This window comes from Garra rufa, chromosome 17 (assembly GCF_049309525.1).
Source record: "Garra rufa chromosome 17, GarRuf1.0, whole genome shotgun sequence".
Taxonomy (NCBI): Eukaryota; Metazoa; Chordata; class Actinopteri; order Cypriniformes; family Cyprinidae; genus Garra; species Garra rufa.
This window is the reverse complement of record NC_133377.1, coordinates 28,491,938-28,561,509: the sequence shown is the minus strand read 5'-3', so window position 1 is coordinate 28,561,509 and position 69,572 is coordinate 28,491,938. Positions and strand designations below refer to the sequence as shown.

The 69,572-nt window shown below is 34.6% G+C and overlaps 2 protein-coding genes and 1 long non-coding RNA gene across 4 annotated transcripts; 1 reads left to right on the top strand and 2 right to left on the bottom strand.

Annotated features, from left to right (window-relative positions):
- Positions 1 to 13,104: 13,104 nt before the first annotated feature.
- On the top strand, positions 13,105 to 16,340 carry LOC141290123 (uncharacterized). The gene is made up of 2 exons (XR_012340047.1): positions 13,105 to 13,318; positions 15,423 to 16,340. It is a non-coding gene; the product is annotated as an uncharacterized lncRNA (long non-coding RNA).
- A 3,784-nt stretch (positions 16,341 to 20,124) lies between these two features.
- Positions 20,125 to 26,465, bottom strand: anxa14 (annexin A14). Of its 2 annotated transcripts, XM_073822444.1 has the most exons (12): positions 26,115 to 26,465; positions 25,581 to 25,665; positions 25,283 to 25,385; positions 25,089 to 25,177; positions 24,191 to 24,304; positions 23,133 to 23,223; positions 22,425 to 22,504; positions 22,231 to 22,269; positions 21,792 to 21,882; positions 21,063 to 21,170; positions 20,891 to 20,946; positions 20,125 to 20,428 (listed from the first exon to the last, which is right to left on the bottom strand). In XM_073822444.1, exons 2-12 carry the CDS (start codon positions 25,620 to 25,622, stop codon positions 20,261 to 20,263), a joined length of 981 nt encoding a protein of 326 aa, XP_073678545.1. In that variant the 5' UTR covers positions 25,623 to 25,665; positions 26,115 to 26,465; the 3' UTR covers positions 20,125 to 20,260. The 2 variants fall into 2 exon arrangements, with proteins under 2 accessions (XP_073678545.1, XP_073678544.1); XM_073822443.1 differs by lacking the exon at positions 20,891 to 20,946.
- Positions 26,466 to 28,100: 1,635 nt separating this feature from the next.
- On the bottom strand, positions 28,101 to 68,836 carry crybg2 (crystallin beta-gamma domain containing 2). The gene is made up of 22 exons (XM_073821457.1): positions 68,664 to 68,836; positions 63,447 to 63,546; positions 54,908 to 57,390; positions 43,780 to 45,433; positions 40,767 to 40,814; positions 39,241 to 39,359; positions 37,444 to 37,654; positions 35,567 to 35,706; positions 35,296 to 35,422; positions 35,161 to 35,196; positions 34,932 to 35,071; positions 34,649 to 34,775; positions 32,846 to 33,000; positions 32,580 to 32,706; positions 32,282 to 32,314; positions 31,754 to 31,866; positions 31,437 to 31,566; positions 30,844 to 30,983; positions 30,229 to 30,352; positions 29,964 to 30,122; positions 29,716 to 29,875; positions 28,101 to 29,206 (listed from the first exon to the last, which is right to left on the bottom strand). Exons 1-22 carry the CDS (start codon positions 68,834 to 68,836, stop codon positions 29,118 to 29,120), a joined length of 6,588 nt encoding a protein of 2,195 aa, XP_073677558.1. The 3' UTR covers positions 28,101 to 29,117.
- Between the last annotated feature and the right edge of the window lie 736 nt (positions 68,837 to 69,572).

Below are 69,572 nucleotides of genomic sequence, written 5' to 3'. Positions count from 1 at the left end.
GTAAACATGCAGTTTATCAGGTGAAACTATTTTTTTCACATTCCATTTAACCTCTGGATTAATAAAAAAGGGTCATAGTTAGGTTGATTTCTTTAGATCCAAACAGAACGTGCTTCAGCAACACACTCCATACCAGTGTGATGCCATGTTTACCTTTTAGTACATTAAGAAAATTTGAAATTGTATTTGTTTATATGCAAACCTAACCTTAATCTCTTTTCCTAGCAGCAAAACATTTAATCAAATTAGGGATTATTTTCTACAAACTAATCACAAAATAAAAACTGTATTCGAGAAGTGACAGTTTAATTTGTGAGGATAATTATAGTGAATAATAGTCAGTGCAACAGGTCAGTACAAAAAAGCCTTCAAATCAGGGCATGGCTTGTAAAACCTGAGAAAATTGAATTATTTTGACAGTAAAAACATGCAAATATCAATAAACACAATAACTAAGCATATAAGACACTCAGTAAACAACATAAAGTGAGGGTTTGCGACAAAACAATAAAAAGCATTACATTGTCTCCTACGGAAGCTGTGCATTGAACAAGAACTGATGAAGTAAGATAAGGGACCAACAAAAGCTTCTGACAAGTAACCTTATGAAATTCGAAGCAGGTCATTTTGGTCATGCTGACTAAATGTCCGAGGGTTTGTCAGGGGCTATTTGATGAGGATGACGACGATGATTAAGTGTTTCAGTGTGAAGTGCTTCATTACAATCAAAATCAGAGTTCTGTCACATACATAAGAGTGATTTTGCATATTTCAGTGGCCCTTATCAGCAGTATTTAAACAGGTAGACGGAGGTGGGCACTGCCACAGACAAAGCACCTCAACCTAGATCCAAACAACTGGGACAATGAGACACTTTGCTGTCCTCTGTATGTGCCTGCTTCTTTTCATTGTTCAGGTGAGTGATCATCAGATGGAATCTCTGAAACATTGATGGATATGTATTATATATTTTATTATTTACATATAAATAATATTTATATCTATACACATGTTTAAAAGTTTGGGGTCAGTAAGGATCACAGTTTCCACAAAAATATTAAGCATCACAAGTTTTCAACAATGATAAGAAATGTTTCTTGAGCAGCAAATCATCATATGTGACCCTGGACCACAAAACCAGTCATAAGGATCTTTTTTTAAAATTGAGAGTTACACATTATCTGAAAGCTGAATAAATAAGCTTTCCATGTGTGGTTTGTTAGGACAGGACAATATTACTGCCTGAGATACAACTATTTAAAAATCTGGAATGGTGCAAAAAAAATCTAAATATTGAGAAAATTGCCTATAAATTTGTCCAAACGAAGTTCTTAGAAATACATATTACTAATCAAAAATTAAGGTTTGATATGGTAGGAAATCTACAAAATATTTTCATGGAACATGATCTTCACTTAATTTTCTAATGATTTTTGGCATCCATAATTTTGACAAATATGTATTGCTAGCTATTGCTACAAAGATATCCGTGCTACTTAAAACTGGTTTTGTGGTCCAGGGTCACACATATAAGGATGATTTCTAAATGATCATGTGACACTGAAGACTGGAGTAATGGCTGCTGAATATTCAGCTTTGCATCACAGGTATAAATGACATTTTGAAATATGTTTTCTATTATATTTTTATAACCCAGTTAAACAAATATTATATAAACTTTGGGTTGGACACGTGAAAGGCATTCATTTACATTCACATTTACATCTGATAATTTTCCAGGTGCTTTTATCCAAATTGACTTGCACAACAATTTGTTACTGGAGTCAACACAATTTGTAAAGTAAATTACTGATCCATCTGTGGGCAGAAAAGGTGTTTAAAAAGTGCTACTAGTTGTAGGAAAACATTTGCCCCTGTGATTGCTAGGCCTCATTCATTTATGAGAGGAAAAATGCAGATACTAAATGAGGTCATAAAGACAGTGCATTAAAGAGGAAATTAAAGAGAACTGTGACACAAAAGCCTAAAGGCCCAGGATATGCAAAAGAGCCATCTGGGCATCAAATGTATAGCGAGGCGGGAGTGGTGTAACTGATGTGAACTTTCATTCTCCCTGCAGCGAGTGTGGGTGTTCTAATCGTGTTCTGGTACCATCTGCTCATCCTGTTCTGATTCAGGACCAACCTGTACACCCTCAGTCTAACTACCATCTGATAACTACCATCTGATTAAGAACAAAGTGTTAGAAAATAGAAAAGTAACTATGGTGCTAATTAATGGTATATACACTACCAGTCAAAAGTTTTTGAACAGTACAATTTGTCATGCTTTTTTAAAGAAGTCTCTTCTGCTGAAGTACAGCAAAAGCAGTAAAATGTAGAAATATTTTTGCTATTTAAAATGTTGAAAACAGCTGAGTAATTTTTTTTCAGGTGTTGTATGATGAATAGAAAGTTCAGAAGAACAGTATTTTATTATAAATGTCTTTATCATCACTTTTGAGCAATTTAAAGCATTATTGATAAATAAAAGTATTCATTTCTATAATTTCTTTCCCCAAAAAACTCCTTATTTCAGATAAATGCTGATCTTTTGATCTTTCTATTCATCAAAGAATCCTGGAAAAATGTACTCAACTGTTTTAAATATTGATAATAATTAAAAATGTTTCTTGAACAGCAAATCAGTATATTAGAATGATTTCTAAAGGATCATGTGACACTTAAGACTATAGGAGTAATGGTGATCATTTTTTTTAGCTTTGATCACAGGAATAAATTACATTTTTAAATATATTCAAATAAAAAAAAACGGTTATTTTAAATAGTAAAAATATTTAAAAATTTTAATGTTTTTGCTGTACTATCGATCGAATAAATGCAGGCTTTGTGAGCAGAAGAAACTTCTTTAAAACCGTTAAAAAATATGTAATCTAATGTATATACTGTATTTTTATTAAATAACATTGATAAAGATCAGTGTTAATTTATATCAGTTAATAATTAATGTTAACAAATGGACTTTAATGTGAAGTGTTATCTTTTTTTTTTTTTTTTTGCATGAGTCCTTTCAGGACATTTCCTGCAAGCAAAAGAGGAAATGTTCATTTTGAATTTATTGGTCACATGTCATGTTCTGTGTCACGAACACCAGTATAACTCACATAGAATTATATATATATATATATATATATATATATATATATATATATATATATTTGTATGTATGTATGTATGTATTTTATATATGTTAAGTATTCCAAATGTCTTTATCTGTTCCTCCTAACAGATCTATTCTCAGGCAGTCAGCATAACAGTCAGTGCTGGGAATGTAATCTCTCACCTTTCCTCCCAAACTACGACCAACTCAAACATCAAAACCACTTCATCGACTAATACCAGCACTATTTCCCAGTCCCTGAGCTCCCAAAGCCCCTCACCAAATTCCAGCACAACCCATCCTCAGTTCACCAGACCTGTGGTCACAAACAGCACCATGGAAAAACCTCCGCTGACCCCTACCCCAAGTCCTGCCTCGTCCAACCGTCCTCAGGGCACTGCTTCAGCCCTGTATGTCCACTTCGGTCTTCTGCTGATCTCTCTGATGTTTCTCATCATAGTGGAACTTTAATGCAATCACACGGATAATGCCAAATAATGCTTTACCTTCATTAACTCTCAATAACTATTAATCACTCTTCAGTTATTTTTGTGTAGTTATTAGTCAGGGAATGTTTTTCTGTGGTGGTCTACAGTCATTTCCAGTGCTTGTATGTAACACGATGAATTAAGTGAAAATAATTAACACAGTGACTATTACAAACATGTATTTGTACAATTAGGTGAACTAGGGTAATAGAGGATTTTATTTTAGCTGGGTTTTTTGTAATAAGTCACACAATGACACTAAATCGCAGATGTTGAAAATCAAAATCTGAAATAGTGCAACCAAAAAGCTGAATATGTGCAGTACAGTTGTTCCAATTCATATCTTGTTCAGTTTAACTTTTCTTGCTTAACAAACTAAATGCAAATTCTTCAACTTTGCAAATTAACTTTTCCATTGATAAGGCAGGTGTGCAGGAACCAGACCTCTTAGGACATTTCCTGCAAGCAGAAGGGAACATTTTAATTTTAAATGTATTGGTCACATGTTAATGGCTGTGTCACGAACACCAGTAAAACTGTCAACTTGCATATAAACCATAAATCATAAAATATATTGTACACAAATATATATTACAACTCAGCAATGTCTAATTTTGTAGTTCACGTTGCTTTTAAAGAGGCATGAATTGATTCCTCATCTTTTATCACACCTCAGTTTAATGTTCTACTTAGTCTAACACATTGTTATTTTGAAACTTATTTTGAATCAGTTAATCGTGACTAATTGTTTTGCAGCTCTACATGAAATTACATATCTTTTATCTAACTTGTTTAATGTTCTACTATGTCTAACCCACACTCTCAGAAATAAGGTACAAAAGCTGTCCCTGTGGCAGGACCTATTCAAAAGGCACTAATATGTACCATTTAGGTACTAATTTACCTTTGAGGTACTAAAATGCAAGCTGTACCTTTTTTCCTTTTCCTTTTTTTTAAAAGGGTACCATTCCAATGACATCTTTTGTGCCTTTTTTTCTGAGAGTGCAGAGTGATAATAATGTTTGAGAATTCCAGTCATACCAGTGCTATTGAAAGTGTCTTACTTTCATACAGCACCACTTTCACTGATTGGGGCTTAAGAAATATACATACATATACTGTTTAAACATGTGATTATAACCAAACTTTGTAGATCACATCAAACCACTCATCTTACCTATCTATCGCAGATGCGAATGTTCTTAATTTGTGTTTTTGCTTTGTTCATTTAAACAAGATACATCTACTTAAGAAACACAATTTGGTAAGATCTTTTGCTTAAAATAAGACTTTTATCTGTAAAGTTTGTTAGATTTATGCATAAAGTAAGAATTTTACAATGGGAAATGAAAATAAACTGTATTAATTGACTAAAATGTATCTTTATTGATTTTTCTGGTTTAAGATAAAAGGATTTGTATTTTCCACTGGAAAACGAGAGTTTTTTTTTTAAAGAAATGTTATTAAAGACTATACAGATGTGAACCTGGACCACAAAACTAGTCATAAGTGTCATTTTTTTTTTTTAATTGAGATTTATACATCATTTTAAAGCTGAATAAAGCTTTCCATTGATGTATGGTTTGTTAGGATTTGACAATATTTGGCTGAGACACAACTATTTAAAAACCTGTAATCTGAGGGTGCAAAAAAATCTAAATATTGAGAAAATCACCTTTAATGCTGTTCAAATGAAGTTCTCAGCAATGCAAAATATATTTACGGTAGGAAATCTACAAAATATCTTTATAAAACATGATCTTTACTTTATATCCTAATGATTTTTGGCATAAAATAATAATCTATCACTTTGACACATACAACATTTTGGGCTTTTGCTTCAAATATACCAGTACTACTTTAGTCATTTTGAGTGCAACGAGTGAGCTGATTGGCTGTTTGCCATCATGTTAGTTGTTTTTGTTTATAGAAGAGAGGAGTAGCCTATAAAAGCGTGTTCATAAGCGGTGTTCATAATCACAAACAAGGTCTAAGCATCACACATTAGCACCTGCACCAGGACCTCTCTCGTCTTTGATCAAATCATGTTCAAGATTTTGTTTTTTGCATTGCCCATGGCATCTCTGCTGTTTACATCTTTTCAGGTAATGTCATCTTTTTTCTATTTGAAATTATTAAAAAGTGCATGTAAGGAAATCGATGTAAGATGCAAATGTATGTCAAACAGTGCTGTTTACAATTAAATGAGTAGAAGTTTTAAATTATGTTTTCTTGATGTGGCTTTTCAGAAACTTCATCTGATAACAGTTAGGAAACATAAAATTAGACAGCATTATATTATTGTAGCCTACATTAAGTATTTTTAAGCACTGCAGTGAAACAAAAAAGGCTTTCATGTGTGTCATATTCAAAGTGTATGATTTGAATATTTGATATTCGAGATAGCATAAAGGGGAGGGGGAGAATGATGTCACATACGGGTGTGTCTGTGCCTAACTGTACATTACACTGTAACTGTACCATGTTGTAATATGGTTCTGACTGTAAGCAAAAGATTTATCTATAAAATTTATAGTTAAAAAATTTTACAGTAAAAAATGCGGTGGCAACATTTTGTGTTTTACGGTTTTAACTTAAATTTACATTTAAATATCACAATTTCCGTACTGTAATTTTTTAAAAACTGATATAATGTTAATAAACCAATGTATTGAAGTACTGAAATCTGTTTTGTACCTTTGTAATACACTGATAGTCACATGATGAACCAAAGCCACTTTTAAATACTAACATATAGAAGGTGCACAGTGTCATTCACACAAACGCTAAACACCATCATGGTAACACACATGAAACTGAAATAATGCAATAAACATTACATGTAACATACAACCCTAATGTACAAAACTGATAAGAAAAAACAAAGAAGAAACTTAGTTATTTCAACAACAAAAAACAAACACAAATCAAATACTTTCTTTTTTATTTATACTACCGCAAAAGTAGATGCAATGTCCAACAGTTTTTCAACATATACAGTAGGGGAACTTACCGTTAACGATTTAACAGGTTTTTACTATAGCATTTTTACAGTCTTTTACCATTAAATTCATGGCCATTTTTTACAGTCAGCAACAGCAGAATCAACAACAACAGCAGAAACAACTACATCCACACCAGCAGAAACAACCACAACCACACCAGCAGCAACAACAACAGCAGCAGAAACAACCACAACCACACCAGCAGCAACAACAACAGCAGCAGAAACAACCACAACCACAGCAGCAGCAACAACAGCAGCAGAAACAACCACAACAGCAGCAACAACAACAGCAGCCGAAACAACCACAGCAGCAGCAGCAGAAACAACCACAACCACAGCAGCAGCAACAACAGCAGCCGAAACAACCACAGCAGCAGCAACAGCAGCAGCAGCAGCAGAAACAACCACAACCACAGCAGCAGCAACAACAACAGCAGCCGAAACAACCACAATCACAGCAGCAGCAGCAGCAACAACAGCAGCAGCAACAACCACAGCAGCAGCAACAACAACAGCAGCCGAAACAACCACAACCACAGCAGCAGCAACAGCAGCAGCAGAAACAACAGCAGCAGCAACAACAACCACAGCAGCAGCAACAACAACAGCAGCCGAAACAACCACAACCACAGCAGCAGCAACAGCAGCAGCAGCAACAACAGCAGCAGCAACAACAACCACAGCAGCAGCAACAACAACAGCAGCCGAAACAACCACAACCACAGCAGCAGCAACAGCAGCAGCAGCAGCAGCAACAACAACAGCAGCCGAATCAACCACAACCACAGCAGCAGCAACAGCAGCAGCAGCAGCAGCAGAAACAACAACAACAACAACAACAACAACAACAACAGCAGCAGCAGCAGCAACAACAACAGCAGCAGAAACAACCACAACCACACCAGCAGCAACAACAACAGCAGCAGAAACAACCACAACCACACCAGCAGCAACAACAACAACAGCAGCAGCAGAAACAACAACCACCACCACCACACGAGCAACAACAACCACCACCACCACCACACCACCAACAACAACAACATCCGCAACAGAAACAACAATGAAAAACAAAACTACAAATCGAGTTCCCAACCTCAGTGCTTCATTCGGTCTATTGTTCCTGTCAGCGTCTATGTACCTGTGGTGGCAATGAACAATTGGCAGCTACTGGTGATCTGGAAAATGACGAGGAACCATCTGATATCAGAGCCATGACATTCAGGAAAATAATTTAGCTTGCTAATTTCAACTGCTGTATATGCTTCTTTTCTTTTTAATTATGTTTTCATGTAAACAGAATGAATAAAGAATCCTTGACATTCTGATTATTATTTTTTTTAATTTAAGAAAAAAATCATAAAGTAACTTATTTTAAATCTTCAATGTGTAAACTATTTTCACTTGTACATATTCTTTTACTCTAAATGATGTTTGTTTCATTGGTTTTATTGGTTCATTGGTTTCATTCTTAAATGTTCTGCTGACTGGAGTTGAAAACTATTGACTGGAGTAGCCTAACATGAATCTATTTGCCTCACAAATTGTTCAAACTGCAAGCTTCCGCAATCAGACATTTTTAATGAAGATGTTTTGTCTACATATAGTTCAACTTCCTTGTGGTGAAGGTCAGCACTGTCACTGTACAGTACAGATTGCAAAGGTGAAAATACACAACATGCTTTAAAGGAAGAAACAGGATTCTGTTAATGACAAAGCAATTATTTTTGTGTGCTGCAACTATGGGCAGATTTACAGCAGAATTGTAATGTTTAATAATGTTATGGGATTTACTAATAAATGAGTGTCTTTTATTTGTGTTCACTGTGTTTGTTTTAATTGATGAATCAGAAAGTCCGTTTTCAGTAAGTTGAGAATGCAAATTTTGACATTTTTATTGGGAAATGTCCTGCAAAGACTAAAAAAAAACACAGAATTAAATTACATAATATAACATAACATATAGATCGACAGTTACCCTAAAATGAACTGATTTGCAGCAGAATTATGTTTTCTAAAAAGCATTTAAGAAATCAGTTTTCAAGAAGATGAGAATGCAAATGTTAAAGTTCTTGAGAAATGTCATACAAAGACTAAAATATAAATACTAAAAATATAATATAATATAATTTACAGATGGACTCTTACCCTACAATAGACAAATTAAAGCAGTGCCATAATGTTTTATTAAAAAAAATGTAAGGAACTTGTTAATAAATTGAGTGTATTTGTACTTGTGTACATTGTATTTGTTTTACAAAATAAATAAGTAGATCCCTTTCCTTTATATAAACTGAAGTCTCAGCATAACCTATCATTCATAAATTGAAATGTTAAATAGTAAACATATTAATAACATGTTAAAAGACTGGGTTACACCCAGGGCCTAAAATTAAGTCGTCTTGAGTGGCAAGACGGCGGCGTGCGGAAACCCAAGCAGTGTAAGTGAGTTGTTCAAAACCTTTCTTTTTAGTAAACTCTGTGTACACAAACAATGTTCTCAATGCTCGAGTTCATGTGTAGAGACCCAGGCGATACTTCGAGTTTCATGGTGTGTCGAGCCTTCTTAGTGTAGTAAAAATAGTATAGATTTTGATGCGCTAAAATTTATGCCCCTAGTACTCCCATTCACCGGCCATTGACCACAAAACGAAATCACGGTCAATCTCAAAAACGGCTCGTTTGTCGTAATTATGCTTTTAGATATATGTTTGTCTCGTTTACAGTAAAAAAAAAAAAAAAACAGCCCAGCTTGCATTTTGGCAATAGTTATCCTTTAAAGGGGCCATGTGTTAAAATGAGCAAAAATTTTGCAGAGCTGATTTTGACAAGGTAAAAGGGTGTTCTTTTACACTACTATTGAGAATTTTTAAACAAAGTATATTAGAGACTTTTCATTAAGACCCTAAAGAATCATATGAACTTGTGGAAAATTTGCATCCGATGGCCCCTTTAAGAAAGGCAATTTGCAAAGATGCATAAAAACCCTTATACTCAATTCTGCTGTGGGTGAACCTGCACCTCAATCACTCAATCTGAGACATTCTTGTCTTCCCCTGCACTTGAGTTGACACAATACGCCTTATTCAGCCCGCTGCCATTTTGAATCGAAAACGAGGCTGTGAGGGATAGCAGTCCAGCAGCGCCCACTGTGGCGCATTGTTGCGTACCGGGATGTAGATCGTATAGCCGTAAAATAATAGGTCATTTCACATTTTTCCACAGGACAAAGCGCTCCAGAAAACGTGGACTGATCGACAGGACATATAACCTAACTTTCAGGTAACAATATTGCATTTATTTAAGAAAATGACTGTGGAAACTAGCCGGTTGGCTAATTGCTAATTTATAATGCGAGCATGTTTATCTTCCTTTAAACGTTTACGCAGAGCTAACATGTGATGTATTACTACAACAACTAAACTAAATAGATTACAAAGAACACAAGAGTGCTCAACATTTTACTCAGGATTGTTTTTCAAAAACACTGACTGGAATTAGGACGCTTAAGGAGGGTTCAGCTCCGTCTGTGTTTACCTGGACTCAAAGACCTCACGAAAAGAAAACCTTGCGATTGTAAATGAAAAAGATATTCTTTTTAAATGATGTTTTAAAGATCAACATGTTTAATAGTTTGTGTTAAGAGCCTGCAGTTAGATCGTAAGCCTCTTTCAGACAACATGTTAAGTCATACAAAAAACAGTGGGTTGAAAGTTTATTTTTATGCAAAGAGATCAAAAGATAACAATTATTTATTAGTTTGCCATGTAGTGTTTGATGTCAACCCCTTTTAAAATCGCTAAATGATATTCAGAACATTATTTTTTTGTTTCTGTCTTGCTTTAGACAAGGAAAATGTCATGTTTATCGTAATTTCATAATAAAGGTCGGGAAGACGCTTATGACCTAGCTGCAGGCTCTTAACACAAACCATTAAGCATTTTAATCTATATAACATCATTTGAAAAACTCTATGTAAGCGTTTAAAGGAAGATAAACATGCTCCCATTAGAAATTAGCAGTCTTTCCACAGTCATTTTCTCAAAAAAAAAATGCAATATTGTTACCTGAAAGTTAGGTTATTTGTCCTGTCGATCAATCCACGTCTTCTGGAGCTCTTTGTCCTGTGGAAAAATGTGAAATGACCTATTATTTTACGGATATACGATCTACATCCCGGTACGCAACAACGCGCCACAGTGGGCGCTGCTGGACTGCTATCCCTCACAGCCTCGTTTTCGATTCAAAATGGCAGCGGGCTGAATAAAGCGTATGGCGATCGGAGTCGGACTGTTTCAGCTCGGTGAGGGCGGGTCTAAGGTAAGGTGCTCATCTCAATCAACTATCGTGGGAGCAGCCTCTGTTGGTGTGTTGTCACACCGACAAGAAGCTGAGAATGACCTGATTTTATAAAGGGGATATTATTTTTAAAGATTAAAAAAAGATACCACTGGGTGGATTTTTATCATTGTAGCGTGGTTGTGTACACAAACTACCAACACACATGAATGTTCAAACAACATGTAAAAGTGAGTTTTGCATCCGATGACCCCTTTAAAATATACCATGTTTGTGTTGTTCTATGTTTATAGTTTGTTCAGGGTAAAAATATGACAAATTAAATATGCGATTTAGAGTGATTAATTACAGAAAAATGTGTGATTAATTATTTTTTAATTGATTGACAGACAGCACTAATGTTAACCTTTTATAGATTTTTAGATTTCAATTTCTAACTTTATAGGTCCCTCTAGAAAGAGATCGGGATGGCCCCCACCCCCTTGGCACCCTTCAAATTTTTAGTTTAATAATCCCTCAAATGAAGCTAACTGAATGGCCTTGCTCTAATCTGTTAACATGGGTGCAAAAAAAAAAAAAAATATGCACCACATACACACTACAAACAGAGTATGCGTGAAACTGGCATAACACAATGACCTGCTAGTGACAATGACCTAGTTTTAGGCCCTTATTTCAATGGTCTATTTTAGACATTTTACTAACTGTAAGTAACTTTGCAACTACATAAACTAACTCCGATGTGACAGTTGTCACATCTCATTGTTTCACAACAGTTTGAGGCTGTCTACGCTGAACACGACAAAGCGACCGTTGCAAATCTGTTGATCTTTGTGTCAGTGCATCATAAATAGAACACGGCATCAGTTCACTGTCGGGGATTTTACTCGTGTCGCGTCACGTGTTGGGGGACCATTCAAATAAAGTGTTAGTGTAAAGTGTGTGTGTATGTGAGAACCTGGTAGCCTATTCCTTACATTATGAGGACCAAATGTCCCCACCACAAGTATAGTAATATCAGTAAATTTTGACCTTGAGAGGACACATGAGGAAACAAGCTTATAAGTCTTATAGAATTAAGTGGTTTGAAAATCAAAAATAGCATAGTTTTGTGTGAGGGGTCTGTTTAGGTGGTTGAAGTATGTAAAGGGTGTTTTTTGGCATTTGGAGGAAATAGAAAATACAGTTTGTACAGTATAAAGTCCATTACGTCTATGGAATGTCCCCATAAAAAATCATGTATGTCTGTGTGTGTGTGTTAACATGGTATTCAGACTTCAGAATTATTTATTAATTTCCCCTTAACATTAAGTCCAAATACTATGTTAAACAATTACTGACCAAAACCTAAAATGGTGTTTTATTCTGTTTTGAAAAAAAACAAAAACAAAAAAAAACTGAAAATTATAAAGCAAACAAAAACATTTTTGCACACTGAGTTCAACAGTCCTTCAAACTCAGGTATGAAGTTTCCATACACATTATTCATAAATAAACAATTTTTAAATTAATGTGAACTACATTGTCAATAGAGGAAACAAACAGCTTTGATGAGAAATAAAAAATCAGGAAGACAAAAACAGAAGCTGCTCTAAACCCAACGAACAGCACGTAACGCTAATATAAGTTAACAGAAGTCAGTCGAATATTCCACTTGAGTTGCTAGTTTAAATGATGCCTTGATACTTTATCTGTATCTTTATTGCAGCATTACAGGAACCATTTTTATATTTATGTGTCTTTCCTCATGGTTACAAGATCAAGAGGAATAAGGAAGCAAAAGGATATTTCCAAGAAATATTACTAGACCCTTAAAGTTCAGCAGTTGTATAACTGGCAAACACTGGAGGGCAAAAATTCAACATCAAAAATAGGCTAAATAACATGGAAATTGGGGAAATGCAATGGCGTAACAGACATTCAAGTTTCAGTGATCTTCTAACATAGTGAATCTAAATAAAAAGATGACATATGTTACCATGCAATGTGAGAAGCAAAGAAGACAATCGTTTGGTTTTGGTTTACAGGAAAAAAGGTTAACCAGTAAAAAAATCTATAAAATAGTAACATCATAAAGTCAATAGACACTGGACACACACCCCAGAACAAATACCACCTTGATCCTGGGCCGGGGAGTGGCTGCTCAGCCTGAGAGTTTTCACTAATCCACACCTGTGTCCGACCCTGAGAACATGACATAATTACAGCTCATAAACCAGCATATATAAGAGCGGAGGAAGGACACGGGCCACATTGTGAGCACCTGTTGGATTGGTCGCAGTTTGACATCGGATTTGAAGCGAATCTTATTCTCGGTCGCATCTTTTACCATTTTCTCTTCATCATGAAGTGGCTGATTACAGGATTTTGCATGCTGGCTATGCTCTCTATCTCACAGGCTTGGGTAAATACATACACATCCATCAATTCCTTGTATTTCATTTTCACACTCCATAATGCTGACATCTTACAATATTAACATGTGTTACTGAAATATGTGTGTCCAATATGTGTGATAGATAAGATGAGGTCAGATTTCTGAAAAGCTCTTTTCAAAGCTATACGAGAAAACGTTTTTAGTAAATATAATATAATATATAAGCAAAAAAGGATTTAATAAGACCTGTCATTAGAGAATCTATCTTGATTCTTTTAATAATATAATCTAATCTAATATAATTTTGTGTCGTTTCCAGTAAAAAAAAAAAAAATCTAAACCTCTTACAAAAAGAAATAAAAAACAACAAGCAAAATAGAGAATCTATTTTAAATTAATATAATATAGTATAATATAATATAATTAATATAATCTCACTTATATTTAAAAAAATATATTTTGTCTGGTTTCCAGTCCAAAAAAAAAAAATCTTGAATGAATGAATGAATGAATGAATGAATGAATGAATGAATGATGCATTTATATAGCGCTTTCATTGTGTATTGCCGTACACCCAAAGCGCTTTACAATCATATAGGGGATCTCTCCTCAACCATCACCAGTGTGCAGCATCCATCTTGTTTGAGAATCTATCTTGAATTATTAAAAAATGTAATATAATATACAGAAAATTTTGTGTTTTGTCTGGTCTACAAAATGAAAGAAAGAAAAAATGACAAGCAAAAAATCTGTTAATAGAAAATCTATCTTGAATTATTTTTAAATATAATATAATATGATGCAATATAATGTTAAAACTAAAATTAACACTAAAATTACATATAATACATTTTTATAATTTAATATAATTTTGTGTGGTTTCCAGTAAAATAGTCTAAACTCTTTAGTCTTTTACAAAAAAAAAAAAAAAAAAAAAAAAAAAAATTTACAAGCAAAAAGGATTTAAAAATACCTGTTATTAGAGAATCTTTCTTGAATTATTTTAAAATATAATATAATATAATGTTGTGCAAAAACTAAAATATAACATTAAAATTACATATAAATCATTTTTATAATGTAATATAATTTTGTGTGGTTTCCAGTAAAAATTCTAAACTTTTTAGTCTCTTACAAAAAACAAAAAACAAAAAAAAAAACACATTATAGTATAATATAATATACAGATCATTTAGTGTTTTGTATGGTCTAAACCTCTTACAGAAAGAAAGAAAGAAAGAAAAAACGACAAGCAAAAAACCTGTTAATAGAGAATCTATTGTGCATTATTTTATAATTCTAATATAATACATGTTCTGCAAAAACTAAAAATGAACACTAAATCACATATAATACATTTTTATAATATAACATAATATAACAATATAATTTTTTGTGGTTTGCAGTAAAAAATATCTTCAATAAGCCCTGTTATTAGAGAATCTATCTTGAATTATTTTATAATATAATATAATATAATATAATATAATATAATATAATATAATATACAGAAATTGTTGCATTTTGTTTGGTTTCCAGTCAACAAAAATTCTAAAACTCCTACAAAAAAAAAAAAAAAGAAAAATGACCTGTTATTACAGAATCTATTTTGAATTATTTGTATTCCTTGTTTTAACCAAAAATCTAACAAAACATACTGAGGTTTATATTTAAAACCAGATGTGAAAAAAAAAATAAAAAGTATAATATCGAGAAAAAAAATCAGCAGTTTCACATCAGTACACATCTTACAAAAAGAAATAAAATTGCTAAATTGTTTAAATAAGAATGGCTATCAAAAAATCTAGAATTATTTTCAGTTTTAGTTTGAAGCAAAAAACTAGCAAAACAGTGAGATTTATGCTTGAAACAATAAAGTTGATAAAGTAAGAAAAGATTCTGTTCTGCTTCTCAAGTAAATGTTTCATGTTTTGTATATTCATTCAGATGTTTTTACTGGGTGACAAGAAACAATAATAAGGAAATGATTGCTTACAACAGTGAGAACAGTAATAGGGAAGGGGAAGTTTCACACCAATTAAATCTGAGGAACAAACACTGTATTGTGTTTTATTTTTAACATCTGAAATTGGCGTTGATAATAACAAGCTTTTAAATTGTTCCCTAAAAGAATTCAACGACTGTGACACCCAACGTGACAACAACTGCGACTACAGCTCCAACTTCTCTGTCAACAACTACAGCTGCAACTACAACTACAACTGCAACTACATCTACATCTACAGCTGCAACTACAACTACAGCTGCATCTACAACTGCAACTACATCTACAACTATAGCTCCATCCACTAAAACTACTACACTCATAACGAGCAAAAACACTCAATCCACTGTGACATCTCAACCAAATCAGCCCACCACAATGTCTCCATCTTCAGCATCCACCATGAATCAAACTACTGAATTTCCCAGCAACATGACAGATATCACCTCGATGCCAGAGGTTGGCAACATGACGACAGTAAGACAGACTACATCGTCCAGCGATTCACCAACAGTTACCATCATCAGCTTCACTCTATCCGTCCTGCTCTACATGATGTTATAATAAGCATTACCTGATTCAGTCCTGGACTAACGCTGTTTTGCAAAGAACTGTAGTATAATATTATAAAAGTAATATATAAAGGTTAAGAATAGACTATGTGTATACTTTATATATAAATGACTGATGAGTATATAAATGACTATTACATTTAAAGTAGCATAAACCACAACTAAATAACAGATAGTTTTTTGACTAAATGCTTATGATTGCACAAACCTAACGGCTCATGCTTAAATGCTCGAAATTAGAAACTCGCTTTGTTGAGAAATATAAACTCTATGTCTCTGTGTATGAATCTATTTTTTATTACATTATTTCAATGAATGTAATAAAACAAGAGTCCATATAGAATAAAATAGTTATAATGTACATAAAAAGCACTTGATGCATCACACATGAGGATTTCCTTAAAAAAGCACTTAAGATTTAAAATGAAAATGTATTGTTTAAAATAATGTCTCAAATAAAGAAAAAAAATAATGTATGTGTGTCTTTCATAGCTAAGACTAGTACAGTTTTTCATTGTAATGTGAAAGCAATGTATTTACTGTTTAGCAAGTGAGTTAAGCAAAATTAATAATTTTCTTTGGCTCAGTTTATGATCTCATGACGTCCTGGGAAATATTTATTTAAGCCTTTGGCTAAGTATCAAACAAATAACTTAAGCTACAATCTACAAGATCAGAATGTCAAATAACCCAGCTGATTAAATGTTTGTGCGTCAATAGTTTTAGTAGATGTGTGTGTCTTTTTCTGGTCACAAAAATATGAGACAGACAGACAGTTATTGTTCCCCCACTTCTTCTCTAACTGTCTTTTGGGGGCCTTTTTGACACCAGTTGGTCTTTTCACAGGCCTTTTATGGCCCTTTCCATCCTTTAAAAACTATTTTGATGATTCCTGAAATGCATCACAAATGAGGACTGAAATAAAGAAAAAAAATGCTGATTATATGTGTGTTTTATAGTTAAGACTAGTGTGGGGGTCTTTTTGACCAGAGATTTAAGGTTATTTCTATGAAAGCCCATTTCCACCTCATAAAAAAAAAAAATCATGCTTTGGTTTGAAACTTTCATAGGTTTCCACAGGAACTGGGGAATGCAGAAGTAAAGCGTTTCATAGAGCAGCCAATATATTATAAATGACAATATTAAATGACAGTTTTCCATTTTAAACATTACTGTAGTCCAAATTCAAAATATCTCTTTCAAGTGTGGAAATAGGAAAAAAGTATTGTAATTTCCCCTACTGTAGTATAAAACAAAAATAATATATCTATCAATGAAATATTCATTTTCATTTATTTTACAGTGCAATTATTTTACAATGTATGGCTGTTACTGTTACAGGAATAGAAATAATATAAAATTGTTGTTATTATTATGATTAAATATTCTAATTTGTTTGGCTTCCTAAAACACCAGTGTAAATGTAATTTAGACTGAGACAGTATACCACATATTTGTTAACACATTACCAGAGGAAGAAGAAGTTAGATAATATGGGAAACACCTTAATAGCGACTACAACCAGATGCTAGTTGTCATAATAAGTTTCTAGTCTTTCTGCAATCTTTCTCTCCCCAAAGGAGGTTGAATAAGTTTCAGTAAAGACTGCCCATTCAAGGAATACAAAAAGAGTTTTATTGGATGCAATTGTTTGCGCTGTTTTTTAAACATTATTTTACGCCATTCAAACTGGCAGTTATTAAGCCTCTTATTAAGAAACCACAGCTAGACCCTAGTGAACTGGCAAATTACAGACCCATTTCTAATCTTCCATTTATGTCTAAAATTTTAGAAAAAGTTGTGTCTGCTCAATTGTGCTCCTTCTTGCAAAAAATGACCTCTTTGAAGAATTTCAGCCAGGTTTCAGGCCCCACCGTAGCACAGAAACTGCACAAAATCATAAATGACTTGCTTCTTGCGTCAGATGAAGGCTGCGCCTCATTGCTAGTTTTACTTGATCTTAGTGCTGTGTTCGACACTATAGATCATGACGTACTTCTACATTACAAAGCTATATAGGTATTCAAGGGCAGGCTTTAAGATGGTTCAGATCATACCTGTCCGATCGCTACCACTTTGTTTATTTAAACGGGGGGTTATCACAATTATTGCCAGTAAAGTATAGAGTGCCACAAGGATTTGTCCTAGGTCCTCTGCTATTTTCAATTTACATGTTACCCCTTGGTAATATTATTAGGAAATATGGGATTAGTTTCCATTGTTATACTGATGATACTCAACTATTTATTTCAACAGGACCAGAAACTTGAAACTTCTAACTTATCAAAGCTAACAGAGTGTGTTAAAAATGTAAAAGACTGGGTGACCAATCATTTTCTACTATTAAACTCAGATAAGACCGAGATATTAGTTATTGGACCAAAAAACAGTACATAGAATCTCTTAAATTGCAATTTGCAATTAGTTGGATGTACTGTTATTTCCTCTACAGTCAAAAATCTGGGTGTTATATTAGACAGCAACCTGTCTTTTGAAAATCATATTTCTAATGTTACAAAAATAGCATTCTTCCATCTTAGAAACATTGCCAAGCCCGTGGTAACTTGGAATTACACAAGATTCTATTTGGATTCAGAATACCCAAGAAAAGATGATGCCAACCCTCAGAGGACCTAAGATGATGCCAGCCCTGAAACAACATACAGCACTACAAAATTTTCCAACAAGTTTGATTGTAATACATAATCATTATACTAATATTAATAGTGTTCATCGACTGTTTGATTACACTATTACTGATTTTAACATCTATATCATATGTACATCAACTTGACACACAGTAGTCACCACTAGTAAGCTACTAAATATATTGTAGTAACCTAAATTTCCTGTACAGCTGCTTTGCAATGATTTGTATCGTGAAAAGCGCTATACAAATAAACTTGATTTGAATTGAATTTTAAACTGAATTGGGTTAAATTCTGTTTGCTTGCCTTTTGTAACTTATGCTGTTCACTTATGTTGTATGCTAATGTGAACATCACAAAATAACACTAGGATGTGAGTAATAAACCTTTTTAAACTTTTAAAAATCAAGTGTTTGATAATGTCTAAATATACATGCAAATGCAAAACCTAAAAAATTAAGTAAGCAGTGATGAATGACAAAACTCTTTAAAGCACAGAGTAGAGCTAAATACATATAGGTAGTGCTGGACGATGAATTGAAAAGTACTCAAAATTCAGAACCTCTAAAGAATGTAATTTTCCCATGTGTTTTTTTTTTTTTTTTTTTTTTTAAATCTTGTTAATACTTTTCTTAAAAAACATACTACTACATGTGTGGTTAATGCTAAAAATTGGGTTTGCATCTTTTGTAGCATCTCGCATGTGAGTGGCACGTTTAACACGCAGCGCCACTCATCAATGTCAGCTACAAAACAATTGACCAATCAAAAGACCCTGGAGGCAGGGCAATCGTTGCAAGCTTTTGTTAACAGTAGCAGTCTGGCGTGGCAACTTTAGAATTTGACGGCAACATGTTGGAGTAGCCATTCTGCTCTGCATTTTGTTTTTAAACTATTTTTGTGTGCTGCGTCTCACGGGAGGTAAAAGTTTATTAATTGTAATCGAGGTAAAATGTTTAACTAATCGAGATTTGATTTTAGGTCTTATCATCCAGCCTTACATGAAGGCTATATGTATTAATCAGCTATACAGTCATCTAGTAGTTTAACCATGGCAATACACATGAATATTATTTTTCTTTCCACTGAACATTTTTGCTATTTCAACCCTAAACACTATACTAATTGTTATATAAATACGCATATTAGAAAATGGTGTATTTCATCCATGAATCATATTTATTGCACATATTATTAAGTACCAAAAAATCTCTTCAAAATATGAACTAACTAGAACTGAACTGATGTCTATCCTACTTAAACCCAAGTTGTTTGGAAGTATTGAGAGCTTCATGAACCACTTAACCGAGATCAAAGCATGTTGCAACAAATTATTGTAGAAAATGATTGGTCATCCAGTCTTTTACATTTTTAACACACTCTGTTAGCTTTGATAAGTTAGAAGTTTCAAGTTTCTGGTCTTGTTGAAATATATAGTTGAGTATCATCAGCATAACAATGGAAACTAATCCCAAACTTCCTAATAATATAACCAAGGGGTAACATCTATATTGAAGTCAGAACATTTAAAAAGTTGTAAATTGTTGTATTATTAAAACTGTATTGACTTCCACAAGGATCCATAAAGGACAGTGCTGCAATTCTCGGTAACATTTTATTTGTTTATTTACTGATTTTCCAGACACAAAGCTGCTGTTTAACAGCAATTCAAATGAATGGAATGTGCTTTTACTGTGTGCACGTGAATGTTGTCTTATCATTTGAGTCATAGACAGCACTTCTTCTAATCTTCTGCGCGGCATATAGCCAACAAACCCTGCTGGTGTTCACCTTTGAACTGCTTCTGTAAGGCCGTGTACAGCGAAGTTCCCGTTGACTGAAGGTATGCCACTCTAACTCTCAGCAGATCCTCCTCACTGTGAGACACCATCACACCCTGGACCACCGATGCCTACAGAGTACAGGGCAGAGTATCTGTCAACATCTAGAGACGTTTCTAAGGAAAACGTCAACAGTGCATCAACAAGCAATGACTTCACTATTTGTGTAAAGCTGTATATTTGTTTACGACAACTTCCTGTTGCATTTGGATGTGCTTTGCATGAAGTTAGCATATTGCATTTCAGGTTTTTTATTGATATATACACCTACCATGCAAAATGATGTTAGTTTGTACTAGTAGGTTTACTCTAGTATTGTAATTGTGTGCATACTTACGCAACATTCTACTATGATGATTTAGACTTCTGTTTGGTTTATATACTCAAACCAAACCATTGAATAAACACTTCTGTATTTTTAGCCCAACATATAGGTGATTTTAGGTTTTACTTTACTGTTTGCTGGGACATTTGGTACCCAAAATGCTGGCAAAACCGGATCATGTGCACAAACAGTGCAAAAACAAGCTTACTTTCATAGTTTGGATCCGTTGTGCCAAGAATAAATACTGGTTCTGTATACATCGCACTGATGAGAAAAAGAAAGCTAAATTGCAAAGGCTTTGTGGATTTACATTAAAAGATCATTACACTTTGAACACACACATCTTAATACATCCTCAAACACACATAACCCAGTTTTACCTAGTGTCTTTAAGCCCTTTTTCAGGTCTCCAGAGAGGATACCTTTAAAATGTCCCTCTAAAGTGTCCTCCACTGACTGGCCTTTCTCAAACTCCAGTTGTTCCAGCACTGAAGCAGAAATCAAATTACTTTTCACACACATTTGTAATATTTGTTGTTGTCAACCCCCGAATATACATTACAAGAAGGCTTAAATAATATAGATGGATATGTTTGAAGGATTTGCATGTTAGAAATGATTCTTTACATAAGTAATTACCTTTAACATGGATACAGGCAACAACAAGCACTAGGACTGCCAACAATGGCATATATTAAACAGTATAAACGAACACTGTTAAATAACATTGTTAGCCTGCAAATCTAAATCTAAATTTTGATAGTTCATACTTCTGATGAAATTTTTTTGCATGAGATGTGCTCATGTAAAATAATTTCATCAGAAGCATGGACTGTCAAATGAACTGTTTTTTTTTTTGGCATAATATTTACAGACACTAGTCCACATTGTGTTTTTTTTTAATTGTACCAACCTACTTTTGATTAATTCCTTCAAAATTTGGGAAATTCTGTGACATTCCGTTATAAAGTAAATTTCACTTTTATGACTGGGTTCTCATCACAGAAATCATAAAGCCTTAATTTAGCAGTCTTCTGAAGACATTCTCCAACAATTCATCCCTGAAATTATAGCTATAGATCATAAACATACAATCACTTGCAACTCACCAATTCTAAGATGGTTTGGGTTTCTTGTGGTGAGTGTTTTGATCCAAATATCAGCTGCAGGTTTCTTGTTTTTCAGCTCCTCAGATAAAGACTGTAAAACAAAATTAAAATATACTGAATTTAATCAGGTATAATAAATCTGCATCTTATCTGAGTTGAATTCTTACAAAAAATTGGATATCTGTTATCCTGTGATCTGAGCTGAAATTCTTACAACATGAATCCTACTTCCGAGGTCGTCTAGAGGCCTCGGTACAGGCCGTTTCAGTGCAACAAATCAAACAAAGCAAAGTCAACATCATAGGTTTTATAGTTAAACCTTTATCGGCTACATCTCTAAATACGTCATGAAAGCAGTTCTTGGAGTGCAGGGTCACTTTGAGGGTGCTGGAAATATTTCCTAAAATAACAAATCTGTCATGAATGTATTTGGACTCACTGCTATATCCTGGTCAGTAATTCCTGGCCCATTCTCTTTCTGATAAAGGAAATAGCGAAAGAAACAGAGACGATGAGGATGATGATTCACACAGCACGAGATATTGACATACTCATGGTGTATCAACACAATAAAAATGGTTTTGGTAAATATTTAACAGAACGATTCAGGACAGGAGGTATCGCATGTCTTACCTTTAACAAAGCCACAATAAACTTTGAAAAATCTCCACTGGTTTCACTTATCAAGTCTTTTTCCAAATCCCGCTTATATTCTATAAAAATGACAATGTTGAAACATTCAAACTCAGGCTGATTGGAAATGTATGCAATTATCTCTGATATTCTTACTGAATTGAATATTATAGTAATAATATATGTGCTAGCATTTAATTTCTTTTTTAAACATATTTACATTTTCATTCAAAAAAAAAAGAATGCACTGAATTGATAGAAAGTGACAGGAAATACTCTTTTATTTAGAGGATTCTCTGTATTTTTGATCAAATAATTGCAATTTTGATGAGCAAGACTCTTTAAAAATATATTTAAAACATTGTACTGACCCCAAATGTTTGAAAGGTAGTGATATACATAAATATAAAATAAACCTTAAATGGATTAAGATTAATAGAGTTTTAAATATGTATATTTATGTATTATGTATATGTATGCTTTTTGTTTATAATGGAAGAATGCACATTATTGGACTACTGAATTTTAACTCCCATTCACTACCGTTAAGCTTGGAAGAGCCATTTTTAATATAACCCTTACTGTGTTCACCTGAAAGAATAAAGTAGGATACACCTAGGATGACTTGAGGGTTCCAAAAACAAAAATTGCATTAATTAATTAAAAGGTTCAACATTTTTACATCTTGTGAAATAATTCTTAAAGCACCTTGATTGTATGCAGCCCTAATGTCAGAGAGCTGCTGTGGGGTCCTTGTGCACAAAATCTCTAAAAGTGTTTCTTCATCTGTACCAGCACCCTGAACACACAAAAATGAATACAGTCTGAATGAATGTTGATCTATGGTTAAATGAATGCTGATAATTACACACACATACACACACACCAGTGGTGTTCTAAAATAAGCAGGCAATGTAAAATGTTTTTGTTATTATTTAAATCAAATGTAAATTCATGTCCCAGCCACATTTTCTTGGTTAAATAAACATTACTTTCACTTTCAGATTAAAAAAGTAAATTTTTACATTAACAATGTAATCAACATTCTATTTATTACAGCCAAGTTTGAATCTCAAGTTTTTAAGCATTTTACATTTATTCCAAAATATTAACTATTTATTAGTACTATTTATTAAATATTAGTAATAATTTAAACAATGCATTTTATTAAACTTATTTTCAGCTATTCTTTTTATTGGTTACCCTTCAACTACTTTTGATTTCTTTGGATCACCGGTCATCAAAGCTTGTTACTACTGGTCACAGATTAAATTTTATCAAGCTGACTAAGAACTCCCACACGCCATGTTTTTAGGTCTTATTCTGATGTAACAAAGTGGTTATATCTAAGTGTGTGAGTTGTTTACTTAATTTTTTTAATTAGTCTTCCCATTAACGCCATTATATTGTTCATTCAGACTGATTGGCGAACATGGGAGGCGGGATTTATCACATGATCCAATCACAGCCGAACAAAACCAGTCATATCCAATCTAGTCACTTTACCCCCCACCAAACTCTCCGCACACTTTTGTGGGTCTGTTAAAACTCAATGGGCTCAGGGGAGGCAAGAGAGACATGGACTCCTGCTATAACTTTACCTGCTGCTGTCTCTGTTGGACAATGTTTCTATAAAAAAAACTAGTGATTTATACACTTTTCAATGTTTTAGTTTTGAACTCTCTTGCCTCCTCAGAGAAAACGGCCCTGACACACAATCATGTAATTCATTACTCAAAACACTACACTAGCAATTAATTGCAAACCTCCATGGCTTTGCGTAAGCGATGGGCCTCAAATTGCTCTGGCATCATCATGAGTCCAAGTATCAGAGACTGCAGATCACCAGAAAGAACCTTCTTCAGACCTGCATCCAATTCCTGCAACACACACACAATTTACTGTTATCTCACACACATTTTTGTATCATGATGGGGAGTATCCATTGACTTCTATTGATTTTATACTGAGTTATTGATATTTTATATCCCCTAAAACCGAGTCCTCACAAGCGTTTCTTTATCTGTTCATTAAGCATTATTTAAGGTGTTTCTAGTTTATTTATAAGGCAATTTTATTGAAGGGAACTATATTTGATTTTAATTTTTACTATTCTTGTGGGGACATTTGGTCTCTATAATAATGTATTATATGACTTGATCACTTCTTATAGTATTTGTGACCCTGGACCACAAAACCAGTCTTAAGTAGCATGGGTATATTTGTAGCAATAGCCAAATATACATTGTATGGGTCAAAATTATCGATTTTACTTTTATGCCAAAATCAGTAGGACATAAGTAAAGAACATGTTCCATTAAGATATTTATGAAAATTCCTACAATATATATATCGAAACTTAATTTTTGATTAGTAACATGCATTGCTGTGAACTTCATTTGGACAAATTTAAAGGCAATTTTCTCAATATTTAGATTTTTTTTGCACCTTCAGATATCCAAACAAACCATACATAAATGGAAAGCCTATTTATTCAGCTTTCAGGTGACGTATAATCATTTGTTAAATTTTTTTTAAAAAGGGTCAATTTCAATATAATTGACCCTTATGACTGATTTTGTGGACCAGGGTCACATTTGGCCTCTAAAAAACTCAACCTGACTTGCTTGTGGTGATTTGAGAATGAATTTGTTTCTGATTTACCTTTTGTGAGAAATTCTTGTAGGCCCGGGCAAGAGTTCGTCTCTGAGCATTACTGCGATTGGTTAGTATTCTCACAATGGTGCTCAGATCTAAGATATAGTAGATTAAAATAACAACAATTAAATATGATAGAATATTAGCAGATTGACTTTTACTACCACAATCATGCCTCATGAGCAGTCACATAACTGTACCTTTCTTCTCCATTGCAGTGTGAAGGACTGTAACATCTCTCTCGGGACGGAAATTTGGAAAGGGCCGAACAGATCCCAGGGTGCCCCACCACATGCCTTCAGTCTGTGGGATGATATAAAAAGGCAATGTAAAGGGGAGAATGGATAATGTAGAAGAAAATAGTCCTGATGTAGAAGAACAATGGTATTGAGAAGATGTTTCGATGAAGAAACAGGAATATAATAGAAACAAACAATGGGACTGAAGCGCTACACAAAAAGTGATGTAGAGAAAAAAAGCACAGATGCAAACATTTACCGAAAGTGGAGATGTTTGCTGAGAGTTAGCTTCTGCCTCCATCGTATCACTTGTCAATGTAACAGGAAGTTATGCACAAGCTGCACTGTAAAAAAAAAATTGTAGGAACATTTTATTTACTTGTAAATTTTACAGTCGCTTTCCAAGAAATGGCAAGTAACACAATTATTATAAATGAAATGAATATAAAGTCTTTTCCTGTAAAACATACTCCAATAATCGTTTATTTACAACTTTGAAAAAAAAATCTCAGTGTAGGCTATATGAAAAAAAACAATAACAAAAACAATGTAAAACACCACCTACCAAAGAGCACTATTTTAGCAAAAACAGAGAAATTAATACCATATTGATAAGATTTAAAGAAATTAACTTCATTTTCACTTTAAAAATGGATTTAAATTTAACTTAAATCAGCTATGATTCTGAAAAAGAGGAAAGAAAATACGTTCAGAGAAAATTTAGTTTAAAAATGTTTACCCAATTTGAAAATATTATTCGGATAGTCATGACAAATTAGTTCGAGTGGTTTACCTGCTGTAAGTGTCTGTAGTGAGATTCAGTCTCAGGTGAGATCGAGTTTCAGGTTTTATGTGACTCCTGATCTGCCCTCTCTCAAACTTAATAGTGCAAGATGAAAACACAATGTTTTAAATCGCTCTTGAGAAATAAATAGCAACGCCGTAGTTCTCAGGGTCGTCTGCTGCAAAAAGCACAAAATGTCTCAAACCAAATGAAGCTTTCGATGCCTTAGATCAGATCAGATCAGATATCCCATGGGTGTAACCTTGACTCTACACACAAAAACTTGACACATAAAAACCTGCATAACTGGAAGATTCTTCCCCAAAACAACCATTTCCGAATTACGATTCTTCGAGGGAGAATTCCCGAACACCTTAGATGTACATTTAAACAACGTTCGATGTCAGTTATTTACTAGACGCTGCATAAAACAGGTTGTAATTTGAGAAATGTGTGAACGTGTTGTTAATGTCAACAAAGACGTTCGTGGAGCTGAACTTGCTTGTGACTGTGTACATAAACTAAACTTGAAAATGTCAAGAGAATTTACCTCCACCTGAAAGAGCAACATCATCAGGTGTGGCGTTTGATTTGTAGACCTGAACAAACAAAATGGCATCAGTACACGCATCTGCATACTTGTCATTCATCAGCAGCCGTTATCAAACATCTTCCACGTAGCAAACATGCTGCTCTTGACCCGCCGCTCCAGTCCGGTCATGGCACTTGCAGCTCGAGTCTGACTGATCTTATTAAACACAACAGTAAGTCATACAGCCATTTGGCAAGTACAATCAGTTTCCTAAGCCAAATGAAACAGGTTAAAATTAATAAACAAGCACTACTGCACATGTATGCCAATACAAGTTATGAACTGTTTCTAGTGCTGTCAAACAAATAATCGATATTAATCGCATCCAAAATAAAAGTTTGTGTTTAAAATGTGTGTGTAGTCTGTGTACTGTGTATATTTATTATGTGTATATATAAATACAGACATGTATATAAAATATATATAAATATAAAACATTTCTATACGTTTTAGTGCTGTCATATTGATTAATCGCAATTAATCACATCCAAAATAAAAGTTTGTGTTCACATAATATATTAGTCAACATTTGTGGATCAAAAACTTTCATCAAAATCAAAAAGAAATGAGAAATGTAGGTAATATATATTTATATTTTCAAATTATATAAGTCATATATAAATATGAATATATAGGCTATACACATGTAAATATTTCTTATTTATAAACGTGTTTGTGTGTGTATTAATATATACATATATACAGTACACACACATTATGTAAACAAACTTATTTTGGATGTGGTTAATTGTTATTAATCAATTTGACAGCACTAATATAAATATTTTTTAAATACATACATGTATGTGTCTGTACTTATATATACATATAATAAATATACACAGTACCCACATACATTATGTAAACACAAACTTATTTTGGATTTGATTGTGATTAATCGATTTAACAGCACTAATATAAATACTTTTAAATACATGTGTGTGTGTGTGTGTGTATTAATATATACATATAAATATATACAGTACACACACACACACACACACACACACACACACACACACACACACACACACACATATTATGTAAACAAACTTTTGTTTTGGATGCAATTTATTGCGATTTATCGATTTTACTGGACTTATATAAATATTTTTTTAATATATACATGTATGTGTGTGTATTAATATATACATATAAATATATACAGTACACACACACACACACACACACACACACACACACACACACACACATTTATATATTATGTAAACACAAACTTTTATTTTGGATGTGATTAATTGCGATTAATCGATTTGACCGGACCTTAAAATATTTTTTAAATACATACAATTATGTGTGTGTATTAATATATACATATAAATATATACAGCACACAACACATATATATTATGTAAACACAAACTTTTATTTTTGATGCGATTAATTGCGATTAATCGATTTGACAGCACTAATATAAATATATATTTTTTAATACATGTATGCGTCTGTATTTATATATACATAATAAATATACTCAGTACACACATACATTATGTAAACACAGACTTACTTTAGATGCAGTAAATCGCGATTAATCATTTGACAGCACTAACATAGATAGTAAAACATCAATAGTTCACATTTAAGTCAAAAAATGATAGACTAAATTGCCACATTTGTGTTTTTATACATAGTTTTATTACAAAATTAAAGCCACTCCCTGTTACATATTTCACATTGTACTTTGCAAATAATATTTATACATAATAATGTTTCCAACAACATGGCGACTTTATATTGACTCTGACATAAGCACACTTTTTGGTAATAAAAACAACAGGACAGATCGAAATCTGCCAGGATTGCAATGACTTTAAACTAATTGCAGATGTTGATATTAAAGCATACATACCAGAATATACCCAATATGTCAAATAAATGTTTAGAAAAAATAACATTAGCTTGTAAACAAATATAATGAGCAGAAAGAATGCTTCAGAAGTTGCTGGATTCATATACAATGATGACATTCTCTTGTGACGCATGGGAAAACAAAAATGCAAAAAAAAAAAAAAAAATGCTTTTAAGTGACTTAACCACCAGCACCATCATCAGTGTGTAAATGACGTGCAGGTAATATATTTTATTCAAACCATGTGCAAATAAGACACATCATTACAATTCAAGAACACTAGCATGTCGAATATTTGACCTCGGGTTCTCTTTCATTTTTAAATGGCAATACATGATCCATTTTACCTGTTATACAGTCTTTACAGACAAGAGAAAGTTTCCCTCCCAACGTCTTCTGATTGTATGTTCTGATTGGATGACTCACTAGTGCCCTCATAGTGTCCTACTGTATATCAGATCACAAACAGTGTTTGTGTTGTTGGGGCAAGACAAGTGGGTGGAGTCACAAGAAGAAGGGGATCAGATGAGGAAAAGAAAGGGCAGGATTAAACAAATTCCAGCTCCCATTGTTGGCTGGCATGTTCCTCGTTCTCTTCCCGAATCACTAAATGCTGTTTATCGTATGTCTTACCCCCTGTAAAAAAAGAGAGATTAGATTGCTGAAGAATGTGTTTAGGTAATTCAGTAGTTGCCAAAACCATTGTTTTAGGTCTAAATCCATATATTTATAAAGAAATTTAAGTATTTTATATTTATAAGAGAAAGTTTATACTACTCTTTAGAAGACTGGGGTTGGTAATATTTTGAAAATATTTTTTTAAGAAGTTTTGTATGTTCAGGTTTTGTATGTTTAAGGCCCAGAAAGGTTGAACTACTGATGTCACATGGACTATTTTATTTATGTTCTTACTACCTTTCTGGGCCTTGAATGTGATAGTTGCATTACTGTCTATGCAAGGTCAGAAAGCTCTCGGAGTTCATCAAAAATATCTTAATTTGTGTTCTGAAGATGAACAAAGGTCTTACAGGTTTGAAACAACATTATCAATTTTTGGGTAACTATCCCTTGAAACAATTATTAGTTACACTAGACAGTAGTAAAGCATGTGCTTGGTACCTAAGGAACACCAAACTACATCTCACCCTTGATATCCAGGACCATTCCAGGGAAGGTGACACTGGGGATGGTGCCGGTGACCTGAGCGCTCCACGTTTGCACTGGAACACGAGTTTCAGTCCACAGCACCACCTTAGATCCTGACTCGACATTACCCATCACCTGCAGGCTCATGGTTCGAGCGAGCTGAGACAAAGAGAGCACATGGTCAAAAATCAGAGAGAATAAATAACTACACATGCACCACTCATCCACTTCATGGTGTGCAAAGTACCTTGTTTTTAATGAGCCCATCCTGGTAAAGCCAAATATCACTCATTCCCTCCACCTGCTCTGTGACGACCACGCGGCCCGTCTTCATGTCCTCAACACCACCCTGCACTGATATGTAGTTGCCCGTTTCTTTATTTTTAATGCGGAAGAGTCTTTGTTTCTATAGGGATGTAAACACACAATTAAAAACATGGACGTACAAAATCATACTGTTTTCTAGTTATCTTGTGTAAATAATTGGGCATGCAAAGAAAGATGATACTAACTTGTCTGATTGGATACAAAGAGCCGATAGAGGAAATAGAGCTGAATTTATTCCAGTTTGTGATTTCAATGGGCTCCAAAAGGAACTGGCGCCCCCTGTAGTTACTATGTTCACATAACACCCAGCTGCAAAAAGATTGATGTGGTTTTGACATATGGGTTAACATATAACACAAAATAGACATGAATCCTCAAATGTAACCCTGGACCACAAAACCATAACACACTGTATGGGTCAAAATTACCCATACCCAAATTTTTCTTTATGCCAGAAATCATTAGGATATTAAGTAAAGATCATGTTTCATTAAGATATTTTGTACATTTTCTACTGTAAATATATATAAACTTAATTTTTTATTAGTACTATGCATTGCTAAGGACTTCATTTGGACAACTTAATAGGTACATTTCTCAATATTTAGATTTTTTTTGCGCCCTCAGATTCCAGATTTCCAGATCATCCTATCCTAACATCAATGGAAAGCTTATTTATTCAGCATTTAGATGATGTATAAATCTCAATTTCATAAAAATTGACCCTTATGACTGGTTTTGTAGTCCAGGGTCACAAATGAACTACTATGAAACAATAGTAACCAAAACTCCAAACTCACCAACCACTGTTGACCCTGACAGACAGGAAATGTGTATTAAATCCTTCCTCCCACATGTTGGAAATCTGTGAGTCAACAGTGACCTCCCGACCTTCAAAGCATTCCAATCCAAAGAGCGAGACTGATGGCACTGAGAAGGTCTGAAAGAAAGAGCAAATGTAGTTCAATGCTTTGTCTACAATTTTTTTCTATGTTTCCAGAAACAATTTAAAGGGAGCTTTCTGACCCTGCATAGACAACAATGCAACTGATACTTTAAAGGCCCAGAAAGGTAGTAAGAACATCATTAATATAGTCCATGTGACAAAAATTATAATTTTTGTGTGCAAAGCAAACAAAAATAATGATTTGATTCAAAGAATCTGATACAGAAGTGAAGAAACTGTTAAATAAAGTCTTTATTTGCAGTTGAACCACTGCTGTCACAAGGACTATTTTAATGATGTCCTTACTACCTTTCTGGGCCTTGAATGTGTCAGTTGTGTTGCTGCCTATGCAGGGTCAGAAAGCTCTCAGATTTAATATCTTAATTTGTGTTCTGAAGATGAACAAAGGGTGAACTATTACTTTAAGAAAGCAGAGTTTCTACTCACCATTGGAACTGCTTTGATTGAGCGAATGCTGGCGTCAGTTGGCATGCCCATGCTGGCCGCGTTAGGATAATCTCCTTCAGACAAAATATACATGTCTCCTGTGAACTTCTCTCCTCCATATAGCACCCAACTGAAATGAACAGAGGTATACAAAATGAAAGAAATATATGACCATGAATATAGTGAATTTTAATGCATGGTGAATCTAATGCTTACATTTGTATGTGTCTATATGCATTTTGGGGCAACTGTATACTTTCACAGCTCATTCATGCATCTATCTAAACATTTATCCTACCCTAAATTTTCTCACTAACCTTCCTCCCACCACCCTGCAGGACTTAACGGTGAGGTTTTCAGGCAAACAGCCCTGGTTCTGATGACACACTCTACATGTGCCCTGAAAATCTGGCTCTGAGTAGAGCAGAACCTGCAGCAAAGCAAAAGAGAGGCAATACGTTAATGATGGCGATTTTCGTTATATACTGTTCAAAAGTTTAGGGTCAGTAAGATTTTTTTTAATAAAAAAAAATTCAAACACTGTTAAGATTTCTATTTCATTTAAATGCTGTTCTTTGTTTCCACAAAAATCTGAAGCAGGACAACTGTTCATCATTATTAATTATAATAATTCCTGAGCAGCAAATCAGCATATTAGAACGATTTTTGGAAGGATCATGTGACATTAAAGACAGGAGTAATGGCTGATGGAAATTTAGCTTTAATATCACAGGAATAAATTGCATTTTAAAAAGTATTCAATGTATGAATAGAAAACAGTTATTTTCAATTGTATTTTTGATCAAATAAACGCAGCCTCAGTGAGCATACGAGACTCAGCTCACCTCATTTCTGAAGCTGGGTCTGTCACTAGGTGCCTGAAATACACAAGAACAACTTCATTAATGAAATCAAGGACAGATAATGAAAATAATACATGAAATAAATACACAAGAATTGCCAATTAATTACCAGATGCAAAAGTTAACCAAAGTAACTTTAGTGATTGCACCTCTCAGTAATCTGGTAATCTAATATTTACTCTTTATGCAAAACATTTTCAACCTCACACAATTTGAGCGAAGAGTCCTTGCACAAACTGTTTAAATTAGATTAATCAATAATAAAAAGACTCTGACGTACTGTGAGGATGGGTTGTATGGAACAGATGTGGTTGTCTACAGAGCCCCAGTCTCCACAGTTGTTGTAGAAGCCTTTCTCCAAGATGTACTGGTTGCCTGAGAAATCCACATGAGAGTAGCCCACCCATCTGAGGAACGAAAGAAAAATCAATTCACATTTATTACCAGAATGGAATACAACAATAAATTTCACATAATGTATGTGTAAGAGCTTTATGGTCAAACTCAAACATTGCTACATCAGGAGACAGAGAGATTAGGACATACACTCCACTCAGCACATGGATGGAACGGGTGTTGATGCCGAACCCAAACAGCTCCACATCTGCGACAGCTTCTGAGACCTCAAATGTGGGCTCTTCGCTATCTGGTTTGTCCTCTTCAGGCATCCCATATAATATCAGAAGGGGCTCAGACAGGTCCTACAGGAAGAAGATATTACAGTTCAAAAATTAAAGAGGTTTGTACACAACCACCCTATAATGACAAAAATCCACCCAGTGATTTTGTTTTTAAATCCCCATAAATCATTATCACTTTTTCAGATCAAGCCATTCTCAGATTCTTGGCAGTGACGTAGTCCTCATGGTTGTGGATTGACACTGGCGTTTTAGCACAGACCCGCCCTGAGTGAGCTGTGAACAGTCCGCCATTGTTTTGACGCCAGATCAGGAGTAGACAAGAATGCCTCTGATTGAGCGCTTGAGGTGTTTTGTTGTTGGATGTAATAATCAACATAGCAGTCGTCATTTACTCTCGACATCTGAGCCGCTAAAGACGCAGAAAATTACTTTTTGTTTTTGAAGGAAACACGCCCCCGATCTGCCTAAATGTGAGTGAGTATGCGTTTTTTTTTTATTAATCTTTGCAAATCATCTTTCCTAATAATGTGCTAGTCAGCCAGTTCCGCGATTAAATGTGGCTAAAGTTTACTAGTTTCTCAGAGAACTGCTTGTCCATCCCACGGAAGCATTAGCATTTAAAGGAACATGCACCAAAACAGGTCACTGTGAACAGAGCTGTTTTTTAGGTAAAAAGTATATTATAGACTTTTCATTAAGACCCTAAAGAATAATATCAACTTGTGGAAAATGGGCATCCAATGAGTGTATTTTTTATTTACATATTTAATAAAATATATTACTAATAAATGTTTTTTAACAAATTGAAAAATGTATTTATAGCTAGTCACATAAATCTATTTAAAATATTTTATTTGTATTATTATTATCAGTATATTAATACAATCAAATATCAATTTTTTCATATTTTTTAGTATTGATATTTACATACCTTTATAGTTAGTCACATGTACTATTGATATTATTATTATTAGTAGTAGTATATCAATAAAATACATATTTATATTTATAATAAAATACATTCATATTTTCTATATTTTTTGTATAGACATTTACATGTTTTTATAGCTTGTCACAGAAATGAAATATATATATTTTTATTTCAATAATAATAATAATAATAATTAACATCAGAATACTTCCATTTTTAAAGTGGACATTGGATGCCTATTTCCATCTGATTAAAATTCCTCAGTGATTGTGTAAACCAACACCCTTTTTACCTTGTTAAAAACAGCTCTGTTCACAGTGACCAGTTTCGGTGCATGGCTCTTTAAATGATAATGAGCTACTGCTCACCCCGCCCCTCGCTTCCCTTTTTGTGTATTCTGTGGCTCTGATGTCAGGAGAAAATGAAGAGTCTTATGTTCACTTTTACATCCAACTACAAAACACCTGCATTGCTTACGAGACATTGTTGCTACAACTGCTTGAGCATGGAGAAAATGGCAGACAGTGTACAACTGGCCGAGGGCGGAAATATGCTAATACGGGACAGTCCGCCAGCGGTCATTGGCGGGGCCTGAGCAATGTGACGTCATACTACTCAGAAAATCAAAATGGCTTGATAATGAATTAATTTTACCATGTTAAAGTGAATTCTGCATACAATTTCTCCTTTTATAAAACTAAATGGAATGAATCTTGGTGAGATTTTATCATACACAAATAATATAAAATAATAAAATCTATTTTGTGTTTGTCTTACAGCTTGGATGGCTCTGACCGAGCGCAGCTCTGAGTTCACTCCTCCCCAAACTCGCCAGTCATGATACTCTCCCTCCTCCAGAAGATACTGGTGACCCCGGAAACCCTCCTTCTCATAGCCCACCCAGCTACAAGACAGATAAGTAAGTTGAGCAGAAGAGAACAGAGAGCAATGCAACAAAAATAATCCAGATACTGTCCTGCATACCATGTATAATAAATGTCAGTTCTTGCTCTCTTCCCCACTTCATTCTTTATCAAACACACATAATTTCAATACTCACCAGCCTCCAATAACTTTAAGGGATCCTGCACTGAACATAAACAATGATTGTTGCTTGTCCATTCTTGACAGGAAATCTCTCATGCTGGTGTAGATTTCTCTGCTTTTGCCAGTGAAATATGGCTTTTCATACAGCACAATCTGTTAAAAACAAATGATATCAAACATGAATTATCTTTAAGGAACATCAAATACTTTATTAGATGCCAGTTTATGAATTCAACACTTACTTTTGGCTCATAGATGTTCTCCACTTTAGGTTCCCCCTACAAAAAACATTTACATTAATATACATCATTTAATAGCTGATATGCTGTGGAGCCATTGATCAAAAAAAGGCAGCAGACTGAAGAGTAGATGCTCACTATTTTAAGCGGGTGTACGGAGCCCACATATGGATGTGTGACGCCCCAGGCGGCTGGGGTGGAGAATCCTCCGACTTCAAGCACTCGTGGGACACCCTGAAAGAAGGGCTCTGCAAACACCAACCATCTGGAGGAGATCAAACAGGTGATGTTAAGAAACAGACACTAAAACAGAGCCCAAATGGAAAATATGCATGCAGATTTTTACCCAAAATCGCTGCAGAAAATGTCAGGAATGTCAGTTTTGAAATAAGCTGCACTGATTACTCACAGTCCAGCGTTGATGATGATGGAGTTTGCTTTGACTGGGAAGCCAAAAATTCTAGAGTCTTCTGACGTGTCTCTGAATGTGACTTTCTTGCCTTCTGCATTTTCTTCCGGGAAAAGGCTGATTTCAGGAACGCTGTAATCCTGGAAAGGCAAAAGAAAAATGTGTTAAACATATAGAGCACTGAAAAACAAAACAACAACAAAAACCCTTGTGCAAGTGGGAATTCCTAAAAAGTCTGTAGAAGTGGTGTCAATATAAAGGCAATTCTGCTTTAGGACACAAGGTGGCGCACTTGTATGACATTACACTTAAGTGAACTTAAAACATGATCCCATCCATCCCAGACACATTTTCAAGCTAAAACAATGTCACCTCTTATAGTCTGTCTATAGCAGAGATTAGGTATGGTAAGATTCAAGTGCTTTATTTCATCACCACTGATTATGATGACACTGTGAAGAGCAAGACATAGAAGTCAAAAGTTTACATATACCTTGTAGATTCTGCAAAATGTTAATTATTTGACCAAAATAAGATGGATCATACAAAATACATGTTATTTTTTTATTTAAAACTGGCCTGAATAAGATAAGTGATAGTTGTATATGAGTCCCTTGTTTGTCTTAAACAGTCAAACTGCCCTCTGTTCTTCGGAAAAATCCTTTAGGTCCCACAGACTCTTTGGTTTTTCAGCATTTTTGTGTATTTGAACCATTTCCAACAATGGCTGTATGATTTTAAAATCCATCTTTTCACACTGAGGACAACTGAGGGACTCATATGCAACTATTACAGAAGGTTCAAACACTCACTAATGTTCCATAATGATGCATTAAGAGCCAGGGGTGTAAACTTTTGAACAGAATACACATTTGTAAATTTTTCTTATTTTGCCTAAATATCATATTTTTTCATTTGTGACCCTGGACCACAAAACCAGTCATAAGGTTAAATTTTACAAAACTGAGATATATACATCATATAAAAGCTCAATAAATAAGCTTTCTATTGATGTATAGTTTGTTAAGATAGGACAATATTTGGCCGAGATTCTATTTGAAAATCTGGAATCTGAGGGTGCAAAAAAATCAAAATACTGAGAAAATCACCTTTAAAGTTGTCCAAATTAAGTTCTTAACAATGCATATTACTAATCAAAAATTACATTTTGATAGGTTTACAGTAGGAATTTTACAAAAAAATCTTAATGTAACATGATCTTTACTTAATTTCCTAATGATTTTTGACATAAAAGAAAAATCAATAATTTTGACCCATACAATGTATTTTTGGCTATTGCTACAAATATACCCCAGTGACTTAAGACTGGTTTTGTGGTCCAGGGTCACATTTAGTACTGCCCTTCGGAAGCTACAGAAGATACTTGCATGTCTCCCAGAAGACAAAATTCTCTTTTGTGGACTATATGTAACGTCTTTTATGTGAAACATCTTATTCAGGTCAGTACTAAATAAAAAATAACATGCATTTTGCATGATCTCTGTTATTTTGGTAAAATAAATAACATTTTTTAGATTCTGCGAAGTTTATGTAAACTTTTGACTTCAACTGTACATTAACATGGCAGAGGTAGAGCTGCAACTTCCACCAAATAATTACAATGAACCAAAGTAATAAAAGCGAACTATCTGTACCATTTGCACTGAACCGCTATGTGTTGAATCAAATAGCACTATATCGTAATGGGTTAAATCATATTGCATCACATTGGTAGCCGCTTCATATGTATCTTTAATGTATTGTATCGTTGGCTACTCATGGAGATGTATATAGGATAAGCGCAAGTTTATGAACTTGAATTTCAGATAACAAAGAGATGACAAAAGAAGTGAACAGCAAACACAAGTCTGACATACTCTCACTGCTCGTCGTATGGAACCGAAGGAGAATTTCCTCTTTAGCCGAGGTTTGGGCTCATGGTCCTCTTCACCATGATGTTGTGTTGTTCCATTCTGCTGACCAACCACTTCTTCATCTGGTGGTCCAAATGGATCTGTCAGCTCGATGTCCCCCTCGTCCAGAGCGATCTTTTCCCCTTTGAAGTTTGGCTTCTCATATAACACCCAACTTTGGAGGACAAAGCAGAGGACAAAATATGAGGAAGAGAACATACAACCATTGTTATATTGTCATTTTGAAATTGTCTTTAATCATCATATTTTCCTTTAAGTTTTAGCTATGTTGTTGTTTTGTTAGTTCTTTCTTTATTTTAATAATACATCTACATCACGTTTAATTATCATCTCATTTTAAATTAAACTATATAACTTAAAAAAGACAAATATTGCCTTGGCCAGGTTAACTATATTAACATTGTGTAATACTTATAAACTACTGTTGACAATTTTGGGGGTCTGTTGGGTGTTTATAATGTTACGAAAAAAAAAAATCTACTGAACTTTCTAAGAATCTTGAAAAAAGGTTTTAAGCATTCCCCAAATTATTAAGCAGTACAAATGGTTTCAACATTGAGTTTTATTGAAGCACCAAATCAGCATTAGAATGATTTCTGAAGGATCATGTGACACTGAAGACTAGAGTAATGGCTGAAAAAAAATTCAGCTTTGCCATCACAGAAATGAATAACATTTTAAAATATATTAAGATAGAAATAGTTATTTTAAACTATAATAATGTCTCACGTTATTATTGTTTTTAGTTTTTATCAAATAAGTGCAGCCTTAATGAGCATAGGAGCCTTCTTTTAGAAATATATATATAAAAAAACTATTCAACCCATACATACCACAATTTATGACCCTTTTTTGAAAAACATAGACATGAAGTAGGGCAATGGCTGCTAGGCTATGTGAAGGACACTGATACAAGTGTTTTGATACTTGATGGAGTAAAGACATTAAAAAAACGGCACATGATGTGTATGTTATGACAACATCCGGCAAATTACAATACAGCTGACTTTGCCAGATTACTTAGATAAATAACAAGAGCAAACATGAAGTTGCTTCAGCATAAACATAAATCAGCCTCTCTTTGAGCTGAGAGAGTGACAAAAGTAGGTGTTCCTATTAGTATTAAAATGTATAATTCAAAAAAGCAATTAGCAAAAGCTATAGTTGTATGTTTCTGCAGCTAATGATATTTTCTGATTTGGATATGTTTTATTGCTGTGAGGCAGGGAGAGTCTGCATGTTAAGACTGATGTGGAATGTGTCTGATTCCCTTCACCAGCTATGTGACTACATTATTTATTGTGCATTAAAGGGACAGTTCACCAAAAAAAAAAAAAAAAAAAAAAAAAAAAAATCTGACATTAATTACTCATTCTCATGTCATTCCAAACCTGTTAGACCTTCGTTCAACTTTGATGCACAAATCTTAATTTGCGTTCAAAGGTAAATGAAGATTTTACGAGTTTGGAAGGACAAAAGGGTGAATAATTAATGAATTAGTGAACTATCCCTTTAAAATGTACTTCTGCATATTTACTGTCCTGTGTCAGTTAATGTTTTGCATAATCCTGAACAGCATTATTGCTCTATCACACCTATGTTTATGAAACAAGCAAACAAGCTATTTTTAATTTTAATTATTTAATTGAAATAATTCATTTTAATTTTGGCCAATTGCTTTGTAGTTGCAAGATAATGACGCTGAGTATATAAAAAAACTAAATAATGTTTGCCACTCACCCTCCTCTGATCACTCTAATTGAAATAGTGTCTGTAAACTCCCATGGTGTGGCGTCCACAACATCACCACGCACTTCAATTATCCCACCGGTCATTCCAGGCTTGTCATAGATGAACATCTGACAGAAAAAAAGAAGCAGCTTAAAAAAAAAAGTCCCACAAATCTTTTCAACAAAGACCGCATTGTTTAATATTTAACTATCTTAACCACTAGGGGCAGCAGATGTGCTAAAATTGGACAAGGGACAATCTACCTTTGTCCTGCACTGACAGTGAAACATCCATTCCCACCGTCCTACTTTTGAAAGGCACTTTTATTGTCTCAAAACCTTAAGGCTGCAATATTACACTGACGACTAATACAGTCAATTTCGGAGAAGGAAAGGACAAGAATAAGCACGAATAAGCTTGACAAGCCAGTTTTGGTGACCTTTTCTAGACCTTTTACTTTACTTTCTGATGAAGCACACAAGAATGTCAACCAAAACTAATTCAGTAGAGATGCACAGGTAGTTGTTAAATATATAACATAGATGTTTAGTAAATGTCACAGTGGCAAGTTGAGTCATGCATCCTGGAAAATCGTTATTGTGGTTTATGTTCCAACCAGACAGCAATCCTGAATGAATAAATGATAAAAATGCTAACAGAAATAATAAACATAGCCTTTTAGGCTATTATGCATAATTCTACTCTACAATATTATACAAATATGTGACCCTGGACCACAAAACCAGTCATACATTGCACGGGTATATTTGCAGCAATCGCAAACAATACATTGTATAGGTCAAAATGATAAATTTTACTTTTACTTAAACATTATTAGGATATTAAATAAACATGAAGATATTTTGAAAGTTTTCTACCATAAATATATCAAAACCTAATTTTTGATTAGTAATATGCATCGCTAAGAACTTCATTTGGACAACTTTAAAGGCGATTTTCTCAATATTTAGATTTCTTTTTTGCACCCACAGATTCCAGATTTCTCTGACAAATATTGTCTTATCATAACAAACCATACATCAATTGAAAGCTTATTTAATCATAATTTTAAAAAATCATCCCTTGGTTTTGTGGTCCAGAATCAAATACATATATAAAACACTTTATTTTCCAATCTCTAAGTACAAAACACACAAACTTCTATTCTTTTAAAAATCATTTGATGAAGAAGATCATGTCACTTGTTGTTAGTCTTGTCATCTGTAGTTCGCTTTTATATTCTGTGACTGTCCAAACATGTGTATTTGGCAGATGAAATGGGTCTAAATGTGCCCTTAGCACCATCCGCAGATCATCTACACACCCACAAATTTTCAAAAACACCTCACCTGTTCTTAAATACCAGCCTCAGGCTTTCCTCACAAGTGCAAACCAAGTACATTCTGTCACTTTTTATTATAATAACCACAAGCAGTAAAGCGAATATATGCAGGGTTTAGTTTGGGCCTGATCAGTTAGGCCTATAATTTACTAATATCAGTGAGAAAAGAAAACACATTTGTATGAAATCTCACCTTTCCAGGTCGAGGATTCAGCTTCCCATGCTCCTTTTCTTTAGTGAGCTGAACAGAAAAAAGAAATATTTAAATGAGATGAAGTCTTATTCAAATAAACACAGATATAACCACAACAGTGAGTAACTTCTATTTTAAGAACGCATACAATTTACACTAGTGGATAAGTAAAACATTATGCTATTATGATAAGATCAGTCAGAAACCACAGAGACAATATTATCCTTTACATAGTGTTCAGTTCAAATCTTCATGTCACATGAGTTTAGAATGATTGTATGAATATATACTCAGAATTTAAATGGAGGATTTGTTTTCTTAGGTTCAAAATGCACTTCAACATCCCCTCAGATCACCTTTTGTATTTCAAGAAAACACTACACTCCTATACCTAACCTTTGACAATAGAAGAACAAGCACTTAACACAACACTTGATGTTTCTACCTCTCAGGTCACACGCAGGAAGATGCAAGAGGCTCACAGCCTTATTGTCACCAGACTTGCAAAGCAGCACTGGAATGCAGCAAAAATGCACTGAATGGCGTAATGCCTGTGTGTGACAAGCTGTTTGTACTTAGAGGTCCTTAGGGAAACTATATACAGTAGGGGAAACAATATGAGAATGACTTCCACACTGCAGATCTGCTGTTAGCATCTGCCAAAACAAACCGTTGCCTTTAAAATGGAAATCAAGAGGTCAGGTTATCAGGTGAAATGGTCAAGAGGTTCTCGAGTGGATTAATGGCTTATGGTGAATGTAAAGTTTCTACAGTACATGTCAAAAGCTCATTGTTTGTTTCTAAATGCTGCATATTTATGCACGTAGGAGGTGATGAAAAGCCCTTCCCAGACTTTGCCGAGCGACATGCCTTTGCACTTGCAATGAGGCATTGCCAGGTTAGAAGAGAGACAACATTACTCAAGAGGCCAAGTTAAATTTCTCTGTTTGCATATGGGGATGCTCTTAATGAAAAGTCAAATATGTGAGTTACATAGTGCTATAAACCACCCGTATGTCAGTCTCACTGTCAGACGTGGTGAAGACATGTTTTCCAGAATGTACGAATATTTCAAATATGCATACAAATGGGTGTGAGACGCAGTCGGTATGTCCACAGCTGATCTGCCAACTCAATGCAATGCAACAGTGAATGTGACATCTTAGATATGTAGCCAAATTATGCATGATTGCTTAAAATGACTTTTGTTTTTTTGGGGTGGGTCTTAATTTTAACTTCTGAATATAACCAAACCTTAAGAATGAAAAGCCTTTTGTTGTAGTTAAGCTACATCATTAAAATGCATGCAATAGGAAACTGGAAATTAGTCTATATACTCTATAGGGTCTACACAAACTGAGGGTGATATAATTGCTTTGTATATGTCTGTTCCAACTGGCAAATATACAGTAAGGTATTGCCAACCTAAAGAGCAGGGTGTGTCTGAGCAGGACTCAAATTATCCTGGCTAGGAAAATTATCAAAGCTAATTAGAGGAGACAAAGCGCACGCAGTAAGATAATAAATAGTGTCACATTCCATCAGCCTCTCCTACTTTCCCTGCCTATTGACAAGAGCTCCAGGGACGATCTGTTTTTCTGATACTATTTTCTGACCTGTGCTTAGAAAGTGCCGATTCAGCTTTATTATTCCCAATGGTTTTGCCAAAGGGAAAAACTAGCTGTTTCTGTCTTACATAATCATGATCTGAAAAATGCATTCAACAGGAAACCAAACTAATTGTATACAGTTTAAATCAATTTTATGAAATGATATAATTTCAAGAAGGATATTGCTCTGTGCATAATTGCAGGAAATCAAAAAGTTTGCTCTGTCATTGAAACCTGAACTATTATAGGGTTTATTTTTAAGTTTGCATATTATGATATTATTAAAACAGGATTGTATGGCAATAAGTGACAAATACAAAGATTTTTGCATATTGAATGTAAATTTAAAGTTGAATATGGGTTGAATTGTCAGATAACTCAACATCGCTCTATGTCAACACTCTATGTCAACACAGAGCAAGAGCAGTATGATACAAATGACAGAGGTCAAGCTGCGTTTTACAGTGGATGTGTGATAATTTGAAGTTACTCCCTCATGACAAACCTTTCCTATATCTAAATCATAAAAGTCCGGCACTTAGTAACATAAGTCATGTCCCAGAGTAATGAAATGTCTTTGCATGATCAAACTTGTAAGACACTGAGTATTTTAAGCCTTATATGCAAAGTCACCGAAGCCTGATGTCTTTCAAAAAGACTTTTCTTTGGATTTGTGAAATGCCTGAAAGGGATGAAAGTGAGAGTGATTCCTTTATCAGCCGAAGGTTACACCTTCTCACAGTATCTATAAACCCTAACCAAACGAAGCTGCTTTTGGTTAAAATCCAAATTTGACTTGCAAACTCAGGCTCTGTATACAGGAGAGAGAAGCAGTAATAAAAAAGACTCTACAGAGCTGCTCAGTTTCTGTTTTGGAGGACAAGAGGAAATGTGAATATTGCATGAGGACTGCGGTAATGTATACTTCCATCAATCTCTATTGTAATCCCTTCTTGGCGAGGTGACATAACACCCCTTCTAGCCTTTCATTCACAGAGGTTTAAGGCTGAGGTGCTTTTTGCAGAGTTTAGTTTTAACTGACAGCCAAAATTTATAGCCAGGTCTGTAGGAACAATGTAGGAGGTTTAGAACGAAGTTCTGCAAGATATCCAGGAACAGGACTGAGTAGGCCATCCTACACCTGAACAGGTCTAAAAACAAAGCACATCAGACGTTTGAGGTCTAAAACAATCCGCATACTATGCTACATAATACTTGGTGTAAGTGGTTTCATATCAGGTTGCACCAAGAGGCTGACTAGGACTGGGAGAAACAGAGCAGTGACATAATACGAAAACAACACTCTCATTGATTCAATGCCCTCATTCTCAGAGTGGACCATTCTCAAAATTCCCCTTTGTTTCAAAGAGACTTTACTCTTGTAGTGACAAAGCAATACTCACATATGCATCAGGGAAGGCTCTGTATTTGAGAAGTAAGTTCTGCTCTGGTTCAGGCTTTTTATTCACTTGGAAGCTCTTGGTGTCATTTAATAGAAGACCTGCATCAAGACTGCTGCTGCGCTGAAGACCCAAAGATGGAGAGTTCTTAAGCAGAGTTTCTGAGGGCAGAGAGCGGTACAGTTCCATAGTGGACTTGTGGTCGTAACTGGAGGCTTCTTGTGAGCTGGATTGGACAGATGGAGGCACGCTCATTCGAGAAGTTTCATTGATCCCACTGAGGGAATTCGACGGAGATGTGAGGTACGAGAAGCGATCGAAGCGTGAACTGAGCAAGGTGTCAGGTCCGTTGGTGGCTGAGCTTATACGCTCGTGACTGGTGCCGATATCAGGCAGAGAAGCTGCACGGAAGATGGAGCGGTTCGAGGCCTTGCCGTTCTCAGTTGGCTGGAAGAAGAAGCTATTCTCCAGGCGAGATGAGCTTCCATTTATGAGTCCTTTGGTAGAGCTCTCTTCAGGACTCAGATCATTGAGGGAGCCCCTACGCATGACAATGCTGTTGAGGGCTGAAGCTCGCAGAGGCAGGGTGAGCCCCCGATTTGAGGACTCTCCGAGCTGCTGTTCCTTCATCATGGTCAATGGAGAGCGCATGTCCTTGGGGGAACTCCAGTTAAGGCCAATGTCTAGAGGCAAACTAGAAGCTCCATTCAACAACTTTGGCTCAGTAATAGGTGAGAGCGGTGTACAAGGAGAGAGCGGAGTAGGGGATGAGATTGGTGCATCCTCTTCGATAGGTGGCAGTGATGAGAATGGAGTATTGGATGGGGTGCGTTGAACTCTTTGCCGGACCGGCCGCTCCATGCTTTTGAGAGTGTCTACCAGGTTATCCATTTCTGAGGAGGATGAAGTAAATTGAGTTTCAGGCTCAGGACTGGTGGGTGAGGGAACCAGCTCTACCCGCGTAGCTTGGAAAACATCCGAGGGGTAGTCATCTGCCTCTACGATCATCAAGCGGGAATCGAAATGCGCCTGTGAGTCATAGTCTGTTTTTCTTATCTCCTGCTCTCCCTCTCTTGCTACAGGTAAACTAAGCTCCACCCTGCTCCTCCCACTAGTGTAACTCTCACTACTCTGATGAACTTCGCTCTCAACATGTTTCCAGTTACTGTGGCTACCGTCGGTCTCTGAGGAGAAAGCTGTAGGCTGGGTCTCACTAAAGCGAAAATGAGAAGTGTAGACTGCTTTTTCATAGTTGGGGGACAGCTGAGAGGAACGCAGGTATGTGCTATCCGTGTATGAGTAGTCTGAACGCTCTGGAAAGCTGGACTGCTTTTCTTCAGAGTCGGAATGGAAACTTTTCCACCTCCTTGTAAGCTCAGGACTGGCTCTGCTTGGTTCTGACTGATCTCGCCTAATGCTGTCCAGACTGTCATGGCTGCCAAAGTTGCCAACGTTGTCAGTGCTGACCAGGGACACTTTGCGGACCACCATGGTATCCTCTCTGCCCTCTCGAGAAGATGATGGCCGGCTGAGCTTCGTACTGAACACCGCAACACCAGAGTTCATGTCTGTATCAGATCCAGTCTCAGTTTCCACTTGGTTCTCTGTTTCGAAGTCCTCAGTCACTGTACTGAGAACAGAGGATGCATTAAGGAACCTAGAACAAAAGGAAAAAGTGAAATAGAAAAAAACATTAATGCTTTAATCTTCTTTAATCATCTTTTATAACGATATTAGAGGAAAATACAAAGCTGCTGTGTCACAATTTTGTGACCAATAAATATGAAGAACCTTGACATATGTGACCCTGGTCAACAAAACCAGTCTTAAGTAGCAATAGCCAAAAATACATTATATGGGTCAAAATTACAGATTTTTCTTTTATGCCAAAAATCATTAGGATAATAAGTAAAGATCATGTACCATGAAGATATTTTGTAAATCTCCTACCGTAAATATATCAAAACTGCTAAAAACCAAATTTGGACAAATTTAAAGATTTTTTTTTTGCATTTAGATTTTTTTGCACCCTCAGATTTTAGATTTTCAAATAGTATCTCGGTCAGATATTGTCCTATCCTAACAAACCATACATCAGTGAAAAACTTATTTCAACTTTCTATTCAGTTTAGAGTTTTATTCAAATTGACCCTTATGACTGGTTTTGTGGTCCAGGGTCACATATGTACAGTAGTTTGGTTTATGAATCCCTCAATAAATATATTCATATTTAAAGTAGAAGCATAACGCACTAAATACAAATGCACATGCAAAGTAGAAGATAGATAATGCAAGGTATAATTGTCCCTTTCTAGCACGGGAGTGTATTGCAATGTGCGTAGGTGAGTTTCTGGAGAAACGACTTGTTAAAAGGGCACTTCAAAATGAATCACAGCCGTAAAAGCTTTAAGCCCACACCAAACAATAGTAAAAAGGTGAGTGGGACTTGAAAATCTGTACCACATGAAAATTTACTAAGGGAACAGACTAAAATTATGTAATGACTTCACAACAGTAAGCATGTAACAATAACAGTAGATAATCAATAAATGTGTAAAAGGTCAATTGCTTTTGTAATCAGAGCATTGCCTTCTGGGTATAGGACAAGTGGCATCCATGGTGTTGTCTTTTTCAACAATATGTATAAAGATAGAGTTCATACTTGACTGCAAAAAAATAAAAAAAATTTGCAATAAAATGTATCACTGTCTTTAAAAGCAATACCTTTTCATCAACTTTGTAGTTATGCATTTTTACCTGTCATTTGGCATTATGATAGCTCTATTAAAAACAAGAAATATCAAAAATACCAAAATTGTTTGTCTCTGTTGGTTTCAGTTAGTATTCATTAGTTAGTTTGTTAGTTAAATATTAAACAGGAAGACCCCTGGGTTGACATTAACACACATTCCACACATCAAACTAAAAACAGAACTAGTGTAAATTGAATGCTCACATGTTATACATCACATTAATATACACACAGTAAGCCCACAATTTTTTTAACCATAATAACATTTGTAGTAGTTTTAGTATACTTTTACTTTGTCACAAACAGATGTTTAATTGATGTTTAATAAGAAACAAGTACTTATAATTTGATTAAACACAAGACACAGAGACAAGATAAAGAGGAAGTGTCACTTCATGTCATCTAACTCTGAGAGCAGAGAAAAAAGGTGCTACATGTCATGTAGTTTATTTTTCACTGCATTTAGCCCTGAGACATTTAAAAGGAGAGGTATCAAGTTATTTCAGTTGGCAGAACCAGTCGCTCTGGATCATTTACAGTAAATCACACCACCTGGTGGTAAAGCTGGGCATTACGTTTTTATCTTCAGTACCCTGCAATTTGGGAAATGATTAACCTATTTTAATAATAAGTCTTAAAAATAAACACTCAGTAGCTATACTGCACCATTATATTTAACACTCTGGGCCTACATATTTATAAATGAGTTCAGGTGAATTTCCAGAGCATTCTGCTGACATTCTGAGAATTGTTGTGGCTCTGATCTTGGGTGGTGGCCAAGCTCTGTTTTGTGGTTATTTGCATCTGTTCACCACACAAGCCTTACTGGTGAGATAAAATAACTTTAAAAAATGTTATTGCCTAAACACAAGTGTTCTTTTTAAGCTGTCATTCAAGTTGCATTGATTCTCTTACAGCCAAGTGAAATAAGAAAGTAGATTTTTGTGTGCTCTTCCAATTCACATGCCAGTAACACACCAGAGATATCTATAATTGTCCCTGTCAGTTAAGGTGTAGCTTCCTGTAACAGAAATGGTATCTATAATTGCAGACTGGTCCCTAACAAGCATTTTTGGGCATTTATACACACAAACATTTGCATGAATATTCTAGACTGAGAGAACCACCTACTGCACTGAAAGATTGTTTCTACCCAGCAAAATCGTGCTAGTTTGTTAAAAACCATGATCATGTCAAAGGTCTTTTTTTCCAGATGTGATGCAATACCTATGGAAGCCTGTTTCCACCACTGAATAAGAAATAAAAAAAGGGTTATTGTGATATTTTATCTCACAATTCTGACTTTTTTCTCATAATTGCGTGATACAAACTCACAATTCTGACTTTTTTCGGAGAATTGGGAGACATAAACTCACAATTGTGAGTTATAAAGTCAGAATTGTAAAAATAAAAGCTCAGAATTCTGACTTTTTAAAAAAAAAAATCAAGAGTTTAGATCTCACAATTCTTTTTTTCCCCTCGGAATTGTAAGATATAAACTAGAAATTGCGAGTTATAATGTCCAATTCTGAAGGGAAAAAAGACTGCTATGTTCTCAGAATTGCAAGTTTATGTCTCACAATTCTGACTTACTAACTCACAATTGTGTGTTATAAAGTTTATTTCTCAGAATTGCGAGCTTATATTACAATTTTTCAGAAAAAAGTCAGAGAAAGTTTTTATTCAGTGGCGGAAACGGGAAACTTGTGATTCTGTCAACAAGATGAATTCAAATCTAATGCTATAGTTATATAATATATTCGTTTAAATCTTATATGTTGTTATGGTAAATAAATGACTCATGCTAAGGGCATGCTATAAAGAATAAACATGTCAGCGCTCTTTCCCAAATAAGCATGCATAACACATTTTCTCCCAGGCAAATAATATAAACTTTATGTAATTTAATTTAATTTACATTTCTTGTAAGATTAAAAAATGTTTACACCCACGTTAGACTAATGTCCAATCTATTTTTACAACTTAATGAGTACATTTTAATAACAATCATACTGTTTTCGTAAATGTCTGGTTCATTCTGATGGAATGTTACAGCTTGTTTGAGTTGTTTTGAGCCTGTAATCAAAAGGGGGCGGAGCTTAGTGAAGTCAACTGTAGTATATACTTCATCAGACTTATTTCTGACAGTTTCCTATAGTAATTATAAGAATTATTTCAGCTTTTCCATGTTACAAAGGCTCAATAACTCACAATTGTGTTATAAAGTTAGAATTGTGAGATATAAACTTGCAATTGTTGGAAAAAAAAAGTCAGAATTGTAAGTTTATATTCGCAATTCTTATTTTATTTCTCAGGATTGCGACTTTATTTCTCAGAATTGTACATTTATTTTTCAGAATTGTGAGTTTATGCCTTACAATTCTGACTGAATAACTCACAATTGTGTTATAAAGTAAGAATTGCAAGATATAAACTCAGAATTCTGAAAAAAATGTTACAATTGTGAGATATAAACTTGCAATTCTGATTTTATAACACAATTGTGAGTTATTCAGTCATAATGGTGAGTTTATATTCGCAATACTGACTTTATTTTTCAAGATTGCAACTTTATTTCTCAGAACTGCACGTTTATGTCTCGCAATTCTGAAAAAAAGTCTGAATTGTTAGTTTGTATCACACAATTCTGAGAAAAAAGTCAGAATTGTGAGATAAAATGTTGCAATTACCCTTTTTTATTTTTTATTCAGTGGTGGAAGCAGGCTTCTATACTCCCTCCATGGGTATAATTAAATTTTAGATCTATTAGTGATTCTGTCAACAAGACAAATTCAAATTTAATGCTATAATTATATAATGTATTAGTTTAAATCTTATATGTTGTTATGGTATACTGTATGAATGAATCATGCTAAGTGCATACTATAAGGATTAAACATTGTGTCAGCACTCATTCACAAATGAACATTCAAAACATATTTGCACAAGGCAAATAAGAAAAACTTTGTAATTTCATTTACATTTCTTGAAAGATTCAAAAATGTTTACAAATTAAAAAATGTTTACACCCACGTAAGAGTAATGTCAAATCCATTTTTACAACTTAATGAGCAAACTTGAATGACAATCATATTGTTTTCATAAATCTCTGGTTCATTCTGATGGAATGTTCCGTAAAGCTTGTTTCTAAATTGTTGTTGTATACTTCACCAGGCTTATTTTTGACAGTTTACTATAGTAATTGTAGGGATTATTTCAGCTTTTCCTTGTCAAAAATGGCTTAACATTTATCGTGTATAAAAATCAGGTACTTATTTTCAAATAAGGTCAAAGAGAGTCATTGGCAGCTATTCTCCATCTACGTATGGTGTTATTGTCTTTTTTTTTTTTTTTGGTAAATGTAGTTAAATAGCATATTTACACTTCCAGGCAAAAACACATTCTGTTCAAAACATGTCTGATGCTACTTTGAGACTGAGAGTACTAATAACGAATGCGTAACGAATATGCAAATAAGAACATGGTAATGGGGGCCACATTTTGCAGAAAGGGTTGGGGACGTCTTTCGCAATGCCTGTCTGTCACTTGCATTACTGCAATCATTTTAGACATCCACATACTAGGCATTTCTCAGAGCTGCAACAACAATGTGCATTGATTTTTTTTCTCACTGCTGTTGCTGCCTGTAATTTGTTTTGTGACACAAAATACACCCAAGCTGTTAAAATGATTGACATTTATAAATGTGACAGGTTTTATCTGAGTATCTGACAGGGTGTCTGATAGATTGGATTGACAATGTCATGTATGAAACCTTCACTGCAGGGCTAGCAAAATCGCTAGCCCGACATCCCGGGGCTGTTGTGTCTTCCTGTTTCCCAAAATGTATCACCGCCCTGCCCAACGGGCTATCTTAAATAGCTACAGGGTTCCCAAGGGTCCCTTAAAGAGTATTAAATTAAAGTCTTAATTATAATTTCAAGAGGTATTACATTTGGGGGCGGAAAGACAAGATTTGCATTAGATTACTGTGACAGCTGACCTTCAAAAGTCTGATTTTAGTTGAATAAATGTGACCATGGCCCACAAAACCGGTCATAAAGGCTTTTTTTTTTAAATTAAGATTTATACATAATTTGAAAGCTGAATAAATAAGATTTCCATAGTACAATATTTGGCAGAGATTTAATACTATTTGAAAATCTGCAATCTGAGAGTGCAAAAAAATCTAAATATTGAGAAAACCGCCTTTAAAGTTGTCCAAATGAAGTTCTCTGCAATGCATATTACTAATAAAAATTTAAGTTTTGATATATTTATGGTAGTAAATGTACTAAATATCTTCATGGAACATGATCTTTACTTAATATCCTAATAATTATTGGCATAAAGAAAAGTTAATAATTTTGACAAATGTAATGTATTGTTGGCTATTGCTACAAACATACCTGTGCTTTTTACGACTGGTTTTGTGGTCCAGGGTCACAAATATTAGCACTTAACATTTCAAAGTCAAAACACGTTGCAGGTGTTTTTATATGAATATATCTCTGAAGGAAATCGTCTGTCTTCAGAAAGTTTTTATTCATCTTATTCTTTAACGTGGAAGTTATCCTATAGACGAGATTTCCAATTCATTAGTAGCTATCGGGAAATACCGAGAAGAATAACAACGTGCAGTAAACGGTACAGCTGTTTGCATTATGAACCAGTGTGTTCATATTTAAGATAATACATTAAAATAATGTGGTAAGACACACCAATTTGCAATATCAAGCAGCAAAACATGCTGTTTTGTACAGCAAAAAATAGCTGGACGGGGATGAGGCTGGAAGCCAGACGCATAAAATTTACAAATGGCTGTGCCTGCTCTTACAGGAAAAATAAGAGCGCAGCGATGGTTTACCAGGGAAACCACTATATTTCTGATGTTCCAAAAGCCCCACCTAGTGGCAGAGAATGATTTTGTGTTTTCAATAAGCTCCTCTGCTGTTTTTGTTCAGACCAATGCGAATATTGACCAATGTTTTTATGCAGCAAACAAGCAGAGTTGTAAATATGAAAGACGCTAATGTGCTTTCTAAAAAAAAAAAAAACAATTAAAACAAGTATTAGATAAATTTATATATTTTAAATTAATATAATAATGGTTACGACTGACTCATTCCTTTGTTTAAAAATGGTTTGAAGGCTAAAATGTGATATTTATATTATTTACATATGCTACCATATTAATTGCCCAACCCCACTCATAGGTTATTCGTTCATGTCTTAAAAAGGATCATAAAAAGTTTTACATTTGTAAAAATCCTGCAGATACTTTGTAAACCGTACAAATAAAATTCCTTCCTTGATATTTGTCGATTTTTGTGTTTTTAAATTGTTTTTCATTGACGATAACTCCTAAAGAGCCTGCCTGCCCAAAGGGAAACCAGGGATTTTACAATTTTGCAAGCCCTGCACTGCAATTCACATTCACAATAACAGCAGCCATGGGGGCAGCCGTGGCCTAATGGTTAGGGAGTCGGACTTGTAACCCATAGGTGGCAGGTTCGAGTCTCAGGTCCGGCAGTGATTGTAGGTGGGGGGAGTGAATAACCAGCACTCTCTTCACCCTCAATACCATGACTGAGGTGAGCCCCTTGAGCAAGGCACCGTACCCCCAACTGGTGGCACAAATTCCTAGTATGGGTCACCATACTTGGCCTTACTTCACCTCCTTTCCTTTCCTTTTCCTTTTCCTTTTCTAGCAGCTGATAAATAAAACTGGACAGAAGTTAAGCGAATTGAACTAAACTGAACTGAACGTAACTGACTAAGATACCGTACGTAAATTCTGACAAACAAACCAGTTTTGATGCCTCTTTGATGCACAGAAGAACACCTTTACAATTAGGCTGAAATAAGCCTTTTTCACAAAAATCGGAAACTACGTCAGCGCAGGGTAAAGTCAGTTCCGCTACAGGTCTGCGCCTATTATATTAATATGCTCTTGTCTCAAATAATGCATTTTACCTTTTCTGTTTTGTCTGTTTTCCAAGTTGTTGTTATATAATCAATAAAGAAACAACATTTTTACTTGTTTGTGATTTATATGGGTACTGAGACCGCTGACTCGTCAATATAATATGCGCAACATAGCGCCAGCTATAGTTTCTGTTCTCAATCTCTGGTATATTTAAGCTATTTTCTCAATTTACTCAGTCATTTCCCTCGAATCACTACATCATGGTAAATAATGACAGCATTTGACAGCCTTTATATCCAAATGCACATTTTCCCAAGATTAAATTAAACGATTCTGTGTCCGGATGATGCCTAAACTCAATACAGCAACGTAATCCAGATCCAAATGGAATAAAGCCATTAATCGGAGTATTGTATTGTTTAGTATTATATTATTTTATTATGTATATCCCTGGACACATTATGCAACGTACATTTACACCGTAAAATGAGTAATGCAAAGGAGAGCAAGTAGAAAATACAATATTACTTTAATAATAACAACAACATTAATAATCGCGAAAAAAACTGACGTGAGTCAGAGTCATAATGCAGAGCCAGCACCAAATAGACAGAACGGCAAAACTCAAAACTGTACTGTATTATAAGTGCTATCATTCATAATTAAATAAACATAGTCTTTGTGATGACCAGAAGCTGACACAAAGTTTTTGAAAAAAAGGTTTGCTATTTTTAGAGTAAAACCCCGGTATATATCATAGTATCATAGTATCTATTCTGTAAAAATAGACTTTGATTCCCGAACTTAGGCATGTTAAGTACGGCCGCTGCTGTCACCGGAAAAACTTTTACCCTGCGAGCGCCAATCCGGAAGCCAGAAACACGGAAGTGTGAAAAAGGCTAATTGTAAGCATTAACTACTGCATTAGATATTCTCAACTAACAATAAAAACAATTGCATTTAATTGTTATTTATTGTTAGTTCATGTTAATCACCACATTTACCTGACTCACAGGCTTAATGTAAGCATTATCAAAATGGCAAAGTGCAATATGCAAAAGCATCAGCCACATTCCTGGTGATTACACTTGTTTGCCTAGGAAAGCATTCAAGAGGATTTCTGTTTTGACATTGGCCTTCATGCATGAAGGCTATTTCAAGAATGTGTATCATCAAGTTTGAGTCAGTGGCATACTTTGAACTACCTTACATTCCTTCAGCCCATCCCATTCCAATGAACGTGGACTTGAGGTTGCTCGTGGGTGAGGCATTGATAAACCTGTCCCTTCTTTTGACAAGAACTTCCACCACACTTACAAAGGAATTTGAAGTTCATCTTAACTCATTTTAAAGAGAAAGAATAATCATTCTGTATATACTCAATGAAAAACAATGAAACTGGCAGAAAAAGAAACACAAGCCAGAAAGTTTGTGTGGTGCTGTACATAAACAATTCATGCTTGTATATCTCCCTTAATTTGACTTAAATTGAACCACATGTGACCCTGGACCACAAAACCAGTCTTAAGTCGCTGGGGTATATTTGTAGCAATAGCCAAAAATACATTGTATGGGTCAAAATGATTGATTTTTCTTTTATGTCAAAAATCATTAGGAAATTAAGTAGAGATCAGAGTAAAATTCCTACTGTAAACCTATCTAAATGTAATTTTTGATTAGTAATATGCATTGCTAAGAACTTAATTTGGACAACTTTAAAGGTGTTTTTCTCAGTATTTTGATTTTTTGCACCCTTAGATTTCAGATTTTCAAATAGATGTATCTCAGCCAAATATTGTCCTATCCTAACAAACCATACATCAATAGAAAGCTTATTTATTGAGCTTTCATATGATGTATATATCTATAAAATTTAACCTTATGACTGGTTTTGTGGTCCAGGGTCACATATATCACTTTAATCACAAAATGTGAAAAGTGTGTAATACAAGCACGATAAGCTAAATTGTATCTTCTTATAAACCATGCATAAATAAATTCATTAATAAAATAATTGTAAAATGATAAATATATATATATATATATATATATATACACACACACACACACACACACACACACACACAGTAAATTATATGTATGTATTATAAAATATTTGATTCATGCATATTTTTTTCATGAACTATGCATACTGTAAATAAATGCATGAACAGAAAACAGAAGTCAAATATATATATATATATATATATTTAATATATATATATTATATATATATATATATATATATATATATATATATATATACTTTTATATATATAGACATACATAGAATTTCACTTCTGCATTCATATTTACATGGTTTTAAAATACATATAAAAATATCTATCAAATATTTGCATCAGTTTTTCAGCTCAACACATTACATTTCAAAGAGCACCAACACACACAAACTGCCTATAGATTAAAAACAAGATATTTTTGTAGCTCACCTTTCACCTGGTATCAAACTTCTTGAAAGTAGCTGATCAGGAACAGCGGTAACATCTGTGGTATCTTCGTATTCCCTTCTGTTGTCTGTTGTACTTTCGCTTATTTCCCAGTTCCCGTGAGTGATATTATCTCTGGCTGTCTTTACCTTTGTCACTCTCACCTCTCCCTGTTGGTGGCTTGTGTCTTTAGCGTGTCTGAAGGTCTCCCCTCTGGTGTGTGCAGTGGAGATATTGCCACTGCTGTGTTCTTGACTTTCACTGTCCTGTGTTCTTGGGAGAAATGTGGCAATATCCTCAGACTCTACACCACTGGTGTGTTCCTCCCTCTCAGCGTGCTGGTTATCAAAGCTTGTTTGGTATTTGCACCTTGCCGTGTCCTCCAGTATTGTTATCTCTCCACTTGACTGCTGCGGGGCAAAGGGGTGGAGACAAATCTCCAGGTGACTGAGTGTTTCCATTCTTGAATCTGCAAGTGATACCTTCACTGGCTCAGAGAAGGGAGGGGCTGAAGTGCATTCTTCAGAGCCACATTCTTGATTGACTGGTAGGGCTGGTTTCAGTGGAGAAAGATGGTGAATCTGCTGCTCTGCTTGACCCGTCAACACTTCAGTGCCTCTATATACCTCTGCTTCGAATGCACCTTTCATTTCAGATGGTTCTCTTGTGTTTTGGTTCATTTGGAATTGATCTCTTCTCGCTTGAACAACCTCATCATGATTTTGATTATAAATATCATATGGTCTACTTCCTTCCTCAACTTCTGGTCCATATTTGTTCTGAAACTTATTCAGAACTAGTGTGGTTTCAACCTGGTCAATCAACTCATGAGTAGATGCCTTCTGAACATCTACCTTACGATCTTCATACTCTTTGAATGTCTTCTGTTGTGTGTCTATGTCTGTCTTTGGGGTTTGAGAGATGAACAGCTGGTCTGAAACATCTAAGTGAGGGGGAGGATGAATTAAGGCAGGTATGACTTTAGAGGTCAAAGTGCTGGAGATACCACAGTCTGAAGGCTTGCTCGATATAGCTTGGTAGTTCTCCTGACTTATTTGGTCTTGTTCTGGTATTTGAGTTCGGGTTTCGACATCTGAATGAGACATATTGTTAGAGAGACCTCTTCGGGAATGGTCAGGGCTGATGGGTTTTGAGGGACGTGAACGGTCAAAGGTGACAGCTGGTTTATTGTTGTAGGTTCTCCACAAAGCTGACTGTAGTACAGAGATCTTTGACTCATTCTTAAGAAGGACAGGTTGAGCAGGGCTAGGTTTCTCTGAGTCAGTGGCATATGTTGAGGAAGAATAATTGTTGGTTTCATAAGATTCAATTGAAATGGTCTCACAATGAATCTCAGGGTGAGTTTCTTTCAGTAAACTTGAATCAGAAGTGGAATGTACAGTGATTGTGGATAAACTCTGAGGTTTGGAGCTTAAATCACTTTTAGAAACATCAGTATCAGCATCCAAACTGTTCTCTGTGACTCTGCTAGAGGCAATCACATCTGGCATAGATGAAACAGTATCAGCACTGGAGGGGTCAGTGTTGACTACATTAGTGTTGCTGGCAGACATGTTTTTGGTTTGAGAATCGTCTTTCTCAGTAGATATAATGTAAGGTGTAAGTCCAGAGGAATCATCTGGAAGGGTATCGGCAGAATATGAGTTTGAGCTGGAACTCTGGGTCCCAGTTTTGTTTGAGGTGAAACCATCAAGGATGACAGAGGTAGAACTGTGGGGGGTGTAAGAGCTTAAAGTTTGGGGGATGGAAGGAAAGGAACTTTGGGGAATGGAAGAAACTATGGAAGTTTCATGAATGGAATCGCTGGATTTTTTACATCCCAGGTGTGCCTCTTTTTGAAAAAACATTTTGTCTTTGTTAAGAGTATGGTGTAAGTTGATGGTGTTAAGCTTAATATTTGCTGAAATTCCTGATTTAACAGTTTTGAAATCAGAGAAGTGATGATCATTCCTAAAAGAACCACCAATCGGCTTCAGATCTATGTTTGAGTTATGGACCATGCATTTGTTGGTACTTGCTGCAGTTTCCACATTAGAAACAGGATTGAATGAGTTGGTCATTTTAGACTCAGAGATGGGGTACTGTATAAATGTATCAGTGGATGGACTATCTGGGGGTGTCTCGTAAGCATCGCTATCAGACAGGGGAGAGTCAATATATGGTATCGATGTGCTGTCCAGATCTGAAGGCATAAAACCTGTTTCCTCTTCAGACATGTCACTCAGGAAATCCTGGGACTGGGATTGGTCAGAAGTACAGGAGGGTTCTGGTGTAGGCTGCTTTAGTTTCATTTCTACCTGGTTGTCAAATTCTTCGATTTCACTGATGGGATCCGTGACATCTAGGACTTCACTTGAAAGAACCTGGGAAAGATCTCTTTTCTTCTTCTTCTTCTTCCAGGATAGGGATACAGTAAAGCCCTTGCTTTTACGAAGATCACTCTCAGAGTAACTAAGATTCGTTTTCTAAAAAAAAACCAAAAGGAATAGAAAGTCAGAAAAGAAAGTATAAGAAGTAAGTAAAAACAGAAAGGAGGTGAATGAATACAATGAAAAATGTTATATTTATTTATACAAATATGTCACAAATAGGGTTGGGGGATGTCTACCAAATTGGCATCAGATGATGTCTGCAATGAAATATACGAATCACAAGCAGTGTTGACAAGCCTGTGGTTTTCCTGCAAAATTGGGCTACTTTAACACTGTTGGGTTGTTTTCATGTCTGTAGGTTGAAGCAACCCCAATAACGTGATATTAAGCCCCTGGAATAAAAATTTTACCGGGGGAAAATGTGATTGGGCTAGCTTTGAGTAGCAATTGGACGGGTTTCGCTATGAAAACCTGGCAACCCTGATCACAATGCTGGCTCAACATCGTGACATCTGTCAGCCACCGGCATTGTCTCTAAATGTATATAAAATATAAAGCTATTCATTTCTGATCCCATGTAGTTGTAAAGTTAACTCAAGAAACATTTTATCTCTCGCAGTAACCTGGCTGATTGCATTTTTTAATTCCTTTTTTAGGCACGAGAGGTATGATTCATTGGAAACAGTTAAAGCCTTTTTGTTACTAAAGTATTCATGAAACACCCTGTTTATCTTAGTTGTATTTACTGAATGTGATTCAACCACTTTTACTAATGAAAACTAGAGCACAGAACACAACAGAATGGAAGCACAGAGAAAAGAGCATTTGTTTAAATCAATCATAAGGAATAATGTAATAATGGCATTTTTATAAACAGTAACAAGGAAGACGAAGAAAAACAGTGAAGAGGAAAATCATATTAATCGAAAAAATAACTGACTGATAAATAGACAATCAATGTAGTTGTTATTTGCATAGTAATTAGATCACTACCATGCATTATGACCTAATTTCATATTTATCTCTCTGGGAAATTAAGTCTTGTTCTGCTGTCTGGTGAAATATGATAAGTCTGATGCTAGTGCGTTCAGTGTTCCATCTGATAACACTGGAGTATCAAATGTCATGAAGTGAGATAAAGAGATATGTGTCACTGTCTATCAGTCTGGGTGGAGGCCCTTTGTATTCCTTGAACTGTGTTACAGTTCAAAATGACCGTATCATCTGGTCATCAGTCATCCTGTCAAACAACCCGACTAATCAATATCGTTCACTAGTATTATGAAATACACAAATCTGTTTCATATTTTTTTTTTTAAATGACATATATATGTTTGGTATAGCATCTTTGATGACAAACACAACATATTTTTCTGATAGTGAATCTGAAAGCGTTAATTAAAATATTATCCATGAAGTACATTTGTTACCCTTTATTAACTTTTAACCTACTTGAATTACACTAATAAGCTTTCAACATGACTAATAAATGCTGTCTGCTTTTTATGGAAGAATTATGCTTATCTGTGTCATAAGCAATGGCGTAAATCAAAGGCATTGTGTGAAATGACAACTTAAAAGTAATGACGTTATGTTTATGATGATATGACTCCAAAAGCAACTTAAAGAAGCTTCACATAAAGGGGAAAAAAAACCTTACAGACATTTTTTTCATATGAATTTCTAAAGAACTGCTGGAAGCTTAACCTGTCAGCACTGTGAACACTTTATTGTGAAGCCATTGTGGATTGTTCAGCTACAATAAGCACTCACACATGCATGTACAAATACATGCAAATAGCTCCACCTGCTGGTCAAGTGAAAAAGAAAATCCAAAAAGGAATTATAACCAAAAGCTAAAAGCCTAAAAATAAAGTGCTTGGTTCCTAATCTTACTACAAAAAATAACCAAAACTCTAACTTTAAAACATGAAATACATACTTAATACTTCATTAGTTAATGAATTAGCTAACATATACAAACAATGAACAATGCATTTAATACAATATTTATATAATGGACTTCTATGGTGCCCCTGAATTTGAACTTCCAAAATGCAGCTTCAAGGGGCTCTGAACGATCACAGTCAAGGAAACAAGGGTCTTATCTAGCAAAACGATGGGTTATTTTCTAAAAAAAAAAAAATATATATATATATAATTTATATAATTTTTAACCTCAAATGCTCATCATCGAGCGTTTGAGATTGAAAAGTACATGTTTTTAGAAAATAACCGATCATTTCGCTAGATAAGACCCTTCTTCCTTGGCTGGGATCGTTTAGAGCCTTTTGAAGCTGCATATAATCTGCATTTTGGAAGTTCAAACTCAGGGGCACCATAGAAGTCAATTATATGGAGAGAAATCCTAAAATGTTTTCCTCAAAAAACACAATTTCTTTACGACTAAAGAAAGAAAGACATGAACATCTTGGATGACAAGGGGGTGAGTACATTGTCTGTAAATTTTTGTTCTGAAAGTGAACTACTCCTTTAACTAAAGTAGTTAACCAATGAAGCTTATTGTAAAGTGTTACCAATTACTTTTAAATAGTACTTTTAAATAGTAAGCCAAATTACAGATGACCCACTTTAAAAACTGACCAATTAACGTACACTAACAGCTCCAAAGAACAATAGTTACAAAGATTTTAATAAAACCTTAGGATGCAAACCCTTTTTTTTTTGCATGCTTACACATTACAATTTCTAGTTTAATAAAACCTGTTTGTGCATCACTGCCATCTTACTATGGATAAAGCAAGAGCATGAATTCACATGAACTAATAGAGATCTATTTGCTTAAAATTTGTCTTTCCTTATGGTAGTCCTTCTAATATCAAGGCCTAATGTTCAATTTAACACATCCTCTGCGCTGGCACAGAAACCATGACACGAAATGGACTGATGGCATGACACAGCTGTGTGCATTGCTCTTTTTGCTAAGTACAAAGGTCTATAAAAAATTGACAAATTGTTTAAAATTTGCCTTTTATTAGGGCAGTATGTCATATTTCAAGGCCTTGGGTTTCTTTAACACATAGTGTTTTCGGCCAAGAAACTGACATTGAGAAATGCGCTGATGGCACAATAGGTGGCTCAGTGTGCATTGTCCTATATGCTAAGTTTATTGGTTTCTCGTGCATAAAGAGTCTGTATATTTATTATTTGTGCAAAGGTCCTTGAGACTGTGTAATATGGAAGTAAGAATATCATGAAAAAACTTTGAACCTGCATTTTGCATAATGAAAAGGTGTATCTTAAAATCATTTAGTTGTGTTTGACATACACTAAACAGCTGCCATGAAAACACATTACTTGTGTGATAAATCTAAATATTTTTGTTATATTCTTAATTTTCGTTTATAATCTAAACATAATATTTTTTTTACACTTTTCCATACCTGGGAATTACTTAAATTAAATTACATATGTTCCAAACCAAGTAGGAACCCTGGAAACAATAAACAGGAATAGCAACATTCAAAAAGAGGAGGCCTCCTGTTTTCCAGACAACCCAGTACTCCTAAAATGACATTTAGCACAATTTGCTTTAATCATCCGTGTCCCTCATCACGTCTGTGCATGTCTCCCGTGCAAAAAAGGTATGCATATTAATTTCTGGACTACTGAACATGAGCATGACAGGACAGACTAAATCATTCCTCTATTCCTCCTACATCATCATCATCAATAAATAACTGTTTGTTTATTTATTCATTTAATAATTTAAAATGTGGATGTAAATATATGAGAAGGAGTCCACTTAAAAGCATCCAGCTTGAAAATATGATTCATCTGAAAATATTGTATTCTAAATTGCTATTTATTAATTAGTCACATGATCCTTTAGAAATCATTCTAATATTCTGATTTGCTGCTCAAAAAGCATGTATTATTATATTATTATGTTGAAAACAGCTGAGTAGATTTTTTTCAGGTTTGTTTGATGAATAGAAAGCTCAGAAGAACAGCATTTATCTGAAATAGAACTCTTTTGTAACATTACAAATGTATTTATCATCACTTTTGATCATTTTAAAGCATCCTTGCTAAATAAAATTATACATTTCTACAATTTCTTTCCAAAAAAAATATAAATAAATAAATTTAACTTCAAACTTTTGAATGATATAGTGAATAATGGTACAAAAGCTTTTAATTTCTGATAAATGCTGATCTTTGGATCGTTATATTCATCAAATAATCCTAAAAGAATATTTTCTAATGGTTTCCTATTTTAATATACTTTAAAATATCATTTATTTCTGTGATGCAGCACTGAATTTTCATCAGCCATTACTTCAATCTTCAGTGTCAGAAATCATTCAATATTTTTTTGGAGCCCGTGATACTTTATGAATAAAAACAACAGCATTTATTCAAAATAGAAATGTTTTCTAACAATATGTCTTTACTATCACTTTTTAACCATTAAACATCTTTGCTGAATAAAAGTACTAATTGCTTTAAAAAAAGAAAAAGTTTACTGACCCCAAATTTTTGAATAGTAGTATGTATTGTAACACAAAATTTCTTTTTTGAATAAACACTGTTTTAATTTTTTTAAACACTATTTATTCATCAGAGAATCCTAAAAATATTAAGCACAATTTTTCAAGCATTGATTATAAATCAGCATATTAGAGTGATTTCTGAATCACGTGACACTGAAAATGATAATGATGGTAATGATGCTGAACATTCATCTTTGCTTCACAGGAATAAATTATATTGTAAAGTATATTAAAATAGAAAACTGTTATTTTAAATTGCAATAATATTTTGACAAAATTAAAGTTTTTTCTGTATTTTTGATCATATAGATACAGCTTTGACGTGCATGAGAAACTTCTTTAAAAAACATTAAAGTCTTACTGATCCCAAACTTCTGAACAGCAGTGTATATATACATATACATATGCCTGTGTGTTAATTTTTTTTATTGTTCAGAGCAAAACTGTGTTAAGTTTAAGTGTAAATTGAAAAAGATGGTGTAGTTATGACATCTACCAGCAGGGGGTAATGGGGCCACGCTAACCAGCCAAACCTTGACTCCTTGGTCATAGAAGCTTTACTGTTATTATAGAAGCTTTACTTTACATAGAAGATTTACTGTTATTAGTATTCTTCTAATTATTTTGCATACATACTGCACCCTATTAGCTGTGCTAATTACCTTCATTTTCAAGCTCTGTATTTAAATATTAGTAATATATGTACCTTGGCATGGCAACACATACTGTAATGAAAGGGTTGGACAAATTAAAATTAAAAGATAAATGTTTACAGCAATTTTGTCATATGTATTGCATACCTATAGTAAAAAAGTTATATATGTAAATACATTTTGTCACTTGGAATTATAAAGTTCTATCTGACGTTTTTGTCAAAATTGAGTTTTAATCTCAGTATCTCAAAACTGCTTACAATGCAGATAGAAATCTATTAACATATTTACTGACATATCGCTCAAGACTTACTGATATAAAAATGTTAAACCTTATTTGGAGTACAACTACAAATTTCTTAATATTAAGCCTAAAATGTATTTTAATGTCACTACTGATGAGGACTGTATGATCTTTGAATAATAATGGTTCTTAAATGCAAGATATTTCAAGTGTACCTGAAACTTTTCTTGCAGTAATTCCACTTTAGCACAATGAAATATACTTAAGTATATCTTTAGTTGGACTACAATACTACTTCCACACAATTAAAGTGCATTAAGCACAAAATTCCAATTTAGCAGACTTCAAATATACCAGTTTAGGATACTAAAAGTACAATTGCAGGGTATTTGTAGAATACTTAGCATAGAATAAATGTATTTCAAATTCATTTTAGCATATTTGTTTTTCACTACACTCTTAAAAATAACGGTGCTTTACAAGGTTCAAGTTTTTTGGTTCCACAAAGGACTATCTCTTTTTTACCTTTTTATAATCTGAAGAACCTTCTTTTGCCACAGAGAACCTTTTGTGAAACAGAAATGTTCTTCAAATGTTAAAGGTTCTTTATGGAACAATTTAGACAAAAAAGGTTCTTCTATGGTATCGTGAAGCACCTTTATTTTTAAAAGTGTAGGGTAGTCATACACATGTTGGTTTAAAACCAACTCAAGTATAAGTGTGGTGCTCTCTGACCTTTGGCTTGAGGACAGTGCCAAATAGAGATTTGCGTTTAGTTGACTTATCATCATCTGGAGCTTCAATGTCGCCAACTTCCAACGTCTCGGATTCGGTTCTGTGGAAGACGACATTCAGTTAGAGATTTGGAGATTGAGGATTCAGTTTAAAGTTCAGATAAATGCACAAAGAGCAAACAAAACAGTGGCCTTGAGTTTACTGTGTGGCGCCAACGCTCAAGTCAGCCAGCGACAATGACAAGAATGTGAAACATTAAATTATATGTCTTTCGTAAGACAGGCATCTCATCCGAATACAATGTGTAAACAGGTTATAAATTTTCTTAAAAAATACACTGTCAGCGGAAACCTGCCACATACTTTCAGAGAACAAAATGTGGACAATGCGTAAAACAAACGCACTTACTAATACAAACACACCCAGTGTGGCCCATTGTACAGCAACACCTAAAATAACTTAAGTAAAGTGGGTGCAAAACAAGGGTGAGTAGTCAGGCAGGCAGGAATCACTGCATCACTTTCTTAATGAACACAATTGCTTAATTGTGTGGCATTACAGAGTCTTAGAAAAGGAGATGCAATTCATAACTTAGCTCTGATTTGGCCAGCATTAGGCAACAGGAAAATATTAAGGTGGAACAGGTGCATCCAAAAGTCCCTGTCATGAAGGAAGCAGTCACATTTTTTGAAAATGAATCACACAGTTGTCATTCACATAAACCTATTTTAAACAAAGCACACCTGTTACTTGAGTAATTTGAACGATTGATGAATTGAGGAAACTGATGCGATACAATCCTTCAAAAAATGTCATGTAGACTGCTGAGACTGATTCTACAACTTTAAAGTTTTTCATTAGCATGCATGTACATGCAGTGATTATCTAGGAACCTCAACAACAAGTGAGAGCAATCACGAGGCCAAAAATTGCAGGGTCTTTTGCTAAATATCCTGCTTTGCATTCCAAACCCACCCTTAAATACCCCCAGGCACTTGACTCTGAATGCATTGGTTTGAAGATGCATAAACATGCACATTTCAAATTGAACCTGAGCATAATCACTGAAGTGATCTTTGTTCAACTTGTAACTTTAAAAATATTTCTACTATTTAAAGGGCTCACCTTTAAAGGTATCACTTACATGCCAACAGTGTCAGGTGAAAACAAGCTGAAACTTTTACTCATGTATCTAAGTTTTTAAAACAAGCTTCTCCCCGGAGGGAACAGTTGAATGTATGAGTTTCACTCTGTGTGATGGAAGACAGTAAGCATGCAGTGTGGCCAGTTCCTTTAGGTATAACTTTGTCATGTGCTGGTAGCAATGAAAACTAAGTCAAAAGAAAGAAATGCAGTTATATTTGTTTTGTTAAAAACACTGAGGCAAGAAATGTACTAGCCTACAAACTTGAAAAGTTGAGTCTATACACAAAAATTCTGAATGTACTCCTGTCACATGACCTCACTGCGAGTACACAGTTTGTTTGCTTTTGTGTCACGGTTTATTTGGGAATGGAGACACATGGAGAACCGTGTTTGAATAAGGCATCACAATGTATTGTGCCAAGCAAACACAGAGGACAGATCCTGTCTGTTACAACGGACAGGTTCTGAAGAACAGTCACATGTCAGGGTATTTTTGTAAGATTACAGCTGGTTGCTCACCTGAGGGAGAAGCTTTTGTGGCTGTACAAATAACCTACAATATTTAAGTACAAAAGCTTGTTGTTGAGGTTTTTAATTGAGGGTTAAGCTGTGTGAATGTGCAAATCCGAACAGACATGCTTTTCACACAATATTGGGTCCTTTTGTGTAGCAATTACTGCCACTCATTAAAAAAAAATTCTGGTATAAGTGTCACCATAATTAGCTGCATAATTTGTATATTAGTCACTTCTGCAGTCTTTAAATCACCAACATTTTACCACCCTTGAAATTAGGGAACAATTCTAAGCATTCTATGAATATGACTATGAGTTATTCTTATATGACTGAAAGGGACCATAAAGCAGCAGTACTACTACTGACCTCTTTCTGAGCACATTCACCAGCTGACTAGTAGGTGAAGCTGATTAGCATATTCAAATAGAAAGGTGTAGACTGAGCCAAGACTAACATCAAAGTCCACCGCATAACAAGTCTAAAGTGTGTACCATTTAAGCTCCCAAATAAGCCCCAATTGTTTTTGTACAAGCTCATGAGACTTCCCTTTAGCCTGTATAATCCACAGTCACTTGGAGTCCTTAAATGTTCTAATTTACTTTTTCCAATTTGTCCCTACAATAAAAATAATGTTGGTAAAGATTATGAATGTGCTCTGACCACAATGAATTCACTTAATGTTTTGTGATGGGTTCTTATCTTAGTTGGCCTATAAAGGTTTTGCATTTGCGTCAGGATGTGGTCAGTTACCCGGATGCGTGGCCATATTGGAAATACTTGCATGTAAACAACAGCATAGATTGCACAGTTAATGTATTACTGAATACATTGTTCTGCTAATTTATGCTGTGTAAACCACGGGAAAAAACGTGTGGAAACTGCTAAATCATATAGAAAAGGACTTAATAAGCAGGAAAGGGCCCAACTAAAGTCAATAGATATGAGGAGTATTAAGATAATAGCCCAATATTTAACATAAGAACAAAAAGAAATGTTGTCAAGATTCTCCCCTTGGAAATCCTGGTTCAGTTTGGCCAACCACAAACGCCTTTTGTTCCTCAGACAGTTTTTTTTTTCAGCAGGGTATAGTATTATATCCAGTCTATAGTACTGAGGGCAGTTGTGGCCTAATGGTTAGAGTAACCTGAAGGTTGCGGGTTCGAGTCACAGGTCTGGCAGGGATTGTCGGTGGGGCCTCAATAGAAGCCCTTGAGCAAGGCACTGAATCCCCAACTGCTCCCAGGTGTGTGTTCACACAAATTGTGTGTGTGCACTTGGATGGGTTAAAATGCAGAGCACAAATTCAGAGTATGGGTCACCATACTTGGCCACACATCACGTCCTTTCCTTTCTTCAAAATGTCTTTCCTGGTCCGACCGATAAGTACAGCCCAAAACATGACAATTATTGACCATTTTCAGCAGCAATAATCTCTTTCTTTCGGTTCAGTGGCATTGTTTACAATCAGTGCTGCCAATATGGCCAATTGTTGACGTGTCGTGAAAACACTCTATTAGGAACAGTATGGGTCAAATGTTGTATTTCAGTCCATTTGAAGAACTTTACATTTACGGACATTTATCTTTTGTGGCCCAAGAAGCTTATTTAACATTTTTATTTACAGAAAATAGTCAAGAACAGTTTGTATTAAACGTGCAGTGTTTAAATTTTAGCGGCAACTAGAAGCGAGGTTGTGAATTGCACAAAGAAGCTGTGGTGGCCAACACAGGACAAAGATGTCATCGTCTCAGATAATGAGGTTTCTTTACCAAGGTAAATTAAGGAATTAAATTGACTTAATTACTCAGCAAACTGATATGTTATTGAGAATATTTTTGTTACTTGTTCATTATTGTGTCAGTGTTTTATTCGCAAGAACAACATAGTGATAAAACACACTCTGTAGAGCAGTTTGTCGGTTTAGGGCTACTGTAGAAACATGCAAGGGGACCCACTGTGTATGTAGATAGAAGTTGCTCATTCTAAGGTAATAAAAACATAAGGGTTCATTATGCAAGGTCTTTATACACCTCTGAAAACATAGTTGTGTATATTATATTGCATTTCTGTCAGTAGATCCTTCTAAATATTACACACTGCACCTTTAACTTTGCAGTGTTCTACTACATCAAACAGAACAATATCAAATCTCATATTGCTTTTACATAGCAGCTGTATTTCAAGTAGTTATTATGAATAAACTTACATTAGAGCAAAAACTAATCATTTAGTTCATTTCTTGTCCACCATTGAAAACAGTTCCTTAACAAGTCACTCATCAAGCAACCAGTCAAAACGAGTGAGAGTATCAAAGGAGTTATTTTTGCCCCGTCTTTGCAAATATCCTCGTAAACACATCAGGTCTTAAATGAATGCAAATAGCTGAGAAAAACAACACATGTGTAACAGTATATTGGATCCAGGCAGCTCTTAAAGTGAGAGCAGTTTAATATTTCTGCTGTCTGTCATTCATGTTAAACAACAGAAGAAAGAAAATCTCTCACTGCTCTTTACTAAACCACTTTTGTAACTTAAATTTTGATTATGAAGTGTTTTTTTATACATTTGATTACTTTAAACAATGTATGTAGCATTTCTTATTTGTTCTACTGTATTTTTTTATTCGTTTTTTTTTTTAAATCACTTACTGTTTACTTGTCTCCAGTGAGCTCTTTTTTTGTTGACACTGGTGACACGAATTATGACATTTCTATGGAATCAAATGTTGATATCATAAAGACCTTATTTTAAGCAAAAAAAAAAAAATATATATATATATTGTGATATAATATGGTAATATAAGATTTTGGTCATATCACCCACCCCTATTTAAAAGCTATCCTGAATTTAAAAAAAAAATGCTCCTCACTGCAGTCGTGCAAGAAAACATTAACAATCTTATCAATAATAAATCTTAATAATAATAAATAATAATATATTGAAATAATAACGTTAAAAAATATATTATTATAAATAACGGATACTAATAATGTATGCCCTATATTACAAAAAAAGATACAAATACAAAATATTATTAAGAATAAATTCTTAACATACAAATAACTGTAGAACAGTCTAAATAGACTATAATTCTCTGAAAGCTACAAGGGCAATCAAATTAAAAGAAACTAACTGTACTTTGACTGTACAGAATATAGGTGAGCTAGTTTTGAAATACCTACAGAATAAATCATAACAGGTTGCTTTTGATTTACTAACATATTAATTAAAAAAAAAATACCAATGGTTAGTCTTAGACCTACAGTACTGGATTCAAGAAATGTTTTATATTTTATGTGTTACTGTCACACAGTGACCGTCAAATAGCACGTTGTACCAATTATCTTAAGAATACTGAGACAAATATAGGCTCCAAATAAAAAGTAAAATCACAGTTACAAACATGTACATTGCTCTCATGAATAGGCTTTTTTGAAGATATTCAAATTTTATTCAGTTTGTGGTTTATACACGGTTTTAGACAGTTTGACATACATGGACGAAGTATAAGCATGGATCATTCAGTATTAACAGAAAACAATGAAATTGTTTTACCTTTCAGCCTTTAGGCTCTCCTCCAAACTTTCCGGCTTCTTTGACTTCCATCGGAATAATTTGAGCGATCCTTTGCCGCTGTCATCCTTCTCCACAGACTCTTTGAGATTTGCTTCACTTTTAGAAAACAAGTTCCTCAAAGACTTTTTGCTTGACAAACTCTTTTTCGCCATGGCGAAACTTCAAAAGGTTCACTACAGAACCACGCGAAAGAATTCCGCACAAGTTTAGTACGATGCGCTGAGTCGACGCACGTAGAAGTGCCTACAGCTCACTAGTGCACAGCCTAATCTCACTCTCTCTCATGATGCAGATGCTCTAGCTCTGTCAAAGCCAGTGAGCCACCTAGCGAGTTTTTAGGCGCGCTCTAACTCAGCGGCTGCGCGTGCCCATGATTTCCATAAAGGTTGTCAAGGTAGGCAGTTCTTTGGATGAGATTAGTTTACTAATTCGTTCAGTGACAATTTATGGAGGTTACAGTATGTGTGTTATGAGTGAGTAAATGAATGACCAGTTCCTTAAAAACAAGTCGTTCACGACGGGCACAATTATGTCTTACAGTCGTTTATTAAAATTAGTGCGTAGCCTATATAAATGAACTAAGAGGCTCCTTACATTTTCTTCCATTCTGTCAGCTGATCAATTTGTGGCAACAATAGCCTAAATAAATTAAGCGTTTCAAAAATGTAATTTATGGTCACCAGTAATTTCCATAGTTTGATTAGTTTTTGTTGTTGTTGTTGTTGTTATTATTATTATTTTAGCTATTAGCTAATGATTCTTTCTCAAAAAAATAAATAAATAAATAAATAAATAAATAAAATACTAAAAGCACATAACATGACAAGATTTCAGCTGATTCTCCAAAATCCATACTCTATCCCCCGGTTGCACAGACAAGGCTTAAGC

What these genes read in the sequence shown, in the direction of transcription:
- anxa14 (XM_073822444.1), bottom strand. Translation starts at nt 25,622, where the DNA reads ATGGAGGCAGAAGCTAACTCTCAGCAAACATCTCCACTTTCG. An exon ending in TAGGGCTGCATACAATCAAG is followed by an intron (nt 22,505 to 23,132) that starts GTGCTTTAAGAA and finishes TCATTTTTATAG; the next exon opens with AATATAAGCGGGATTTGGAA. An exon ending in AACGGATCCAAACTATGAAA is followed by an intron (nt 20,429 to 20,890) that starts GTAAGCTTGTTT and finishes TGTACTCTGTAG; the next exon opens with GCATCGGTGGTCCAGGGTGT.
- crybg2 (XM_073821457.1), bottom strand. Translation starts at nt 68,836, where the DNA reads ATGGCGAAAAAGAGTTTGTCAAGCAAAAAGTCTTTGAGGAACTTGTTT. An exon ending in TGAATCCTCGACCTGGAAAG is followed by an intron (nt 39,360 to 40,766) that starts GTGAGATTTCAT and finishes TTTTTCTGTCAG; the next exon opens with ATGTTCATCTATGACAAGCC. An exon ending in GTCAGGGTCAACAGTGGTTG is followed by an intron (nt 30,353 to 30,843) that starts GTGAGTTTGGAG and finishes ATCTTTTTGCAG; the next exon opens with CTGGGTGTTATGTGAACATA.